This window comes from Periophthalmus magnuspinnatus, chromosome 16 (genome assembly GCF_009829125.3).
Source record: "Periophthalmus magnuspinnatus isolate fPerMag1 chromosome 16, fPerMag1.2.pri, whole genome shotgun sequence".
NCBI classification, from domain to species: domain Eukaryota; kingdom Metazoa; phylum Chordata; class Actinopteri; order Gobiiformes; family Gobiidae; genus Periophthalmus; species Periophthalmus magnuspinnatus.
Window position 1 is genome coordinate 2,221,725 of NC_047141.1, and position 50,890 is coordinate 2,272,614.

A 50,890-nucleotide genomic window follows, 5' to 3' on the forward strand; every position below is an offset into this window, starting at 1 on the left:
TATATGTATTTGTGTAGATGTTTGTGGCTGGCTAGCTCATCCGGTAAGTCATCTGATTTTCACATGGGGGACCCGGGTTCAAACCCCCTCAGGGCATGATCAGCAATTACCAACGGCCAGGGCAAGACACTACAGCCCACCTACCAATGATGAGTGTGAATCAAACTCACAAGATGCTGATGCCTTTTCATCATAGCAGGCATGAATCACATGACTGTCATACAAGGGAAAAGGGGCGGGGCTTAGGGTGAATCACATGACTGTCACAAGGGAAAAGGGGCGGGGCTTAGGGTGAATCACAAGGGGCGGGGCTTAGGGTGAATCACATGACTGCCATACAGGGGAGCAGGGCTTAGGCATGAATCACATGACTGTCATACAAGGGAAAAGGGGCGGGGCTTAGGGTGAATCACAAGGAACAAGGGGCGGGGCTTAGGGTGAATCACATGACTGTCATACAGGGGAAAAGGGGCGGGGCTTAGGCATGAATCGCATTGTCATACAAGGGAAGCGGGGCGGGGCTTAGGCATGAATCACATGACTGTCACACAAGGGAAAAGGGGTGAGGCTTAGGGTGAATCACATGATTGTCATACAAGGGAAAAGGGGCGGGGCTTAGGGTGAATCACAAGGGACAAGGGGCGGGGCTTAGGGTGAATCACATGACTGTCATACAAGGGGAGCAGGGCTTAGGCATGAATCACATGACTGTCATACAAGGGAAAAGGGGCGGGGCTTAGGGTGAATCACAAGGGACAAGGGGCGGAGCTTAGAGTGAATCACATGACTGTCACAAGGGAAAAGGGGCGGGGCTTAGGGTGAATCACAAGGGACAAGGCTAAGCATGAATCACATGATTGTCATACAAGGGAAAAGGGGCGGGGCTTAGGGTGAATCACAAGGAACAAGGGGCGGGGCTTAGGGTGAATCACATGACTGCCATACGGGGGAGCAGGGCTTAGGCATGAATCACATGACTGTCATACAAGGGAAAAGGGGCGGGGCTTAGGGTGAATCACAAGGGACAAGGGGCGGAGCTTAGAGTGAATCACATGACTGTCACAAGGGAAAAGGGGCGGGGCTTAGGGTGAATCACAAGGGACAAGGCTAAGCATGAATCACATGATTGTCATACAAGGGAAAAGGGGCGGGGCTTAGGGTGAATCACAAGGAACAAGGGGCGGGGCTTAGGGTGAATCACATGACTGTCATACAGGGGGGGCGGGGCTTAGGCATGAATCGCATTGTCATACAAGGGAAAAGGGGCGGGGCTTAGCATGAATCACATTGTCATACAAGGGAAAAGGGGCGGGGCTTAGCATGAATCACATGGTTGTCACACAAGGGAAAAGGGGTGGGGCTTAGCGTGAATCACATGAAAGTCACACAAGGGGAAAAAAGGGCAGGGCTTAGCGTGAATCACATGAGAAAAGGGGCGGGGGCTTAGCCTGAAAGAGAAAATGGTTAGCATGAGTCACATGCTCATCATGGAAAAGGGGCGTGGCTTAGCAAGCTTCTTGCAACCATTGAACTTGTGAGTTTGTGGAGAGTTTCTGCTTGAGTTTCTTTGCTGGATGTCAGAATAACCTCCCAGAGCTGCTGTTTGGATGTGAACTGCCTCTCGCCCTCATAGATCTTTGGCTTGAGGATGAGCCAAAAGTTCTCTATAGTGGTCAGGGTGGCCGTCCACCAACCATTCACCACTCCATCCATCTGGACCATCCAGGGTTACACGACACTCATCAGTGAACAAGACTGTTTGAAAATTAGTCTTCGTGTATTTCTGGGCTCACTGGAGCCGCTTCTGCTTGTGAGCCTTGGTTAAGGTTGGCCCAATAGAAGGTTTAAGCCTCTGGAGGATCCTTCACCTTGATGTTTGAGGGACTCCAGAGGCACCAGCAGCTTCAAATACCTGTTTGAGTTGTAAAAGTGTTTTAGCAGCTGCTCTGTTGATCCGATGCATTTGTCTGGCAGGAACCTTCCTGATTGTACATCTGCATGAATCTGTGTGTGTGCGCTCTGAATCAGCTACAAATCTCTTAATAGTCCGATGACCACGTTTAAGTTTACCTTGTCCAAGGTATTCAACTATTTCGCGCTTTTCGGTAGTAGAGAGATCCTTTTACTTTCCCATATTGCTTGAAAATGGCAGTCTTCTTGTGGATAATAAAGTAGTTTTTCCTTTAGCTGGACTTACCTGACAAACTAATTGGTCCAGGTGTCTGAGATTGATTTCACTGACCCAAAGAGCCGAGATATTTGTAAGCGTAAAACAATATTTGTAAGCTTAAAAAAAAAAAAAAAAAAAGTATATATTTATTTATAAGTGTACAAATCAACATTTAAACATTCAAACCTTTTGGACCAATTGTACCTTCATACTAAAACTCCCACAATACTCCATTTAACACCAGATCACATGACTGCATGAGGCTAAGGATGAGCGGCACCAAAACTGAGGGGAAATGGGCTTTTAGCTGTTTTGCTTCACAAAAATGGAACACACTCCACGGAAAAGCAAAACTGGAAACTTTAGTGAGACAATCACAATTTAATAATCTGATAACAAACAGACACATCTGCTCTTGTTTTTAATGTTTATATGGACTTGTTTACTTGTTTGTCTGTTTGTATTGCATTTTACACGGCACCGATGAAAAAGAGACTCTAAGTGCTCTCATTGGGTTCTCCTGTGTAATTAAAGAAAAAAAGAAAGACACTGCAAAAATATTGAGAGGATCTGACACTGTTAAGAATGGAGATGTGTTTTGTAAAATTTGGAAAAACTGAAATATAATTAAAAAAAATTGTTTTTTACATTATGACTCAGAAGTGTTCTAATGTGTTTACAGTTCTGTTCTGTGAAGGTCAGATGTTTGCAGTGGACACTGGTTGGACTTTGACCTCACCTGGATGACAGGCTCGTGCTGGTCGTACCCACTGGTGTACTCTGTGTTCTTGTACCAGTCCTGCACATCGATCTCTGGCATCCCCGACAACAGCAACTCCTACGACACCACAAACAATCAGGCTTACTCACCAACTAGAGGTGGGCCAAAATATCATATCTGGATTTTTTTAGAGCCAAAGCACGATACATCTTTAAAAGTTTATTTAAAGGGTGACAGTAGTATTTCTCAACTCTACCAACTGATCCAAAGACTCCAGCCCCCATAAAGCAATGCTGTTGTTGTGTCCTTGGGCAAGACACTTAACCCACCTCACCCTCAGTGTGTGTGTGCACTGGTGTATGAACGTGTGTGTGAACGTGTGTGTGGTTCCTTCATGTAAAACCCCTCACCACACACTTTATACACTTTTCTCACACAGGCATTAACATTTTCTCACGTTTCTCTCTTGTTTAAACACTCTCAAAGTCCAAACTTCATAGATTTAAAAAAAATAAGCACAGTATTATAGAACAAAACTAAAGATCAAGACCTGTTTTCAGGCACAAACATTTGTTTGAGAAATATAAATATTTTCCTGTACTGTAAATAAAAATACTCTGCCAAATGTAATTTTAATGTAACAAATTAAATTTTAATGATCAACCTTGCATAGATTATTTTGAACACATAAGAAATGATTAATAGTGACGCGTATTTCACAGTTCCTCTGACCGTGCCTCTTCATCCCGACACTGCTCCACTGTAGTGTTTTCCACTGAAGGCCTTGGTGCAGGCGTCTTTTTCCAAGTGTTAACATACAGCACTTCAGAGTCACACTGTAATCCAACATTTATGTAAATTTGGCTGAACACATTCTGTACTGTACAGGAGACACGGCACGGAGGAGACTGATGGACAATGGTCTACAGTCCCTTAGCCAATCAGGACGCAGAACACAATGCACGTTCATACACTGTTAAAAAAAAAAAAAAAAAAAAAAAAAGCATGCAAAATTGCTCAAAAAAAATTCAGCGAAACAGCGAGACCGCAGAAGGTGAACAGCGATATAGTGATACATGATGATAAAATTTTTTATTTCTGTCAAAATATGTTATTATGCAACATACTTTTGTTTTATGTCAACAGAGAACGCTCTAAAAGCTGTCACACCAGCATCTACAAAGCTTTTCAGAGAATAACTGAAAATAACGTGATATATATCACGGTATGGATTATTTTATGTCAATAATATATTATTTTTTCCATATCGCTCAGCACTATTCTGTCCTATGTACCTTTTCCAGTGTACTGAATGTCCTCCCTGTTCTCCCCCATGTATGTTTTATCGAGACACACAAGGTATTTCGTATTTCATATTTTATCTTTCAAGTTCTCTGTGCTGTTTTACTGTGTCCCCTTTTATCAGACACAGCAATGACAGCATGACCGAAACATGTCCAGCCAATCCAGGGCGGGATAATCAGAGCGCCATCGATCGAACAGAGGACGAGAATCTGCAGACGCGAAAAAACTCTGATCTGAGAGAGAGAGACAGAGGGGGAGGGGCCGCAAGGTCACCCGGCAACAAGCCCCACCCCCTCCCAGCTTCAAACAGACTTGCAGGAAATCAATGGACACATCAGAGGGGATAGGTCCAAAGATTAGCCACATTACATCGGAATTGGAGTTTGAAAGGTTAAAGCATAAAAACTGCAAGTATTTAAAGTCGCTCTACCTTAAAAAAACGCAATTAACAGAGTAACTAATTCATTTTAAACCGTTTGCAGTGGTCTCAAGTTACTCTTCACTGACCTTCTGCATTCTGAACATGCTAATTATTCACCATGACAAGTTTATAAGCACTTTTCACAACTCTCAGAGACCAGGGACAATAAAGCTAGCAACAACTCCCATGCTAACGCATACTTCCTGATTATCAGAGAGTAAAATGCTTTGCAATTAGATGCATAAAGGACGCAGCAGACTTCGGTTGACCTCAAGAGCTATAAGAAACGATTAAATGATTTGGCATGTTAGCATTTTGTGCAAAGTAAATAACAAATACAGTGATATTCCAAATGTGGAGATGGAGCAGGGTCTATATGGGAGACTCTATGGGAGATTCAAGTGTTTTGAAAGAAATAACCTTAATCTTATTCACAAATGTTGACTGTTGCCATATTAATCGTATGGCTCAGTCACATGACAACGTTCAAATCTATGGGTTTAAAGAACGGCACCACACAAGCTATTCTGAATTAGTAATCAGTACCGCATTTTCCGGATTATAAGTGTCACTTTTTTCATAGTTTGTCCGACTTATATGTGAAATTATTCAAATATATAATTTCATATCTTGGTTATTGTCACACTGACGACCGCACGAGGGCACTTTTGTCTTGTGTACCAGTATCTACTACTCCTGTACCATTGAAGATTTAAAATTTCAACATTATGGTAATTTAAAGACATCTGAGAAAGACTGAATAAAACCTGAACAAAAAAAACCCTCGCCCCCACTGTCAGTGTACACTGGTGTGTGTCAATGTGTGAGTGGTTCATTGATGTAAAGCACTTTGAGTGTTTTGAAGGTGGAAAAGTGTTGTATAAAAAACATTTTAAACAATCATCATCACACATTTTACACATCTGAAGAGTTCATTTGCAAAAACAGATAAGAGCCATTTGAAAACACTATCAGAGGCGTGTTTACTCTTAGTATAGAAATATTTCCAAAAGCCAAATGTGTTTTACTGCTAGCAAAATATTATTCCATCCCTTTTTGATAAAATCCACTTGATCTTTTTGTTTACCTTCAATAGATTAGCCTCGACAATAACGTAAAAACACTTCTTGGCAATTTTTCAAAACAGAGATATGGGTTTTTGCTTTTAAACTCTTCGTGGAGAGTATAAAGACAACCATATGGTTTCCTCACCAGTTCGTACTCGTCGAAGAGCTGGATGAGGGATGGGGGGATGAAGGTGTGGAAGCCCTGAAGGAAAGCGTTGATCTGGGGCTGAATGGCTCTGGTCATCCTCAGCTCCGTCACCAACTGCACGTACTCCGCCTGGGAATGCCAAAAGTGTTAAATAAAAGACCTAACTCCAAAACTGCGGTGTCCAATTGCAGGAGCTGATGTCACCATGAACGCCATCACAACACAGCGCGCATGCTGTCGGCGCCCCCTATGGACAGCTGCACATTTTGTTTCATTTTTATCAAAATGACAACGTGACGCTGCCGAATCCTACGAGTATGACTGATTAAGAAAATAAAACTGGTGAAGGAAGTGCGTACGTCACAGTGGGCGTGTACGTGTGGAGGTTCAACGGGGGTAGATCGACAAAATGGCGTCTTGAAAATAGACAGCTACTACTACTACTACTGCTACTACTACTGCCAGTACTGCTACTGCTCTGCTGCTACAACTGCTACTAATACTGCTACTAATACTATTACGGCTACTACTGCTACTGCTGCTACTACTGCCAGTAATGCTGCTGCTGCTACTACTACTACTTTGGATTACCTTAAAAGTTTCAAATCATTAAAAACTGTGGCCAGTACATAAAAACTTACATTATAGACATATATCTAGACTTTCTAAATATTCCCCACATAAGGTAGAGTGTAGTAATAAAGTACGGACCAGGGAGAGATTTAAAAAAGCCTCTGGAGCTGCAGACTTTTCCACCTGCAGTCTGCTCTATACATTATACTACAGTGCCACCCGGAGTCTGCCTGCAGTACTGCACCCTCTAATTAGGCCAGTTAGTGGTAGAAGCTGGAGCCGGATCAATCGCTCGTAGAGGAGCAGATATGGATGTGTTTAGGAGAGGGGACTTGGGCCGGTCATTATCGCACAGAACTGCACAGAAAATATTGAAAACTTTTGGACCAGAAGTAACCACTCGATGTCGTTATGAATATGAAGAGAATTTAGGTGAGCAAAAGACTCTCCATTAGAGGCGAGTTTAATAACGAACAACATATTAAACTGCAAAAACGATATAAGTGATGGCGACTTAAAGGGCCCATATCACACTATTTTCTGACCAATGTTCTAATGTTGTTTTCTCATCACACACAGACCTGGAGTTGTGTTTTGTTTCATTCTCACATGTTTAACACACAAACAACCTGCATATTTAGGCTGAGTTCTTCTCTCAAACTGAAAACACTCTGTCCCTCCTTGTGATGTCATCATGCAGTGATACAGGAAGTGCTCCACTGTGTTTTTAAACTCCATACATCTTCACTAGAATCATTTGGATCATTTCAGACCTGGAATTGCCAATCTCTACTGTACTAAAGGTAAACTTGAAAACTCCTCTCCTCCTCTCCCCCTCTTGCCTCCTCTCCCCCTCTTGCCTCCTCTCCCCCTCTTGCCTCCTCTCCCCCTCTTGCCTCCTCTCCCCCTCTTGCCTCCTCTCCCCCTCTTGCCTCCTCTCCCCCTCTTGCCTCCTCTCCCCCTCTTGCCTCCTCTCCCCCTCTTGCCTCCTCTCCCCCTCTTGCCTCCTCTCCCCCTCTTGCCTCCTCTCCCTCTCTTGTCTCCTCTCCCCCTCTCGTCTCCTCTCGTCTTTCTCCTCCTCTCGTTTTCTTTCTTCCTCTTGTCTCCTCTCCCCCTCTCCTCCTCTCGTCTCCTCTCCACCTTTTGTCTTCTCTCCTCCTCTCGTCTTTGAGCATTTGAGATGTAGACAAACTAATAAAGTGTTACTCAAACATGTGTGAATGAAGCAAAACAACTCCAGGTCTGTTTTTGAGGAGGTGACAGTGTTAGAGAATGGACTCCAGTGAAGTTCAAGTCGTGTTCTGTGATATAGGAGCTTTAAAGCGGCGGTATTACACTTCTACATACATTAATTACATATTTTTACATATTTAGATCACCGTGTTTCCTTTTATTGTTTTGAAATCGCTATAATCACTGAAAATGAGGTATTTTCACTTTCGTTTTTGATGTTCTGAGTCTCTCCTTCCTTTGCTCTCCACGTTAAGTCACTTCCCCTTCGCAGCGCTATCACAACACAATCAGTGTGCATCCCACTAAATTGCTCAAACATGCACAGATGATGTCTAAATCCTCTTCAGGCATGTTTCTGATGAGGAAACAGCATTAGAACATTGGAGAAAATCATACCTCCTCTTTAAATGGCAGCTGTGATACATGTGATGGCTCCTTAAAAGGCGACTTGTATAATATTTTTAGCTTAGTTTTAATGCACAGTTGACACTTCATCTCAAACTTCATCCACCAATCAGAATAGTTGGCGGTGCGATTCCAGCTCCGACAGATGAATGCTGTCATTGTTTCCTTGGGCAAGACACTCAAGACACCAGTGTATGAATGTGTGTGGTTCCTTGATGTAAGGCGCTTTGAGCCTTTGTGGTGGAAAAGTGCTGCATAAAAAATATACAGTGGTCCCTCACTATGTCGCGGTTCACCTTTCGTAGTCTCGCTGTTTCGTGGATTTTTTGTGTGCAAAAGTAGTCATCTTTATTTTTTACAATTACTATATATGTTTTAAGACTATAAAACGTCTCACCACACACTTTTTTCAGACAGGCATTAACATTTTCTCACATTTCTCTCGTTTAATTCATTATTAGTGATTCATGTGTATTTCACAGTCCGTCTCACCGTGCCTCTTCGTCCTGGCACCGCTCCGCTTTAGTGTTGATCCAACATTTATGTAAATTTGTCTGAACACATTCTGTACTGTACAGGAGACACAGCACAGAGGAGACTAATAGACAATGGTCTACAATCCCGTAGCCAATCAGGACGCAGAACACAATGCACGTTAAAAAAGCATGTATAATTGCACTAAAAAAATCTGCAAAACAGTGAGGCCACGAAAGGTGAACCGCAATTTAGCGAGAGACCACTGTATTCTCAGATCTTTTGAGTCCCGTTCCATCCTGAGTTCTCCTGTACCTTGTTGTCCTGTGTGACCAAGATGGCGGTGCCCCCGGGTTTGAGAGGCACTTCCTCCATGGCTCCGAACACGTCTGTCTCTACAGAGAAGCTGAGCTCCAGGCCCAGGTCGCTGATGTCATTGTCCAGGATCCACTGCAGGTTCTTGGCATACTCGGGGTCGATGGAGGACACGTCCTGGTAGTTCACGGGGATCCCTGTACAGGTGAACAAGGTAAAGGTCAAATATCGGTTAGATAAACATGAAGCTAAAATGTAAAGGCTTCTGTTATGATCCATGTGTGAAACTGTGAGTCTAAACTGAAAAACAGCATGTGCAGTCTGTGGAGTGAGCCATTACTTCTGCTGCAAAAGTGATATGTAAATGGGGGATGTAAAGATCAAGCTATTTCTGTTCTAATACCAACGTCGATCCTTTGGCTTTAAGCCTCTGCCCTGGTATCGTTTGATATCGGCCACAGACTGTATAAAGAAGTGGATGTCAGCCACCGCGTTCGGCTCCAAATCAAGTTCATCGAGGCTAACAGTTATAGCGGCCAATTTGGAGCCAAGTTCCAAATTTGGAATTCCGACCGTCAGTATCATAGCAACCAAAGAGCCAATCCAAAGCGAGGCTGTTGAATGTAACGCCTCTTCCCGCCCACACCGCTGGTTTCGCAGGCTTAGCAATGCTGTCAATCAAACCTATTGCTAGCAGAGGAACCTTAGGGAAAGAAGGCGCCTGATTTGTCTGTTATTAATGTTTATATCTTGATTTACAGACACAATAGTGAAATAAAAACCCCAGGAACATGTAGAGCAGGTTTATACGAACATTTAAGACCAAAATGACGAGTCTGACAGCAGCAGTTACAGAGAGTGCGCCCATGATCAATTCCTGTTTGGAACGCGGCTGCTAGCAGGTTAGCGCTGTACATTTATATGTACAGTGTATGATATCGGCAGAGACTGAAAATAGCATTTGTTTCTTTTAAACACAAATGGTGTGTGTTTCGTTTAAATTAACAACAGAACAACTTTTAAAAAATATACATTCAAAATGACATGTTTTGATGACATTTATGGGCTCGACACACGGGGAGCGAAGTTGTTCGCTCTACATTTATTTTCAATGGTACCTGTGCGACACTGCGAAAATCGCTCGTCTCTCACCTCTGCGACACGTGCACGTGAAAACCTCGCGCTCGTGCATGTCGACGTGCACACGCGGGCCTGCGACGCGACTAATGAAAGTTGAAAAATTTTCTACTTTTATCACTGTCGCCTGCACAACAGCCAATCAGCGAGAGTTTGATTGACGAGCCAATGCACTGTCCACTTCAGAAACATCATGGAGGAGAAAATTATACTCACGGTGTCGGGTTTCCCAATTCTTTTTGACATCTCAAAGAGACTACCGAGATATATCAAAAAAAGCAGCTGCCTGGGAACTCGTTGGTGCCAGGGTGAATATGAGTGGTAAGTTAACATGCGCAAATTTGTTAATTCAGATAAATTTATGGAGGCTAATAACCAAATGTATTAAAGACTGATTCAACATTTAAAAAATACATTTATTTAAGGTTTTTACATTAAACAGAATTAGCTGCAGAATAGGGTGGACCCAGGATCACTTTTTTTTGTTTTGTAGAGTGCAACCAATTGTAATATTTTAGTCAAATGAATCAAAACTTTACAAGATTTCATTTTAGCGTCTTTTCCCCCATCTACCGCTATTAACCTCAAAATTCCCTCCAAATAAACAGCCAATCAGACGAGTAGGAGGCTCACGATCTGCTCTGGAACACAGCGCGACATGACAAGCTGTCGCTAGTCGCTGCAGTTTGTCGCTGCCCGTGTGTTCGATTTTAAAGCCCATGCGATGAGTGTCGCTGCACACTGTCGTTAGTCGCTCCCCGTGTGTCGAGCCCATTACACTGACCAGTAAATCATCTTATTATGACAATTTATAAACCAAAAGGGGATATCGACTGAACCGATATCATGGAACCGATATCAATCCATCAAATTTTCAATAAGAGAGCTGATATAAATGCCTGCTCTATAATTAGTCAGTTTTATTGTGCTTGTGCCTCTATAGTTCTCATCTCTGTGGATCATTATGTTATAATTTACACATTTTAAATCACAATATTCATCTAAAACAACTTAATAAAAGAAACAAGTCCGCTGACTTGTCCACTGACATCACCGTAAACGTTATCACAAAGCGCACTTTTTAAAAATGTTGCTTGTATGTCACAGTGGACGTGTACATCACAGCAGGCATGTCACAGTGGACGTGTACCAGTGGAGGTTAAATGGGGGCAGATTGACAAAATCATGTCTTGAAAATAGACGAAACGACGAGAACATGGATAAACATCTGAACAGAATAGTTTGAAGAACAGGGTGGATTTAAACAAAATAAACATTGATAATCATGAGCGTTGTCCTGACCGAGTATGTGTTTGTAGAAGGAGCGGGTGAAGTAGATGTTGACGAGCTGCCGATGGTACAGAGCCAGACCCAGGACCTGACCCGCGAATCGGAAATAGTTCAGATGATCCGGGTTCACCGAGGAGTTACTGTTCGGCTGAAACGTGGTGCCTGCAGAAAGAAAGAAAGGAAGGAGGGAAGGAGGAGGAGGAGCAGAAGGAGAAGAAGAAGAAGAAGAGAGGAACATGAGACTATGGGCAAGTTTATAGGCATCACCTCGTTATGTGACTTTTGATGCTTTTGATCATTAAAATATCTACATTGCATTGCATGCAAGTATTTAGTGTATAAAACATTTTAAGTTTCCTAAAATAAATGTCACAAAGCCATACCATCTGCAGACTGAGTGAACAGAGCATAGTCGGGGTTGACGATTTCACTGGACAAAATGTCGAACCACTCCCTCACCACGCCCTGACCCTGCACGACACACGACACAGAGGGAGGTTAAAGGTCACACTATTCTCTGATCTCTGTTCTAATGTAGTTTCCTCACAAACAAACCTGGGGATGTGTTTTGTTTCATTCACACATGTTTAACACACAAACTCTGCATTTTTAGGCCGAGTTCTTCTCTCAAACAGAAAACACTCTGTTCCACCTTGTGATGTCATCATGTGGTAATACAGGAAGTGCTCCATTGTGTTTTTAAACTCCACACACCTTCACTAGAATCATTTGGATTATTTCAGACCTGGAATTGTCAATCTCTACTGAACTAAAGGCCACACAAAGTGTGAACAGACTAATAATAAAGTGTTACTCAAACGTGTGAATAAACCAAAACACAACTTCAGGTCTGTTTTTGAGGAGGGAACAGCTTTAGAACATGACTTAAAGCTACAAGAGTCAGTTTGTGTTATATAGGACCTTTAATTAATATCATTATAATACAGGTAATTTGCCATCAAATATTTAAAGGAAAATAAAAAAATCTTTCAACTGGACAAAAAGTTGTAGGAGTGAAGACGTTTGGCTGCTCGTCCAAGCCATTTCTTCAGTTCTGGTCAGATCAGATTACTGCTGGACACTGCCTTATATCTGTCTGAAGGGAGGAGCTAACTAAACTGAAACTAAAAACACCTATTGTTTACTGTTTGTAGGTCAATTGTGCCACACTAAGTGTGCACTGTGCCTGAGTCATACTTAGCATAGTCATTCAAGCCACTAATGAGTGATTTCACACCTATTAGCATCCTGGCTAGCCCCATTGTTCTTTGTTTTTTTGTTGTTTGTCTTTCTTTGTGAGTGGAGTTAAAGAAGCAGTTTTTGTTAAGAAAGTCAACCCTTCCTTGAACAGGACTAACTACATCTCTAACTGTAGTAACTTCATCCTCAGACCCAAAGCAAAGAAAATAAAGAGAACAACAGAGCTAGCCAGAATAACAATAGGTTTGAAATCATCAGCTTGAATGACTATGCTAAGCAGGACTCAGACAAAGTTCACACTTTGTGTGGCTAAATAGCCCTAGCCTACAAACAGAAACTGTAAACAACAGGTGTTTTTGGTTTCAGTGTCTTTAGCTCCTCACTTCAGACAGATATAAGGCAGTGTCCAGCAGTAATCTGACCAGAACTGAAGAAGTGGTTTGGATGAGCAGCCAAACGTCTACACTACTACAATGTTTTGTCCAGTGTCAGATTTTATTATTTTTTTTACTACGGATCAGACCTGGACGACTGAGGGACACACTGACATTTTCTATCAAATGTCCAAAATGTAAATGCACAAATGTGGAACATGATGATTTTTTAGTGAAAGACACCACTGTGACAACACAAATCACTCAATACATTTGAACTAGATTCATTTTAGCTGCCCACATCTGTTCTGTTAAATATTACTGGACAATCAGATGTGATGTTATCTGTAAAAACTCACCATGCCCTCCTCGCCATGGAAACGCACCGCGATGCCCTGCTTCAGCTTCTCATTGGTCGATTTGGAAACCATCTCACAACTGCTCCTGAAGATGGAGTCTGGAAGAACAAATGATGATTACTTCACACACACACACGCACATTTTCACATTCCACATTCACACACACTTTCACAAACACAAACACATTCATACATAAACACATTCACACTCTCTCACACACACACACACACACACACACACACATTCACACACACACTCTACCAACTGAGCTGCTGTTGAGTACTTTTAGGTGTATTGGTGTATTGCAGACTGGTTTTAGCCGGTTTAGGTTTAAGTTACGTGGCGTTACCTCTGTGTATGAGCAGGATGTCGTTCTCGTTGACCGGGCGGTGAACCATGTCTGAGTCGGGCTGTCCGGCCAAAAGATGCTCATAAAACCACTCACAGCGATCTTTGAAAGGCTGAGGAAAAATAAAAGTATATACACTTCCAGTCAAACGTTTGTACACACCCCCTCATTCATTTTTACTACTTTCCACATTTTATATACACACAGACGAAATCAAATATATGCAGTAAGACTGTGACGGGTCTGTCTCTGAGTGCGCTGGTCCCTGGAGGGCACGTGAAGACGCGCTCGCTTCCTTACCTGCTGCACTCCACGATCCAAAACCTTTTTATTTACCTTTATAAACACATGTTAAACAACATTTTGCGAGAGAGAGAGCAAATAAATAAACCAAAAACACATGAAGAAGCCACAAAGATGCATGGAATTATGTAAGAAAGAAAGCTAAATAACGCAACCAATTTTTTAAATAGATACCATGTTCACACACATTGTGGGTCCTGAACACATGTGCTCCCTCACCTGTCCTTTAATGATGTGCATGAAGCGGGACATGAGCTCAGGACACTCCAGCAGGAAGTGGAAATGGTTAAAAATAATCTTTGGATTCCTGGAAACAAACAGATGAAAACATAGAGAGAGGAAGAGATGTCGAGGAGAAGAGGGGAGGTGGAGAAGGGGAGAGTACAGGAGAAGGGAGAAGGAGAGGAGAAGAGGGGATGGATGAGGTAGAGAAGGAGAAAGGGGAGGAGGGAGAGAAGGAGAGAAAAAGACAAAAGAGAGCGAGAAGAGGAAGAGAGGAGGAGTTGAGAATAAAGGATGAAAGAGCAAGAAGACGAAGAGAGAAAGGGCGAAAGGACCAGGACAGAGGAGGAGAGAGGAGGAGAGAGGAGGAGTGAGGGAAAGGAGAAGGAAGAGAAGGGGAAAAAGTGGAAAGAAAGAAGGGGAGATGGAGGAGGTGAAGAGAGAGGGAGAAAAGGAGGAGAGGAGGAGAGGGAGATGTTATTAAAAAGTGTATCAAGTGAAGTGTAAAGTGCCTGGAGTGTCTGGACTCACCTGGTCACGAAGCACTTCAGAACCTCGTCATGTTTACACACAAACTCTATGAAGCGAGGAGACGTCATTCTGAAAAAGAAGGAGAGGAGAGAGAGAGAGAGGAGAGAGAGGAGGAGAGAGGAGAGAGAGGAGGAGAGAGAAGGAGAGACGAGAGAAGAGAGAGGAGAGTGAGGGATGGAGAGGAGGAGCAGAGGCGAGAGAGGAGAAAGAGAGAGAGGAGAGGAGGGGGGAGGGGAGAGAGGAGAGAGGGAGAGGGAGGAGGAGAGAGAGAAGGAGAGGAGAGACAGAGGAGAGAGAGGAGAGAAAGGAGAGAGAGAGGAAGGAGGAGCGAAAAAGAGGCGAGAGAAGGAGAGGGATGGAGGAGAAGAGGACGATTATTGTGAACCCTTTTTCTCACGATAACTGATACTATTTATGTCTCATCTCTCAGGGGACAGACAACTTTTCGTTAAAATTTCAGTCTAGTTTGCACTGCTTTGATGGGAAAGTTCCAGTGTGCGGCTTTTAACTTGTTTTGTTTATGAATTGTTACTCTGAGTGGAATTGCCTTTCCACAGAGCTGACCAGTCATGTGGCCCGGTGGAGTCTCCTGCTCATCTCCATGGAGATAGGTGACTCACCCCTGTGGCATCTGGCAGGAGCAGCACATGTAAAAGGCCTGTATGACCGCGCTGAGCCTGTTCGCCGTCATCGAAATCACGTCTTCGCCGTCCACACACGCCTCCGCTTCCATGACCACCAGCTGCGGGTCCAGGGCGGGAGGCAGTTTGGGGGCGGTGTCTGTGGAGGAGGGGGCGGAGTCACAGGAGGCGGCGGGTGCGGCTGATTGGTCGAGGGAGGCGTCTCTCTGTTTGAGTAGCAGGGAGGCGATCTCGCTGCTGGGGGAGGAGCCGGGCGGGTCGGACCTGGTTCGGTCTAGTTCAGTGGAGATTAGAACCAACCACTCGTCCAGAGAGTGCCACAGCAGCTCGAGAGGCTGAGAGGAAACAAAGCGGAAAAGAAATTAAACAAAACAAACTTCTCTGCAGCATTTTAGTCATGTTTTGTAAAATTCTGTTTTTTCTGGGGGTGTAGTCAACCAAGGAAATCCTCTGAAGCGCCTGAAGCGGAGTGGATTTGACAATATTACATGTAATTTGTTCTTTCAAACAAAGCCCAGCCCTGACAACACTCCAAGAATAGGTCCACACACAGGCCGCACACAACACAAGATGAATAATAAATAATATATGAATAATAAATAATATATGACTTTTCCCACTATAGTCGCCAAAACTATCAAAAATCAGATCCTAATTGATACTAAAACTACTATAGAAACTAGATACTCATTTTTCAGAGGTATTGTTCCTAAAAAATTCCATTGACAGAAATGAACCTTTCCTGAATCTGTTTATAATGATGTTGAGTTGCATCAGAACAGATACAAGACACAAGGACGAGTATACACAGAACTAAACCAGGACTAAACCAGGACTAAACCAAGTCCAAACCAAGTCTAAACCAGGACTAAACCAAGTCTAAACCAGGACTAAACCAAGTCTAAACCAGGACTAAACCAAGTCTAAACCAAGTCTAAACCACGTCTAAACCACGTCTAAACCAGAACTAAACCAGGACTAAACCAAGTCTAAACCAAGTCTAAACCAGGACTAAACCCGGACTAAACCAGGACTAAACCAAGAATAAACAAGGAATAAATCAGGACTAAACCAGGATTAAACCAGGTCTAAACCAGGTCTAAACCTGGACTAAACCTGGACTAAACCAAGTTCAAAGCAGATCTAAACCAGAACTAAACCAGGTCTAAACCAGGTCTAAACCAGGTATAGACAGTATATTGTCTAAAGAAAGAGTGTTTTTATTATCATTGTGGTATCGGTATCGAGTATTGAGTATACTGCTTGATATCAAAATTGAGTTTGAAATGTTAGTATCATGACAACACTATGTCCCACTCAGCCTGTATCGTTTCTAAGTGTATGACATAACAACATTAGTTTTAATATCACATGCATTGATCCAAAGTCTCCACTGCTGTAAATTTTGCTTTGTTTAAAGATTCACTCTGTAACTTTTTCTCGTGGAGAGTTAGCCTCCTGCCTGTCTTCGTGGAGATGGTTCTGCTTCACCTACAATGTTTCCCCACAGTATGGCATTAAACTTCTCTATTTCTATGGAGACAAGTAGATGATGCAATCAGGCCAAGTTACAGGTCAGATCTGTGGAGAGGTGCCTCCCCTCACATTAACAACAATACATGTTTTAAGGTATTTCTGAACAATTAAAACATTCGAAATTAAATCAAGTAAATGTTAAATGTTTACTGTGGAACATTCTAGTAAGATCAACATCTCAATGAAGACAAGCAGTTGGTGGACCCTCTATCAGAAACGTTGAAGAAAATGACAGCACTTTGCAGATTATGGCACCAAATTCCCCATGAAATTAATCAGTATTCTTTTAATTAGGCCTGTCACGATAACAGGTTGTGAAGTTCGATACATCGCTGAAGTAAATATAGATGATAAACAATATTGAAACTCATTTGCGCCACTGACACAAAAACCCAAGACCAGATTTAAACCACAAAAACTTATAAATCTACAATATTGTTGAAAATCATCATAAACAGCAGAATCAAACACTTTAGTCGTTAGTTTGAGTCTGTAATTTATCTGACAAGTTATTTATTCAAACTTTTACATCTTAAATCTGATTACCATATTTTCTGGACTATAAGTGTCACTATTTTCATAGTTTGTCAGGGGGTGGGACTTATACTCAGATGTGACTTATATGTGAAGTTATTCAAATATATAATTTCACATCTTTGTTACTGTTGCACTGACAACCACACAAGGGCACTCTAGGCTCATGTACCAGGATCTACTACTCCTGTTCCAAAGATTTTTTAATTTAAACATTACAGTAATTTAAAAGACATTTGAGAAAGACTGAACAAAAAGAAAAGCTGCAAATAGTAAAATATGCAGCTAGAAACGGAAATCAAGCAGCAGAAAGAAAGTCTGGAATGAATGAGAAACTTGTGAGGAACTGGCGAAAAGTAAATGAAGAATTCAATGGTTTTAGTGATTTGGAGTGAGATCCAGAGTGAACTTGTTAACTGTTAATCAGATAACTAAAGCATAAAAAACAAGCTAATATCTTATGTTAACATACCAGACACATAATCAGCTCACTGTCTGTGCTTCATGCAGCTGAATAAATATAAATGTGTTACGTCAGCGTGATGTACTGATATTCAGCCTTTTGTTCGACATTTTAATATTATACAGACATTTCATCTTGCCTTTAAAGATAAAATGTCTGTTCTTGGTCTCAGATTTAGTTAAATTAATTTCCCACAAAAATGTGACTTATATACGGTATATATTTTTAATGCATTTTTGTCTGGTGCGACTTATACAGAGCAACGAATAGTCTGGAAAATACAGGATATAGCAGCAAATTCACATACGGCCAAAACTGTGACTAAGTCGTGGGCCAAACTAAATATTTATTGAAAAATTTCAACAACATCTGTATGTTTTTCAGAAGGGGTGTATTAAATTTGAGTAAGGCGACAGGTAGCAGATGCTAATGACTGCCATCGCAGTGGTGGGGGCCAGCGCCAACACATTTGCAAAGCATTCTAGGATTCGTAGTATTAGAGGTACATGCTCTATACTGGCGGGGCGGCCGGCGGGCCAGCTCTAATGCATATTTGATATGATTTTGCAGGCCAAATATATTTATATCGAGGGCCAAATTTGGCCCATGGGCCTGGGTCTGACATGTCTGGTATATAGCTAATAAAAAAATAAAAAAAAACATTAGTGGATATAGAGATTATCGTGACAGGCCTAATTTTAATGAGTTAGTGCCCAAGCAAATCACCACACTGCCCCCAAGCTCAGCTGAAACAGGACTCAGCTCAGAGTAACGATTTTGTGTGATCAGTTTGACATGCAGTTTGTCAGGTTCAAGTCTCACATCTAAAGCTGCAGAGCCTGTGGACACACTCTCCTCTCTCTCCAGGGCTTTTGCTCGCATCTGAAACCCATTACATCAGGTTTGGAATGACACAACGGTCAAAATGACATTAAAAGCTCCCATGTTATGCTTTATTCCATCATTTTATAATGTTTGGGCATCTTCGCATCGGCGTTTCACAGTTTAAGACTTAAAATGTTGCATAGTCTATTTGAAAAACACCTTAATTTTCTGGGTCAACAACTATGGCTTTTGGTAATAATGCTGCAAAGTGGAATGGACCATGTTAAAAAGAGCTGCGTCTTTACTACCTTCTTGTCTAATGCTATATAATGCTAATATTTATGCTAAGGATAAATAAATAAACTTAATAGAAAAATGTAATGTAAAGTTAATGTGACATAAACACTGTACAATCGTTTACATCACTGGCTGGTGTGAAATTTGTACAAAACACCAGCGGATGGAACTAGAACAGAATCTGCAAGTATAAAGTAAAGTCATCATACTAAAAACAATGGTATTAGCTAGCTAATATCAAAATGACTGCACTCATGGTTGCAGTGAAGACAGTTTGAGCATGGGTATGGTGAGTGTGAGGAGCTTAAAAAACACAGAGGAGTTTGAACATGCTCACGGATACAAAAGAAAGTAATTTGAGCCGTGGATGGCGCAAATCTTTAGCGTATGACATGTTTACCGCCAGTGATGGGAAGAAAACTGAAAATGTATTTAGTTACAGAATGTTTAATACTCCAATTAACGTGTATTTTGCAATGTTTCTATCACATAGTCCAATGCATAAACTGGATATATAATTAGACATAGCTAAAGCGAACAGGAAATGAGCACAGGCACACTTCTGGCTCCATCGACTCCAATTGCATTTAACTTTCTGTGTAAAAACTGTCTCGTCTTTTTGTAACTGCTGCTGTCAGACTCATCATTTTGGTCTTAAAATGTTCGTACTAACCCGCTCTACATGATCCTGGGTTTTCATTTCATTACTGTGTCTGTAAATCAAGATATGAACATTAATAACAGACAGATTGGCTCTGTGGTTGCTATGATACTTGCTGTCAGAATTCCAAATATAAAACTCAGCCGCTTGAACTTTGAGAGTGTTTAAACAAGAGAGAAATGTTAATGCCTGTGTGAGAAAAGTGTATAAAGTGTGTGGTGAGGGGTTTTACAGCTTTAAAACATATATAATAATTGTAAAATAAAGCTGACTACTTCACGAATTTCACCTACTGCGGGTCATTTTTAAAACGTAACCCCCTGTGATTAACGTGGGACCACTGTACTTCAAATGAAAGAGTAACAGTTCCTCCAAACTAGTATTCAGAATGCGTATTTTGTGTTCAGTTACTTCCCAACCCTGAGGCGTGAAGCATAAGATGGGAGCTTTACAAAGTTGTGATGTGAAGTGCACAGATGTGGTCAGGGGGTGCGGACCTTAAAGACCTGACTCCTCGGCGTCTTGTTGCCGTTGTAGCCCATGTCATTGCCGTTGTTCGGAGATGAGGGTCCGAGGCGAAATACATGACAGAAAATACGAACAATTCTGAGCAAACTCTTCATCTGAGCCTCGTAGCTGCTGGACAAACTGAGAGAAGACAAAACAAGAATGCAGAGTTAAAGAGGGGGTATTACACATCTGTGGGGTATTAAAGAGGGAGTATTACACTTCTACAGGGTATTAAAGAGGGAGTATTAACCTTCTACAGGGTATTAAAGAGGGAGTATTACACTTCTACAGGGTATTAAAGAGGGAGTACTACACTTCTACAGGGTATTAAAGAGGGAGTATTACACTTCTATGGGGTATTACAAAGGGGGTATTATACATCTATGGGGTATTAAAGGGAGGCATTACATATCTATGGGATATTAACTGCTAGCACATAGCATTAAACATGCTAATATGTTGTTTTAGGCGAGTATAGCATTTTCAAAACAGTAAAATGGATCACATCTGCACAAACTGCTGCCAGGTTTGTGAAGTCATATTGCATTGTTTTGTGTCATGTTTTGTATAAATTGCCAGGCAGGAGGGTGGGTGATGTGGGTCAAGGATCATACCGGGACGACTGAGGGGCGACAAAGACCCCCACAGGGTTACACAACAGTCATAAATGTAACTGTGATTGTACCTGAGCAGTTTGTGTCCGTTGGTGGTGGCCACTTCAGCTAAACTGATGAGGATCCTCTGATAGTGAGAGTCGCTCTGCTGGGACAGGTGCTCCAGGACCTGCCGTAGCTGAGGACAGCGTGAAAGAATCAGGATTTAAATTACTATTTTCTGGACTATAAGTGGTACTTTTTTTCATAGTTTGTCCAGGGGTGCAACTTATACTCAGATGCGACTTATATGCAAGGGTACTGTAGCCTTGTGTACCAGTATCTATAACGAGGTGCTGACGGAGTTGTTCAAAAACGACACAGAGGATGAAGAATTAAATGGATTTAGTGATTTGGAGTGAGATCCAGAGTAAACTTGTTGCTTGTTTTTTATGCTTTAATTATCTGATTAACTGTTAATATCTTACATTAACATACCAGACATGTGTTGAGTTCTGTCTATGCTTCATGTAGCTGAATAAATATAAATGTGTTATGTTAGCGTGATGTACTGATATTCAGCCTGTTGTCCTCTATTTTATTGATATTATTATAACTTGCCTTTAAAGCTAAAATGTCTGTTCTTGTTCTTGGATTTTGTAAAATAAGTTTTCCCAAAAAATGTGATTTATAGTCCAGGGCAACTTATATATATGTTTTTTCTTCATTTTTATTTTTTGTCTGGACCGACTTATACACAGGAAAATACAGTAGTGGTGTTCCGGTACTTGGCCTTATTGCACTCGCCGATATCGAAACCAGTCCAATACCACATAGTGTGAAGAAGTAGAAGGTTCCATGTCCCAGACAGTAAAAATCGGCTACAACGCCTTTAAAAATTTGGTAGCCTATTATTTTTTCTTGAATTAGAGAAACAGTTAGTACCATGTTTTCTTTGATATCGTCATTTTGTGTCATCTGAACGAGCGTCAGGAACAAGCGGCTGTGATGCTGGATCAGGATCTCACACGTCTCGCCGTATCCACCCTGAAAAAATAAAAATAAAAAACAGTATTAAAACACATTTTCTATTCACTGTTTCTCATCTATGGGCGCCATTTTGAGGACTTTTTTCCATTCAAAACATCTGTTATTTGGTTAGGACTAGTTAACTTTTCATCACTATTGTACATGGGGTATAGAGTTTACACTGTTAATTATATAAACACAACATATATTTCAGTATCATAAAATATTATCTAACAAAAAAAAAGCTTTCATAAAAGTATATGGAGGAAGAAGAGAGTGAAGGGGGACGAGGGGCGGGGTCTGGAGGACTAAAGGAGAAAGTGACGGGGAAGGAGTGAGGGGGGACGAGGTGTGGGGTCTGGAGGACTAAAGGGGAGAGTGACGGGGGATGAGGGGTGGGGTCTGGAGTTATCAGGAACACTGCGATTGGTCTAATAAGTATACACACTTCAAACTCCGCCCCTGCAGCCAGGTGTTTGCATCAGAAACATCTGGTTATTATTAGGGCAGTAATATGTGATGTCACATAGTACGTGCCATTACAGTGGCCACTGGAGGCAGCACACACTCAGATTTTGACTGTTCTTGACCAGAAAGTTGCAAATTTACCAAGTTTGCTCTAACACTGGCCATTGGAAATGGACTAAAAGGAGCAGTAGACAATGCTATTAAAATATATATATATACACACAAAAAAATCATGATTTATGGGCGGCAGTGGCTCAGTTGGTAGAGCGTTTGTCCACTGATCTGAAAGGTTGGCAGTTTGAATCCCGCTCTCGACATAGGTAGAGTGGTCAGATCCACTGACGCACAGGTTAGCACAGTTGAATACTCTCCCACAGATGAATACTCTTGTTGTGTCCTTGGGCAAGACAGTCAATCCCCCTTCCCCCCAGTGTCTGTGAATGGGTGAGTGGTTCCTTCATGTAAAGGGCTTTGAGTGGAGGTGGGAAAGTGCTGTATAAAAATGTGACCATTTAGTGTTTAGTTCCACTTTATGAGCACTCCTGATTGATAAGCGCTTCCTGGAATGGAAGAGGTTAAAGTTCATGGCTCACCTGAACACAGAGATCCAGGGGCGTGACTCCGTTCTTATCAGCGAGATATTTAGCACCGCGAGAGAGAAGAATCTGAGCTGTGTCCCTTTGGCCATGACTGCAAAAAATACACATTTTATTCTATTAGATTATCAGCCAGTAGCACTAAACAACATGCCAGTGTAATGATCATTGTGGTACATGTGAGTGTTGAACCTTGTTTACACAGCAACTGTGGTCACGAAAACACACCTCATCTCTCTATAAATCGTTGTAAACTATGAGGTGTGATGAGAGGGTGCAGTACATGGCTTTGTCCAGCAGACGGCACTGTGCTCCCAATTGATACACTGTAATGTTACCTCCTGTTTACAACTTGAAGATAACTTTAAAATCTTAAGTAAAGTCGACACACTTTAAACCAGCCCTATTGAGCTTGTGTCTCTATGGTTCTCATCTCTGACCCCTGTGGATCAATTTGTTGTAATTTACACATTTAAATCATAAAATTTATCTAAAACCACTTAGAAACTTCCACATTAGGATGACATTACATCATAACAACAAAGTGCCACATGCTGTCAGCGCCCCCTATGGATTGCTGCACTTCACACTAGAGCAGCACTTTTTTTTTTTCATTTGTACCAAAATGACGATGCAACGCTGCCGAATCCTACGAGTATCACCGATTAAGAAAATAAAACTGGAGAAGGAAGTGTGTACGTCACAGTGGGCGTGTACCGAGGTGGTTAAACAGGGGTAGATCGGCAAAATGGCGTCTTGAAAATAGTTGATTAAAGATTAGAAATACAACACACCCGTGTTGATGCCGTGTTGTATTTGGATGAATCAATCCAAATACAACTTCAGAGGCTCAATGAGAAGAAACAACTAGAACATGATTAAAAATCTTAAAAGTCCAGTTTGTAGTATAGGTCAGTATAGGTGCATTCCTCATGTACAGTAACAGTGTCAGTTCATAGGTCAGGACTGCGTTCACCTCCATGAAAGACTGAACATACAGCTCATTGTGACGTAAACCAAGGGCCAATCCAATATTAGAACAGATTTATGAAAACTCATGGCCTTTTGTCGAGTTTTCAGACCTGCAGGCGAAGTAAAGGGGTGTGGCTCCAGAGACATTTGGGCGATTGATGTCTGCTCCACTGTCCAGAAGACACAGCACCGTCTGAGAAAAAAATATGCAGCCATTTTAAAGACAAAACTAGGCAAGTGCTTGAGAAATAAATGTTTTATTACAAAGACATAACAGACACAAGCACATGACCGGTCAAAGGGCTGGATACACCTTCTCATTCTCAGGCTTTACATTTACTACTTCCTGCATGGTATTTACAGACAGAAGACATTACTACATAATTCCATATATCTTACTTTATATATTTAAACACAAAGTTTAATAACTCTACTACTGTAAATTTCGGACAATAAGCCACTACTTTTTTCCCACGCTTTGAACCCTGTGGCCTATACAAAGGTGCAGCTAGTTTATAGATTTTTACTGGCAAACTGGGGCACTCTCTAACAGTAAACGGAAAAGTTACATAGACGTGGAGAAAGATTATGCGATGAAAAATACACTAGTTTTGATTTTGAACTGTTATTTTGCACATCATGCACACACCCTCATCATGGAAAACACATGAAAAACATAAAAAGACAACAAAAACTTTCAGTGGAAATAAAAGCAGATGGCCCGTGCTGGTGCAGTTTTATTTTCTAGACATGCAGGTATGTTCATCCTTTGTTGATGGCGTGTTGATACCGATTTTCATCTTTCTGTGTAAATATCTCATGTTACAACATATTTGTAACATTTGGCTTATATTTGAGTGCGGCTTATGTATTACAATAAAAGCCCTAAAAAATGTATTTTCAAATTTAGCTGGTGCAGCCTATCTTTTGCTCAATAGTTCAAAATTTATGATAAATATACAGAGTTACAGAACAAAGAGTGGCAATTTTGAGGATTTGAATACAACATATAAAAAACGTATTCAGTAAAGTTAACGTATTCATTACTACATAATTTCATATTTCTTACTTCATATATTTGATGTCTTCTTGTGTAGATAGAAGTAAACATAAAGAAACAAAACAGTGAATGAGAGGCTGGGGCCAGTATCAGTGCGCCCCTAGTGGTCCTCATGTGTATGTGCGCCCCTAGTGGTCCTCACGTGTATGTGCGCCCCTAGTGGTCCTCACGTGTATGTGCGCCTCTAGTGGTCCTCACGTGTATGTGCGTCTCTAGTGGTCCTCATGTGTATGTGCGCCCCTAGTGGTCCTCACGTGTATGTGCGCCCCTAGTGGTCCTCACGTGTATGTGTGTCTCTAGTGGTCCTCATGTGTATGTGCGCCCCTAGTGGTCATCACGTGTATGTGCGTCTCTAGTGGTCCTCATGTGTATGTGCGTCTCTAGTGGTCCTCACGTGTATGTGCGCCCCTAGTGGTCCTCACGTGTATGTGTGTCTCTAGTGGTCCTCATGTGTATGTGCGCCCCTAGTGGTCATCACGTGTATGTGCGCCCCTAGTGGTCATCACGTGTATGTGCGCCCCTAGTGGTCCTCACGTGTATGTGCGCCCCTAGTGGTCCTCACGTGTATATGTGTCTCTAGTGGTCATCATGTGTATGTGCGCCCCTAGTGGTCCTCACGTGTATGTGCGCCCCTAGTGGTCTTCACGTGTATGTGCGCCCCTAGTGGTCTTCACGTGCATGTGCGCCCCTAGTGGTCCTCACGTGTATATGTGTCTCTAGTGGTCATCATGTGTATGTGTGCCCCAGTGGTCCTCACGTGTATGTGTGTCTCTAGTGGTCCTCACGTGTATGTGTGTCTCTAGTGGTCCTCACGTGTATGTGTGTCTCTAGTGGTCCTCACGTGTATGTGCGCCCCTAGTGGTCCTCACGTGTATGTGTGTCTCTAGTGGTCATCATGTGTATGTGCGCCCCTAGTGGTCCTTACGTGTATGTGTGTCTCTAGTGGTCCTCACGTGTATGTGCGTCTATAGTGGTCCTCACGTGTATGTGTGTCTCTAGTGGTCATCATGTGTATGTGCGCCCCTAGTGGTCCTCACGTGTATGCATGTCTCTAGAGGTCGTCATGTGTATGTGCGCCCCTAGTGGTTGTCATATGTATGCACGTCTCGAGTGATCGTCATGTGTACGTGCGCCCCTAGTAGTCGTCATATGTATGCATGTCTCTAGTGGTCGTCATGTGTATGTGCGTCCACTGCAGATCTTACCGTTTTGTGGCCATTCTGGCAGGCCACGTGCAGAGCCGTCTGCCCCATGGCATCCTCCACGTCCACATTAGAAACATGCTGCACGAGGTCATGGAGGAGCTCCGTGCGCCCGTTCACCGCCAACCAGTGAATCTAAGACGGTAAGAAATGTGTTCAGTACAGATGTCACGATGCATAGGAAAAGAACAATAAAACACCCAGCTACCCTGTCTAGTGTTAAATACCAGGGAGAAGAGGTGGGTTTTCAGACTGGTCTTAAACTGTGTTAAAGACTGAGAGGATCAGACAGGCAGAGGGCGCTATTCCATAGTCTGGGCTCTGGTGTTGATCCTGGCTTTGGGCACAGCAGGAGCTTATATAAGATGACCTCAAATGTCATAGTGTTTAGATTAATGTGGTAAAAACTGGGGGGAATGATCGTTCAATTTATTTAGAATCAGCTCTTTTTTCTGTCACTTAACAGTTTTATTTATAGATGATATTCAGAATTAGAGTATTGATCACAGTGTTCCCTGGTTTATTGCGTGGGTTACGTTCTAAAATTAACTCACAATAGGTGAAATCCGCTAAGTAGTCAACTTTATTTTTTACAATTATTATAGGTTTTGCAGCTGTACGACACCTCCCCACACACTTTATACACTTTTCTCACACAGGCATTAACATTTTCTCACATTTCTCTCTTGTGTAAACAATCTCAAAGTTAAAACCTTCACACATGACCCTGTACCTTCGTCGGTGCAGAACGTTTCATCGACATTGTGAGTTTTGTCGGGGAGAAAACTTGCAAACATACAGCACTTCAGAGTCACACTGTGATCCAACATTTATGTAAATTTGTCTGAACACATTCTGTACTGTACAGGAGACACGGCACAGGGGAGACTGATGGACAATGGTCTACAGTCCCTTAACCAATCAGGACGCAGAACACAATGCACGTTCAGACACTATAAAAAAAAAACATGCAACATTGCACAAAAAAATCCACAAAAACAGTGAGGCCATGAAAGGTGAACCGCAATATAGTGAGGGACAACTGTATATCTCCAGAATAACTGCACTTCTACAATAGAAATAAAATAATACAATAAGTATGATATAAATACATACTAAAATAATATAAAATAAAATAACAATAATCGACCATCTTACAGCAGTGAGCCCCTCGTTGTTGCAGATGTTCACGTCTGCGCTGTATTCCAGCAGTTTGCCCATGCACTTCTTCTGCCTGAGATAAAGACAGGAGCAGATGAGGATACAGACAGGTGTATATGAGAGAAAGAAGGACAGGTTCCCACACTCAAAATCATTTTCCATTGAGCTGAATTGTTCAGCAGGAACAACTAAATCGTTCATTTTTTTTTTAAATTATTTGTATATTTTTCTTTTGCTCAAATTCTGAACGTGTTAAAAATAAACCCTGAGCCTTTTCAGCAGGTCTCACACAATAATAAAAAATATTTTTACCTTTCAGTCCTATTCAAAATTGTAGTGGAGCAGAAAGTATAGATACTGCTCTCAAATTACTCAAGTAAAAATAAAAAGTATCCACTGTAAAATGTACTTTATCAGTTTGAGGTATCTGTACATTACTTAAGTGCAGTACTTTACTGCTTTTACTTTATGTTCCAGCCCTGTGCAGAGGTACTTCGACATGGAGGTGGTGTCTTGTTTCTAACTTGTTTCTAATACAATGCAAGAATGGACATGTTTTGTTATGCGTCATGTGACCCGAGTGTCATATTATCTGAATGTGAACAGTGACACAGCACAAACAGGAGAAAAAAAAAAACTAAAGTACAGCAAAAAAATACCTGTTACAGAATAAAAAGCCCCATACCCGTTACAGTATAAAAATCCCCATACCCATTCCTGGCCGCAAGGTGCAGAGGGGTGCAGCCAGAGATGTCCTGGTAGTTTGGGTTTGCTCCTCTTTTCAACAGGAGGACGAGGCACTCCACCGACCCACAGCTGCAAAAACACATGAGGTTTGTGATGATTGGATTTTTTCAATTAGATTTAAGATTTATGTTTTGAAAATTACAAAAAGACTGAAATATGAACTGGCAAACTAATGTGAGGATTTCAGAACATGTTGGTAGAGATTTAAAGTACAGGGTTAGCCGTTTTATGCAGAATGAGACAGGATTTTGTTGTTTGTGGAGGAAACTATGGTTCTTCCAAATTTGCATTAATCACAATGTTTTAGTTCCGACCACAGTCTGTATAAAGAAGTGGACTGAGTGTGACGTCACCCACAGCGTTCAGCTCCAAATTAAGCTAATCAAGGCTAGCAGTTATAGCGGCCAATTTGGAACCGAGTTCCATATTTGGAATTCTGACCACGAATATCATAGCAACCAAAGAGCCAATCTGGAGCGAGGCTGTACAAGGTAACGCCCCCGCACACACCGCTGGTTTAGCAGGGAGCGGGTGCTTAGTAACGCTGTCAATCAAACCTGTTGTTAACGCTAGCAGGAGCAACTTCAGGGAAATAAGGCACCTGATTTGTCTGTTATTAATGTTTATATCTTGATTTACAAACACAATAGTGAAATAAAAACCCCAGGATCATGTAGAGCGGGTTAATACCAACATTTAAGACCAAAATGATGAGTCTGACAGCAGCAGTTACAGAGGGAGGGGCGACAATTTTCTAATGTAAAGTGAACTGGAGCCAGAGTCGATGGAGCCAGAAGTGCTGCTCATGATCAATTCCCATTTGGAATTTGGTGGCTAGCAGGTTAGCTATGTCTATTTCCATATACAGTCTGTGGTTCAAACCTCTCAGTCAATGGTTAAAGGGGCGTATGACAGATTAGACTACTCATTTCACATTTTACACACCGTAATTTCTGGACTATAAGTTGCACTTTTTCATAGTTACTTACTTAAACTTATACTCAGATGCGATTTATATGTGAAATATATGTTTTTTCTTCATTATTATGCATTTTTTGTCTGGGGCGACTTATACTCCGGAAAATACGCTAATATTTAAGATTTGAATAAAAACATTGTCTTGTTATTTCTAGTTTTCAAATTTTGGCATTTTACTTCCTGGTTGAAAAAGGGTAGCAGATGTGACATACATAGAGGTAATTCCATAACTATTACCTATAGCAACCATAATGTGAACAAGGGCCAAAACTTGTCCAAATTAGTGGTGATTAGTCAAAAAAAAGTAAAAAGTAAGTGCACAAATGTTGAACCTGATCATTTCTATTAGTGACTGGACCCATTAACGTCTTGAATTCCAACAAAAATCTGGATTTGAACCATATTCATTTTATCTGCCTCCATCTGTGACAAATATGACTGGCCAGTAGAATGTGGCGATGTCGTCTGAAATCTCGCTATACGTCATTGTAAAGAGAAACTGGAGCTGTACTTGGCAGCGATGTGCAGCAGACTTCTTTTGACGCGTCCGAAAGCATAGTTCACATCAAACTTGGAGTTGACCAACAGCTCCGACACTGACCTGTAGGGGACAGAAGAGCAAGGCTGTGTCTGAATGTCCACCTTAGCCCCTGACCTCTCATTCACTGCACAGGCCTGCACGCTTAGACTCTGTAGTGCCTCATTCACACAAACTTCAACTTCATTTATTGTTGGGTGAGGGGTTAGAGTCAGACAGTGAACAGGGAGATGCAGGTGGATTAGAGGTCAGAGGTTAGGGGGTTAGGGTCAGACAGTGGACAGGGAGCTGCGGGTGGTTTAGTGGTCAGGGGTTAGGGGTTTAGGGTCAGACAGTGGACAGGGAGCTGCAGGTGGTTTAGGGGTCAGGGGTCAGAGGTTAGGGTCAGACAATGGACAGGGAGCTGCAGGTTGATGTCACTGACAACATGTTAAACACTACACAAATAAAATGAAGACTTCACCAGAGACACTTCTGTGTTTAGAAAGAGACATGTTTGTGTCTCAGTGATAATGCTAATGCTAATGCAAATTTTGAGGCATAATCAATATTAAAACACCACAAACTGAAGTATTCTACATATAAAAATAATGGGGTAATCTTTATTTTAATTAATTTGAATTTTAATAAGTTGTTTATTTTAGGTTTTCTGATTTGAATAAAAGTACTTGTTAGCTTTGAGACTCAGTGAGCTAGCTAGCGTTCTAATGTGCATAGAGCATTTTGGACTCTGTGATATCAACTCAACTTGAAACTTACCGGTGCTGGTCAGCCATAACCATCGGCATAAGAGTGTACACGGCCGTCTCATTGTCTGTGGAAGAGATGGATTCATAAATATTTTAAAAAATTATGCTCTCGCACATCAGCTTTTGCTGATGTTAAACATATTTTTCAGAGGTCGAACAGGACGTGTACAGGAAGTGAGCAGGAAATGAGCAGGAAGTACACAGGATTTTAATCCTAATTTTGTGTTAAATAATGAAACTATCACCAATTTTGTGTTAAACTTGAAACTAAAGATAAATATATCACTTGGGTCAATATTTCCATGTTCTAATGCTGCTACCTCCTCAAAAATAGACCTGGAGTTGTGTTTTGTTTCATTCACACATGTTTAAGTAACACTTTATTATTAGTCTGTTACATCTCCAATGCTCAGTGGTAGTTTTCAAATTAACAGCTCCTTTTGCCTTTAGTTCAGTGGAGATTGGCAATTCCAGGTCTGAAATGATCCAAATGATTCTAGAAATGAAGGTGTATGGAGTTTAAAAACACAGCGGAGTACTTCCTGTATTACCACATGATGACATCACAAGGTGGAACAGGCTAAATATGACTATAAAATATATAGTGTTTGTGTGTTAAACATGTGTGAATGAAACAAAACATAACTTCAGGTGAATTTGTGATGAGGAAACGGCATTACAACAAAATAGTGTGATATGGGCTCTTATAGTGTATTGGCTTTTGGCCTTAAATCTTCAGCACAGGGCAATGTTTTGTTTGGACCAACAAGCTGCCTAAAAGAATGGTATAAATCTTCATTTAAGCACTTGCGCAAAGAGGAAATAGCACAAATTATGACTTCACTGCTCTCTTACCCAATCTGTACATGAGTTTATAATCGATTAAAATGATATATTGGGGGGGAAATGATCAAACTCAGTACAACATATCAGCCCATCTCTATTTGAAACAATGTTCAAGCGTGACAACATTTAAGAAGAAATATAAATGACTTACACCGTTTTATCTCAAACTGAAAAAAGCACTCAAAAAAAGCTCAAAATGCTCTGTTCCATCTTGTGATGTCATCATGCGGTAATACAGGAAGTGCTCCACTGTGTTTTTAAACCCCATACAACTTCACTAGAATCATTTGGATCATTTCAGACCTAGAATTGCCAATCTCTACTGAACTAAAGGTAAAAGGAGCTGTTAACTTCAAAAACAACCACTTGATGACATCACAAGGTGGAATAGAGCATTTTGAGCTTTGTAGAAGTAGACACACTAATAAAAAAAGTGTTACTCAAACATGTGTGAATGAAACAAAACTCAACTCCAGGTCTGTTTTTGAGGAGGGAACAGCGTTAGAACATGGCTTAAAGCTCACATCCTTGTTTCCATGGAGATGTTTACCCTATGCCTGGAATGTTCCACAGTACGGTGTTAAGATTTATTTAGAAGAATGATAGATGATTCAGTTTGAACTCCGTGTAGAACAGTGCTATAAAGAGTTGGATCTGTCCTTGATGTGGGGGGGTCTCCATCCAGACTCACCCTCCGGGAGCTCCACGGTCCTCGCCCGGCGCAGGGAGCGTGTCAGGCGATTCAGCTGTACGTTGAGCTGCTCCATGGCCCGCTCCATCATAGGCGAAGCATGCGCATAATCCAGGTCGAGGAGGTGAGCTTCCCCCGGGTTTCAGGGCTGGGCTGCACGGCGGGAGTGGAGGTGCGCGTGTTTGGAGCTTTCAGGCGCGTTCTAGTTGTTTTTAACAGCGGTTTAAAGAGCGACAGGTCGAATCTGGGACGGGCTCATTGTCTCCGATTCAAAGGGGAAATAGATTTTGAATTATAACGTGTATTTCCCTCTGTCCACTCTCTAACGCGGCTCTGATCGCCACCACCCGCCTCGGCCACTTCCTGTTGTGAGACGCCGAAAGATGTTGCATGCTGGGTAATGCCGTTTAAGTGGAGCCTGTCGACCGGAAGTGATTGGTAGAGAGAAACAGAGGAAAAAACGAGCCTCGTGTGCGGTTAGCTCGTAGCTAAAGCTAAAAACACTTTGTTAAAATGTCCAAAGGCCAAACGCTGAGAGCTTTGGTGAATGAGCGGCTGACTGCGGCTGCTGAAGAGATCTTTGCGCTGTTTGAAAGAACGATAGCGGAGTATGAGGAGGAACTGTGTCGCTCCAAAGAGGAGAACCAGAGGAAACAGGAGCTGCTGGACTCGGTGCTGAACCAGTGCACTCGACAGACTCAGACATGGATTAAAGAGGAGCCAGAGGACACGCTCCGGGCACAGGTGAGCTTTACGCGCAGGTGAGCTTTACGGTACGTTCACACCGGTGCGTCAGGTGCGTCGCGTTCACATGTAAAGTCAATGGTGGACGCGCGTGTTAAACGCAGTGTGGCCAAGACGCGCGTCCACCATTGACTTTACATGTGAACGCGACGCACCTGACGCACCGGTGTGAACGTAGCTTTACGCGCAGGTGAGCTTCACGCGCAAGCGAGCTTTACGCGCAGGTGAGCTTTACGCGCAGGTGATCTTCACGCGCAAGCGAGCTTTACGCACAGATAGGCTTTACAGAGGCCTTTCCAAATGGGTCAAATGGGCCAAATGGGCCAAATGTGCCAATGAGGTCGGAGGCCCACAGCTTCTCTATCAACATCCTATGCATTTATCCGGATGATGGTCAGGAGAAGGGGTCATAGTGCATTTTATCATATTCGATACATACATTCCATCCACTCAGTTCTTTCAAAAACAACTTTACAGTAGACCTCAGGCTTCAGATTTGCACAGTTGGCCTATAATGGGCTGCACTCATTTAGCACTGTTGAGTCAAATGTTTCTTAAAGTGGGACTTGAACTCAACACACACATTTCAAATAGAGCTGCTAAACTGGGCCTGAGCAGATCTGGAGGACTAAAGGGGATTTAACTGCTGTTCATTTTTGGCAATTTTAGCGCATAGGAGGTAAATTTGCAGTTTTCTGTTCAAAAAAGTGTGTGATAGTGATGGCTAGATGGCTCCTCAAGGTGTGTGTGACTATTCCAACACTGGCACTGTTTCAAGGGGCAGGTTTAGTCCAAACTCAGACTTTGTTAAGCCTGAAAATAGCTCAACTCAGAGCTTTCAATTTCAGAGAGAGACTGAACTTAAACCCTGAGTCAGTCACCATGGTAGCAGGTTTTATTCCTCCAACCCAGCGTTTAACCAGAGTCTGCTCCTGAAGGACTGCTCTGAAAGGACAGTCTCAGTGAATTTTGTTTTAATGTCTAAATGTATAATTTAACAAAACGTACTGTTTATGAAAATGTCTTAAATTAGTTTGGTCATGTTTACTGTCTTAATGTCAGACACACTGATGAATTAATAACCTTTATTCAGTACAGCCATTTAATGTCACATATAAAAGTATATTTATGTTATTGCTCCACTTACATATATATCAGACCTTTTAGTGCTGAGGTCTAAAGGTTCTGATATAGATGTGAGCTTTTAGACATCAGTACTAAAAGTGATGGTGTGTTTTAAAATCTTATAGATCTGTATAGATATTGTTTACAGATGTTATTTACGGATGTTGTCACAAGATGGTGTGGTGATGGTATAGTAATGGCTTAGCGATGGTGTAGTGACTGTAGTGATGGTGTAGTGTTGTAATAATGTAGTATAGTGATGGTGTAGTGATGGTTTTCTGTAGTGATGGTGTAATGATGGTGTCATGTAGTAATGGTGTCGTGCTGTAGCATAGTGTATTGTAGTGATGTAGTGGTGGTGTAATGATGATGTAGTGACGGTGTTGTGCAGTGATGGTGTAGTGACGGTGTAGGGGTGGTGTAGTGAAGTGACGTGTAGTACTGTGTCTGCTTTACAGTTTTTTCAGACAGTCGGGGAATCTTGCGCTGCATCCTATGTGTGTGATAATCCCAGCTCATGGTGATGGCTTGCCAGATCCAGCCTTGTTTGTTGCTCTCAGCGCAGACGACCCTGGCATCATTCCAGTTCATGATGTGGTTTTGTCTTGGCATTGGTCAGATATGGCTGATTTCAGATATTTTACATTACCATTATAGTGATGGTTGTATTTAGAATGACCTCATCTAGAGGCTGTTTGTTCTCATCTTGAAATTGATAAATGTATAACAATATTTCTAGCGAAACTCAATAAAAAAAAAAAATGACAGAAGCATTTAGCACATTTCTGATTGAAACCAAGAAATATTCTGATTATTCTTTTCAGTCAAAATATGAATATTAATATTTGTCTGTTCCCCACCCCAGCTCCCAGTGGGCGTCCAAGAGTCCAGTGCTGTCTGTGTGAAGACAGAAGAGTCCTCACTGCTTCAACATAGACAAACTGAGCACAGAGAGGAAACACAGGGGGAGGACATCAGCACAGAGCCACATTTACACTCAGAGACTGAGGGACACATGGAGCACTCCTCTGACACTGAAAATGATGAAGACTGGAGAGCTCCAATCAGCTGTTCAGCTGCACAGATGGAGACAGAGGCTGATGGAGACCACTGCAACCAAGTCCAGATCAGAGCCACCGCTGCACCAAACTCATGTCTATCCCACAAATACAAGTCTGCACCAGAGACCAGTGCCACTGTGAACTATGGAGACATGTCAGGAACAGCCCAAGGAGCTGAGGGCAAGAAATATGAATGCCCCATGTGTCAAAAGAGGTTTGGCACTATGCAGAAATTACAAAGACACATTAGAGTTCACACAGGAGAGAAACCGTTCAGCTGTTTAATATGTCAGAAAACATTTTCTCAAAAGTATAATCTAGATGTGCATATCAGATTACACACAGGTGAAAGACCTTACAGCTGTTCAATATGTATGCAAACATTTGCTCAGAAGAATACACTAAATATACATAGAAAAAAACACACAGGTGAACGACCTTACAGCTGTTCAATATGTGAGAAGTCATTTTCTCAGAAGTGTAATCTAGATGCACATGTGAGAACACACACAGGGCAAAGACCTTACAGGTGTTCAATGTGTGAGAAGACATTTTCTGAGAAGAATAATCTAAGTAAACATGTGAGAACGCACACAGGGGAGAGACCTTACAGCTGTTGCATCTGTTATGAGGGGTTTTCACAAAAGATTCATTTGAAAAGACACATGAGAACTCACAGAACAGAAACTGACTGATATGAAATGTCTTAAAAATCGTAGAATTGTGTGTTGGAGTCTGCTGCTAACGACTCAAAATGCAGATGTTTGACCTGTCGTCTGTGGTTAAACCTCCAGGACCTGAACCATAACAGGAACAACCCTCTGAGCCACAGGCAGCTGCAGGCTGCACATCCTGGAAAATTACAAAAAAAGGCAAAAATGTCCTGGAAAATGATCTTTGAAAAAGTCCATCCTTTTGCTTTTTATTAGTATTGGATATTAATTTGAAAGACCCTGTTTATGTTGTCATCATAGTAAAAAGAACACATAAAAATACCGTAAATCTCACCTGTTTTACACAACATTTCTTGGTGAAGCATCCCCAACCCTGTTTGGCCTTGGCCTCTGCCTGCTACACTTAGTTTATTTCATACCTTACTTTATACCACTTTTGGTTATTCTAAACCAAAGGTTGAATTGCTAATTTATTTTTCAGTGGACTAAGTGTCACGTCACCCATACCATTCGGCTCCAAATGAAGCTCATCGAGGCTAGCAGTTATAGCGGCCAATTTGGAGTAGACCGAGAGAGACAATCAAAGCTGTTGAAAGTAACACCAATCCCCACTCCGCACCGCTGGTTTAGCAGGGAGCAGGCTCTTGGTAATGCTGTTAATCAAACCTGTTGCTAATCAACCTCGGGGAAAGAAGGCACCTGATTTGTCTGTTATTAATGTTCATATCTTGATTTACAGACACAATACTGAAATAAAAACTCCAGGATCATGTAGAGCGGGTTAATGTGAACATTTAAGACCAAACTGACGAGTCTGACAGCCGCAGTTACAGAGAGAGGGGACACAGGTTTTTTACACAGAAAGACAGTTGGAGCCAGAGTTGATGGGAAGTGCGTCCATGATCACTTCCTGTTTGGAACGCAGCGGCTAGCAGGTTATCTATGTCCATTTATGTTTACAATCTATGGGGAAAACGGAACTCTTCATGATGCTCGAGGCTGAACAAATGGTCCTCATTTAATGGAACTGCCTCATGTAAAGATCAAAATAATGCATTTTTTCATTCATCAGTGTAATCTGTTTCACGTGCTAACAGCAGTTTAAGCTAGCGCATTCATACATAAAATCAAATACTTTCATCATTTAAAAACAGCAAAAAATTTTAAAGAAATTTATCTGTTAAGTGCTTCACAAAATATCAGCCAAAATAATTGTTTGGTGTAATGTTTTTGATTTGTGTTACTATGAGGAGCTCATAAGACACAAAGAAGAACTGCAGTTTACAGAAGCAGAGGGCTGATATGGCTCAGCGCCGTCAGAAAAAGAAAAGGAAAGAAATGCTAGAGCACCTCTGCTGGCAATCACAGCAATTATACCCTTATACAGTGGTCTCACGCTATATCGCGGTTCACCTTTCGTGGCCTTGCTGTTTGGCGTATTTTAGTGCTATGTTGTTTTTTGTTTTGTTTTGTTTTTTTAACAATGTATGAGCGTGCATTGTGTTCTGCGTTCTGATTGGCTAAGGGACTGTAGACTATTGTCCATGAGTCTCCTCCGTGCTGTGTCTCCTGTACAGTACAGAATGTTTTCAGACAAATTTACATAAATGTTGGATCACAGTGTGACTCTGAAGTGCTGTATGTTTGTAAGTTTTCTCCCCGACAAAACCTACAATGTCGATGAAACATTCTGCACCGACAGATTTCAGAAACACTTTGGACTTAAGTGTTTCTCTGCACGGAGAGGCGCCTCTGTGGATACCGCTGGAGCAGAGGCATGAGAACAACACATTTAAAGAGAACATCGAGGAAGAGGGATATAATATACGAAGATTTGAACTTTGAGAGTGTTTAAACAAGAGAGAAAAGTAAGAAAATGTTAATGCCTGTGTGAGAAAAGTGTGTGGTGAGGGGTTTACGGCTGCAAAACATATAATTGTGAAAAATAAAGCTGAGTACTTTGCAGATTTCGCCTATTGTGAGTTATTTTTAGAACGTGACCCCCGCGATAAACAAGAGACCACTGTATATAAAATGTCGAAAGTAGCAAGAAAAGAGAAATACATTGAATGAAGGGGGCACTAGTTTTCTATTTACAAGCAGATTTTGTTTGGATCCTGTTTTGAATCACGTTTTTGTCACAGTAAAAAAAACTAAAAGAACTTGTCGACTCAATGGTCTGAAGACTTAAGTTTACATATGACATGAGTCGTGCTTTTCTATTGTCATTAATATAAAATAAAAACATCACATTCACTTGAGTCTGTTTTTGTAAATCTGATTTTATTGCAGTGTTCTATAATGTAATAATGCAGACTTGATACTCGATACCGATTCTGATACCACAATGCTAATAAAAACACTCTTCCACAGTAGTCCATGGACGTGTATGAGTCTATGTGTCTTATACTTGTTCTCAGGAGAAGAGGAAGAGGAGAGAGGGTAAAGGAATGGAGAGAAAGAGAGGAGGAGAGGCAGAAAGGGGAGGGATAGTGTAAGAGGAAGGCAGTAAAAGAATGTGGATGAAGAGAGACAGAAGGGAGGAACAGAGGGGAAGAAAGAAAGAGGGTAAAGGAATGTAGGAACAGAAAGGAGAGAAGAGGGGAACAGAGGACAGAAAAAGGAGAGAGCAGTGCTCAGTGTCCAGTAGGTTCCATTGTGGTCCATGGTCCTGGTTTAGTCCTGGTTTTGTTCTGGTATAGTTTTGGTTTAGACCTGGTTTAGACCTGGTTTAGACCTGGTTTAGACCTGGTTTAGACCTGGTTTAGTCCAGTAGGTTCATAGTGGTCCATGGGTGTAAGCTAGTCTGTCTTATATTTGTTCTGATGCAGCTCAACATCATTATAAACATATTCAGGAAAGGTTCATTTCTGTCAATGCAACTTTTTTAGTATCAATACCTGCAAAAAATGAGTAATTTCTTGGACCACAACTTTTTTTTTTTACTTCTGTCATATTATTTTGAAGGAGTAATAAATGTTGTGTTGTATGTTCTGTTGTCACCAGCCAAGGGACTGAACATGTAAATGGTCTTGGTAGGTATAATGCCACGCATTTACATTTATTTCATACAGATGTTCATTCACTGCTAAATAAATAAATAAATAAATAACAGGCATGCGGATGTAGCAAGTTGTGTTGAATGAAACAAAACACAACTCCAGGTCTGTTTTTGAGGAGGAAACAGCATTAGAACATGGGGTCACTGGGCTTGCTGGGGTCACTGGGGTCGTTGATTCTGCCTCAAAACCTGGAGCAGTAAAACTAAAACAGCCTCTGATTGGATTTTAATACTAGAACTATGTGATAATTCTGCTCAGTGGTGGAAGTAGTAATTGATTTGGTTACTTAAAGTACATGTTTTAAAAAAAATAAATAAATATTTCTTGTAGTTTGAGGTCTGAGAAGGCTTCAAACTTGATAAAGATTTTAGGTGAATTTTGTTTTGTTCAACAGAAACAACTGAACCAATAGTTTTTTTTAATTATATATATATATATATATATATATATATATATATATATATATATATATATATATATATATATATATATATATATATATATATATATATATATATATATATATATATATATATATATATATTCAAATTCTGAGTGTGTTAAAAATAAACTCAAGTTAAAGTAAAAAGCATATATTTTACAGAGACCTAAATGTATAGAGATGAAATTAAACAGATTTGTTGATTTTGGAGACGTAAGCAGAGAAGAAGAAGAAGAAGAAGAAGAAGAAGAAGAAGAAGAAGAGGGGAGGGAGGACACTGGACTGGAGCATTTTAGGAGTGTAACAGCCTGACCAGTGGGGGCAGCAGTGCACTAACCGTGTCTACTCTGCTGCACGAAAAGCAGGAAGCAGACAGAGCCCCGTGTGCGGTTAGCTCGGAGCTAAAGCTAAAAACACTTTGTTAAAATGTCCAAAGGCCAAACGCTGAGAGCTTTGGTGAATGAGCGGCTGACTGCGGCTGCTGAAGAGATCTTTGCGCTGTTTGAAAGAACGATAGCGGAGTATGAGGAGGAACTGTGTCGCTCCAAAGAGGAGAACCAGAGGAACCAGGACACTCCACAGACTCCACGGATTAAAGAGGAGCCAGAGGAGCAGAGCGTCAAACAGGAGGAAGACACGCTCCCAGCACAGGTGAGCTTTATCCACATGACTGTCTAGGGTGAAATTAGGTGAAACGGACCAATTACAAACCAGAATAATCGCTAGCGCCACGTTAGCCACGTTAGCATGCTACTGTCGTAAACACAATCACTGCGCTGATGTCCTGACCTGAACTATTCAAACTTTTAGAGTCCTAAATAATATTTGTATTCACGTGTCATATGTGATTAAACGTCAGCGTAATGTTTAATGTGCCTCTTTATGGTCAGCGCTGTCCGCGCGCGAGACCACGTGTTCACGCGAGAACTGTGTACTTCATAAGGGAAAAGGCCGCGGCCGCTCCGGGTCCGGTGAGAACACAATCCAACAGATTTGATCCGGAGCTACGCGCCACTTCCCCAGCCACACCGGCGGCGCCATATAAATAATACACACATACTGAATGATTTGGGGTGACTGGGTCAAATGCCCATGTTGAATTTCCACAATCTAACCAACATCACCATGGAGCAAAACTAATGTATTTCTTCTTTCATATTTAATTCCTCTTTACAATCCTTTCATCTGAAGGCTGTGCATTTGTTCTCATCTTGAGATTGATAAATGTATAACAATATTTCTAACAAACCTCAACCAAGAAAATGATAGAAATATTTAGCACATTTCTTATTGAAATAAGATAGCATTCTGATTATTATTTTCAGTCAAAATATGAATATTAATATTTGTTTATTTGTTCCCCACCCCAGCTCCCAGTGGGCGTCCCAGAGCCCAGTGCTGTCTGTGTGAAGACAGAAGAGTCCTCACTGCTTCAACATAGACAAACTGAGCACAGAGAGGAAACACAGGGAGAGGACATCAGCACAGAGCCACATTTACACTCAGAGACTGAGGGACACATGGCGCACTCCTCTGACACTGACAATGATGAAGACTGGAGAGCTCCATTCAGCTTTTCAGCTGCACAGATGGAGACAGAGGCTGATGGAGACCAGTGCAACCAAGTCCAGATCAGAGCCAGAAGCACCGCTGCACCGAACTCAGGTCTATCCTCCAAATACAAGTCTGCACCAGAGACCAGTGCCACTGTGAACTATGGAGACATGTCAGGCACCACCCAAGGAGCTGAGGGCAAGAAATACAAATGCCCCATGTGTCAAAAGAGGTTTGAGACTGTGTGGAAACTACAAAGACATATTCGAGTTCACAGAGGAGAGAGGCCATTCAGCTGTACTTTTTGTAACAAAACTTTTAACCAAAAGGCCCATCGAGATCAACATGTAAAGATACACACCGGTGAACGACCTTACAGTTGTTCAACATGTGAGAAAACATTTACCCAAAAGTGTTCTCTAGATGCACATGTGAGAACTCACACAGGGGAAAGACCATTCAGCTGTTCAACATGTGAGAAGACATTTGCCATAAAGTGTAATCTAGATGCACATGAGAGAACACACACTGGAGATAAACCATTCAGCTGTACATTCTGTGAGAAAACATTTTCTCAAAAGGGTTCTCTAGATGCACATTTGAGAATACACACAGGGGAGAGACCTTACAGCTGTTCAACCTGTGAGAAGACATTTACCATCAAGTGTAATTTAGATGCACATGAGAGAACACACAGGGGTGAGACCTTACAGTTGTTCCATCTGTAATAAAGACTTTAAACAAAGTGCTAAATTGAATACACACATGAGAACTCACAGAACAGAAACTGACTGAAAGTTAATTCACTGTGTTCATGAGATGTTTTAAAGGGCCTAGAACTGTGTGTTGGAGTCTGCTGCTAATGACTCCATGTAGATGTTTGGACCTGTCGTCTGTGGTTAAACCTCCTGGACCTGATTTTGAACCATAACAGAAACAACTCTCTGAGCCACAGCAGCTCGTGTGGTGTGAAGGTTCTTTTCCCGAACTACAACAGAATGTCATAGGGCTGCAGCCACTAATCGACTGAGAAAAAAATCCTGGTTGAAATTGTAATTATATTTTCTAATTGTAATCACATATCCGAATTACATCAATAAAACACTTAATGTATAAATACTCTGTGTTTAGAAACCTTCAATCGCTATATTTCAAACTTTTTTTTTTTTTTTTTTTGCTTAAAACGTATTTAAAAAGGCTTAATGTATACTAGAAATATTAGTTTGACTCACTGACTGGAGGTAAATTAATTATTTGTTTTAATTGTAATTTTAAACTCATTCTGCGCAGAGGATTGTAGTTTTCTTTCATAAAATCACAGTCTATAAAAAAGTGGACTAAGTGAGTGTGACATCACCACAGCGTTCATCTCCAAATGAAGCTCATCGAGGCTAACAGTTATAGCGGCTAATTTGGAACCAAATTCCAACCGAGAGTATCATAGCAACCAAAGAGCCAATGCGGAGCAAAGCGGTTGAAAGTAATGCCCCTTCTCGCCCGCACCAGTGGTTTAGCAGCAGGTGACAACGTTCGTGGGAGTGACCTCGGGGATAGGAGGCGCCTGATTTGTCTGTCATTAATGTTCATATCTTGATTTACAGACACAATACTGGAATAAAAACTCCATCCTCTGCTTTCAGATGATGGAGGAGAGAATAGACTGACTCAGATGATTGACAGTTCTTATTCAAGTCTACAGTGAACCTACAGTCCCCCAGTATGATTTATGTTTAAGTTTTTTTACATGACCTGCTTCTTGTTTCACGCTCATGAATAAATCTGACTGCATTAAACATCTATGAGCCGGGCACATTACAACATTACAACATGGAAAAATAAATGTAGAAATTAGGTCTGTAATATTAACTTTATGAAATGCTCCAAAATGTTCCGTTTGAGCTCCTAAAACATTTCAGGCCTGGAGAGGTTTTCTAAATGCTTGAGTTTTTCATGTGGTTAGATTTTTTTGCTCCTAAACAGTCTGTTAAAAATGATTTGAATGTTTTGAATGATTTGGGCTCCTCTCTGCCGTGGATTTAAAACATTATGCCCCTTTTTCAACACTGCCGGGAGAAGGGTGGAGATGTTTGGATGTAGATTTTTGCTCTGATCCTGCTGGTGATTAATGCAGAAACCAGCCTCATTTAAAGGAATTGCCCCAAAATATTCAGGTTTACGAGGCCACAGAATATGGTAAAATGCTGCGTTTAAATGAAATGGAAATAAAAAAAAATTATATTAAAAAGAAGAAATGTAGCTCTTGTTTTGGCTCATTGTAAAATGCAAAAAATTGTGATATTGCAGAGAAACAAATCTTAACCCCAAAAATATCCTACATTTGATATAAAAGAATTCATAAATATTTAATTTTATTACTTCAGCTTCCAAGTCAATATAAGTTACAGGCCTAGATGCGAGTCTGGACCAGCACAGAGGAGCTCAGGTCCAGGCCAGGCCGAACCGGTGCTCAACCCCGAAACCAACCGGGTCACTGCGCACGGCCCTGCTGCGCCCGCCTGGAACCAGCGCACGGAGGACGGTGCTGCTGATCAGCCGAACTCAACCGGACCTGAGTCCACTGCAGCCTCGCGACCCAGAACCCCTGCATGGGAGTGACGGCGCAGGAGTCCTGTAGGACCGAACCCCCTGGACCGGAGAGAACGCCGCTATTATGAGCTCTTCCCGAACTCCTGCGCGTGGTGTCCAAAGTCCTGTTGCTGTTTTATGTTGAAATCCAAAGCTCAGGTGAGGCTGGAATGTGTTGTAAAGTTTAAAACTCGTAGCATCAACAATATTTATCTGATATAGCCCATGTGTCTTAATGTTAGAGCCACATAAACCATCTCACACTCAGAGGACCTCAGGGACTGGCCTCCTGCTGGTGCCAGAGTCAGGACTATACATGGAGAATCAGTGTTTCAGTTTTATGCAGCTAAAACCTGGAACAGTCTTAGTGAAAGTGTGAGACAGACCTCTACTCTGACAATGTTTAAATCCGGGCTCCAAACACTTCTCTTTATCTGTGTATATGACTGAAATGGTTTTATTCTGCACTTTTCTCATTTAATATTAATTTTATGATGATGATGTGTGATTATGTTTCGATTTGTGTGATTTTAATGTATTTCTTATTCTGTAAAGCACTTTGAATGACCTTGTGTACAAATTGTGCTGTACAAATAAACTTGCCTTATCTAATATTTAGTCAATTTAACCAAAGTTTATTTTGGGCTGTTTTTGTCAGAGGCTTTTATTTTGACGGTGCCGCAACTTTCCCAAAAAGCAGGAAGCAGACAGAGCCCCGTGTGCGGTTAGCTCGGAGCTAAAGCTAAAAACACTTTGTTAAAATGTCCAAAGGCCAAACGCTGAGAGCTTTGGTGAATGAGCGGCTGACTGCGGCTGCTGAAGAGATCTTTGCGCTGTTTGAAAGAACGATAGCGGAGTATGAGGAGGAACTGTGTCGCTCCAAAGAGGAGAACCAGAGGAACCAGGACACTCCACAGACTCCACGGATTAAAGAGGAGCCAGAGGAGCAGAGCGTCAAACAGGAGAAAGACACGCTCCCAGCACAGGTGAGCTTTATCCACAGTGTTGGAAGTCACTAAATACACGGACTGAAAATACGTAGGTCTTTTCAGAATACTCATTTTGAGTAACTGTCCGGGAGGGGGGTAGGGGCCACGGCTCGGCACACTTTGGGAACGACTGGTGTCCATTTATTTTCTGTTTATAATTTGAATAACAAAGAGAGCCCATGGAACATAAAGGAAACTTGTGTTTGAGGGTTTTAAGGTCACAAATATCCACAAGTATCATAAGAACCAAGCGCGTTGTAAGCGTCAAAGAGCGTTATGAATCAGAAATGGGAAGTCCCAAGGCTTTATTTCATCATGGGTCTAGCTTTGTGCTTACATTTTTGTGTGTGTGTGTGTGTGTGTGTGTGTGTGTGTGTGTGTGGGGTGGGGTGGGGGGGGTGGGGGTGAGAAAATGAGGATCTTCTGGTCAACACAGTGTTTTCTGTTACTGTTATTCATTAACATTAATGTCATTAACTTGAGCATTAGTACATTGAAATACAGGTTTAACGGTAAACCGCATTGCTGAACTTCCCCCTCCTCATCTACATATCCGGTGTAGATGAGGAGGGGCCCATCTCACTGTGGATATTGCGCGCGAAAACGGTTCAAGCATTCACAGAAAACATGAAAGATTATATTAAAGCTGAAATTGACTTTCACTGTAAAGAAACAGAAACATTGAGAACACCGGTGTGAGCTCATGGAGCGGGTGGATAAGCTGTTCACAATGCACTAAGAGACAGCAAGCACTCAGAAAGACATGGAAGGGTTGGTTGGTTTATATTTCTATTTTATCACACAGTCTGTTATTATACCATTGTGTACTCTATTATCATTATGTATCTTTAATATTTCTGTTTATTCACTTTATTTGTAGAAGCACACACACATGGTTAAGATTCATCCAGCCTAATCTTTACTTTGCTTTTTTTTCGATGCACACTCTATGACCACAAGTCTACTGAGCCAGACAGCAGTAGTAAAACCTCCAAAACATTATTATTTTACAGAGAATCGTATATAATGCTTGATAATGGCACTATAACACATTTTGAAGTGTGATATACAGGGTGTCCATAAAGTCCTCTTATAATTAAATAAATGATTACAAAGGCAATTGATCAGATATCTTAATCAGACATGTTCTATTGTACTCAGTGGTTTCCAAAATGTTTGATTTAATTTAATACACCTCTTAGTGGCACAAAGCACATCAAGACGGGATTGGATTTCTTGCCCTGTCGCTGTAGCAGAGCCTCATAGATGGTTGCAGTCTCATCTGTATCTTTTGCTTTAGTTCAGTAATGTCTGTATCTTTGCAGACAACATGCAAATCCCAATGTGATTATAAACTTTTATAACCACTGAGTTCAATAAAATAAATATAATTAATATATCTTATCACTTGCCTTTGTGGTTAAATAAAAAAATAGACTTCATGGACACCCTGTAATGCTAGTAAAGTAAATATAAACGATAAATGATAATATTGAAACAAACGATGAAGCAGAATTATGCCCCAAAAGGTATACTAAATGTACAATATTGTTTAAAAAAAACAAACATTGCATTTAATAAATGAGAGAATGCAGCTCTTTAGGAGTTTGTTTGTTTCTATAATGAGTCATAAAAGTTCACAGTCCAACTTTCCACAGCTCAAATCTCACCGTAGAACAGAAAAATAATCAAAATGTTCCCATTTCTCCAAAGGAGTCCCATGATTAATATTGACCCAAAAAGTATTTGCCCTTCTGTCATGTACTGAACAAGAAATCGATATAGTGATTATTGTGACAGGCCTATTTAATGCACCTTTAACCTGATTATGAAAAATATATATTGACAAAAATCAACATTTGTGAGCCTAACCACTCACACTGTTTGGCGTGGCTGCGTTTGGGGGGAAATGGTCTCTGATGCATTAACAGAAAGTGACAGAAAATCTGAATGTGTTTTTGTTATAATTGTAGGTCAAAATGAAGTGTTTTCTTGTCAAAAAGTCATTTTCTTAGACTTGGCAGCTCAGGTGAATAAAAGACACTGTTTAAAAGTGGCTTGCCATGGTCACAATGGAGCGTTAAGTCCCACCTCCAGACAAAATGCCGAGCTTTTAGAGAATCCCCATCTGTTACATTTACTCAAGTACATTAACTTGAGTAACTTTTTATTTAAAATGATATTTTATTCCTTCCACTGTAGATAAGTCTAATAATAGTGCATTTTATTTAAAGATGTGTTTCTGGGCACTCAGATACCGTACAAACACTTAATACTGCATCGTGTGCATAGAAATGGAAAAGGATATTGTATTTTCTTAGGATGTGGCCAGTGGGCAGCAGAACACCAGAGGAGACAGGGGAAAGTCAACTTTTTTTGGCTCCTTAACTCTTTTTGTTTTTATGTACATATATTTACAATTGCAGATACTGATACCATACCAGTCTCATCCAGATTAACTATTCCATGGTGAGTTTATCTCAACCTGAATAAAATTACCATCCCTCCCATCCATCCATTTTCTTCTGCTTATCTGGAGCCGGGTCGCGGGGGCAACAATCTAAACAGGGACTCCCAGACTTCCCTTACGTCAGACACATCCTCCAGCTCCTCCGGTGGGACCCCAAGGAATTCCCAGGCCAGCTGAGAGACATAGTCCCCCTATCATGTCTTGGGTCTTTCCTGGGGCCTCCTCCCGGTGGGACATGCCCTGAACACCTCCCTAGGGAGGCATCCACGGGACATCCTGAACAGATGCCCTAACAACCTCAGCTGGCTCCTTTCAACGTGGAGCTCTGAGCTCTACGCAGAGCTCCTCCCGTGTGGCTGAGCTCCTTACTTCTCTAAGGGAGCATTCAGCCACCCTGCGGAGGAAACCCATTTCGGCCGCTTGTATCCACCATCTTGTCCTTTCTGTCAAGACCAGATGTAGTAAAAGAAAAATTCAAACCTGTCAACTGGATAAAAAGTTGTTGAAGACGTTTGGCTGCTGCCGTTCTGGTCAGATTGCTGGTGGACACTGCCTTATATTTGTCTAAAGGGAGGAGCTAACTACACTGAAGCTCAATTCATTTTATTTTTGTAACGCCCAAAATCACAACAACAGTTGTCTCGAAGGGCGTTCATCTTTTGGTTGATGGGGGAAACCGGAGTACCCAGAGGAAACCCATCCAGACATGGGGAGAAACATGAAAAACTCCACACAGAAAGGCCTGGGCGACCCGGGGATCAAACCAAACCCTCTTGCTGTGAGGCATGAGTGTTGCCACTCAGCCACCGTGTTGCCTACACACAAAAACAAACAGGAAAATCAAACAACAGGAAAATCAAACAACAGGAAAAATCATACAAAACAAGAAAAATCGGCCAGACGAGGAGGAGGGCCAGGCGAGGAGGAGGAGGGCCAGGCGAGGAGGAGGAAGACCAGGCGAGGAGGAGGAAGACCAGGCGAGGAGGAGGAAGACCAGGCGAGGAGGAGGAAGACCAGGCGAGGAGGAGGAAGACCAGGCGAGGAGGAAGAGAAGGAGAGGAGCTAACACATCTGTTTGTTTACTGTTTGTTTTAAGCTAGGTCTAATGAGCTACACAAGGTATGAACTGTGCCTGAGTCATACTGAGCATAATCATTCAGGCCCCTGATGGCTGCCTTCACACCTACACTCCTGATCAAAATATTAAAACCTGTTGAAAATGTCCAAGAATTCACATTTTGCACTGTTGGATCTTGAGAAGGTTCTAAGTAGTGCTTCAAAATGCAAAAAGGAGAAATAGGAGTGAGACAAAAAACAATTTTGAGTAAACAATTTATTGCAAACAACCATTAAACTGAAATAGTTGGTTGATCAGCTGATCAAAAGTTTAAGACCACAGCCTTTAAAAGCCCAAATCTTCACAAAAATGTGGATTCAGTGTCTTCAGTGTGTTTTCTGTCAGGTATCCACACTGTCACGACCTCCTGGTGGAAAAAGGCAAAAAAGATTTCTCTTTTTGAATATGGTTGGATTGTTGAGCTGCATCATCAAGGCCTCTTATTCTCTGATGAAAAAATGTTTTACCTTGACGGTCCTGATGACTTCCAATGTTACCGGCATGACAAGGAGATCCCACCTGAGATGTTTTCTACACGGCTCAGTGGAGGAGGCGCCATCATGATCAAGGGGGCTTTTTGGAACAATGGAGCTTCAGGTTGTGCAGAGGCATTGTGGCTATGTGGAGATGTTGCAGGAGGCATCCCTCATGACTGAAGGCCATTGTCTATGTGGTAATGACTGGGTTTTTCAACAGGACAACGCTGCTGTTCACAATGCCGCCTGACAAAGGACTTCTTCCAGAGAAATAACATCACTCTTTTGAACCATCCTGCGTATTCCCCTGATCTAAATCCAATTGATAACATTTGGGGTTGGATGGCAAGGGAAGTTTACAAAAATTGACACCAGTTCCAGACAGTGGATGCCCTCCATGAAGCCATCTTCATCACTTGGAGCAACATTCCCACTGGCCTCCTAGACACACTAGCATCAAGCATGCCCAAACAAATTTTTTGAAGTGATTAACAAGAATGGTGCAGCTACTTATTACTGAGTCCTTTTTTGAAAATTTTATTTTTATTTTAGGAATTTGGGTTTGGTTTTTTTTATATGTAGTCTTAGGCAGTCCACCAGTTGATCAAAAGTTCATTTCAGTTTAATTGTTTTTTGTTTGTTTTTTTTAAATAAATTGCTTACTCTCATTTTTTTCTTGTCTCACTCCCATTTCTCCTTTTTGCATTTTGAAGCACTACTTAGAACCTTCCTAAGATCCAACAGTGCAAAATGTAAATTCTTGCAACTTTTCAGCTGGTCTTAAAATTTTGATTAGGAATGTAGTAGCATCCTGGCTATTAGCATAGTGGCTAGCCCTATTGTTTTCATTGTTTAGATTTAGGTCTGAGGATGGAGTTATAAATATAGAATAGATGATGTCTAAGGCTCCATTCCTGTTCAAAAATTGTTGTGTTTTTTTTTCTAACTAAAATTGCCACTTTAACCTCCCTCTCAAACCATTTATTTTCTTTGGCTAAGATCTGTACCTCCATCTAAAACATTAAAACAGATGCAGATGTGTCTATAAAAGTTTGTTACTAGGCATCTGGAGACTGTGCATTTGTTCTCCTCTTGAAATTGATAAACGAATAACAATATTTCTAACAGATCTCAACAAAGAAACATAATATTTACAGAATATTTTACAGAATATTCTGTAATATATTTACAGAATATTTACAGAATATATTACAGAATATTTCTTGATTTCAATCAGAAATGTGCAAAATATTTATGATTGTTTTCAGTCAAAATATGAATATTAATATTTGTGTGTTTGTTCCCAACCCCAGCTCCCAGTGGGCGTCCCAGAGTTTGGTGCTGTCTGTGTGAAGACAGAAGAGTCCTCACTGCTTCAACATAGACAAACTGAGCACAGAGAGGAAACACAGGGAGAGGACATCAGCACAGAGCCACATTTACACTCAGAGACTGAGGGACACACAGAGCACTCCTCTGACACTGACAATGATGAAAAATGGAGAGCTCCAATCAGCTGTTCAGCTGCACAGATGGTTTCAGCCCAAGAGGCTGACAAGAAGAAACACCAGTGCTCTGTGTGCAAGAAGAGGCTTGGGACTAAGCATACTTTACAAACACACATTAGAATTCATACAGGAGAGAGACCATTCAGTTGTTTAATTTGTTTGAAAACATTTATTTTAAAGACCAGTCTAGATAACCATATGAAGGTACACACCGGTGAACGACCTTACAGCTGTTTAACTTGTAAGAAAACGTTTAAACAAAAACAAGGCTTAGATTACCATGTAAAGACACACACAGGTGATAAACCATTCAGTTGTTTAATATGTGAGAAAACATTTACTACAAAGGCCAGTAGAGATGTACATGTAAAGGCACATGCTGGTGTACGACCTTACAGCTGTTCAACATGTGAGAAAACGTTTATCAAAAAGTGTCATCTAGATAAACATATAAATACACACACAGGAGAGAGACCTTACAGCTGTTTACTCTGTGAGAAAACATTTTCTCATAAGGCATCTCTAGATGGACATGTAAGGATACACACAGGTGAACGACCTTTCAGCTGTTCAACATGTCAGAAGACATTTGCCATAAAGGGCACACTGGAGCAACACAAGAGAACACACACTGGTGAGAGACCATACAGCTGTTTAACCTGTAAGAAAACATTTACCCAAAAGTGTAGTCTAGATGCACATTTGAGAATACACACCGGTGAAAGACCTTACAGATGTTCCCTTTGTGATAAAGGGTTTAAACTTAACCAGCATTTGAAGAAACATATGAGAACTCACAAAACAGAAAGTGACTGAAGGCTAATTGGTTGTGCTCATAAAATGTTTGAAACAATTCTGTGTTGGAGTCTGCTGCTTCATTTTGAATGAAAATCCTGTCACAATAAAAGTAAATAGTTTTGTTTTTCTAAAAGAAAAATTTGAGCCTATAAGTTTCTGTTCTGTTGCATGAAAAACTGTTGCTGAAGCATGGGGACCACTACTGCTGCATGATGGGAAATGGATGGATTTGCACCTTTTGTCATAAAATAAGCAATATTACATTTGTATATTGTCCACAGCACCAATGATCTAATGACTTTATTTATTTAATAACATGTGATAAAATCCTGTCTGCATTATTCTGTCTCCAGCTCCAAATCTCAGATTGGTCTTTTCCACCTTGTGATGTCATTTAGTGGTAGTTTTAAGGTCAGCAGCTATTTTTCACCTAATTTGAACTACTTTATTCTACAATACATTAGGAAAAAAAATGTAAATAGTCAATTTCCTAAAAATATTTTAGTCCATCCATCCATCCATTTTCTTCCGCTTATCCAGGGCCGGGTCAGTCTAAGCAGGGACTCCCAAACTTCCCTCACCCTAGACA

General features: G+C 41.3%; 4 protein-coding genes across 4 annotated transcripts; 3 read left to right on the forward strand and 1 right to left on the reverse strand.

Annotated features, from left to right (window-relative positions):
- Nucleotides 1-1,443: 1,443 nt before the first annotated feature.
- Nucleotides 1,444-32,046, reverse strand: hace1 (HECT domain and ankyrin repeat containing E3 ubiquitin protein ligase 1). Its single transcript, XM_033980645.2, has 24 exons — nucleotides 31,696-32,046; nucleotides 30,169-30,223; nucleotides 29,383-29,472; nucleotides 27,858-27,962; nucleotides 27,144-27,219; nucleotides 25,989-26,120; nucleotides 23,834-23,916; nucleotides 22,749-22,845; nucleotides 21,604-21,705; nucleotides 20,751-20,857; nucleotides 20,053-20,203; nucleotides 18,595-18,654; nucleotides 15,219-15,574; nucleotides 14,599-14,667; nucleotides 14,065-14,152; nucleotides 13,543-13,654; nucleotides 13,193-13,290; nucleotides 11,643-11,730; nucleotides 11,272-11,421; nucleotides 8,833-9,029; nucleotides 5,830-5,961; nucleotides 2,910-3,008; nucleotides 1,533-1,713; nucleotides 1,444-1,448 (listed from the first exon to the last, which is right to left on the reverse strand). The coding sequence occupies exons 1-24, from the start codon at nucleotides 31,784-31,786 to the stop codon at nucleotides 1,444-1,446; spliced, it is 2,724 nt and encodes a 907-aa protein (XP_033836536.1). The 5' UTR covers nucleotides 31,787-32,046.
- A 72-nt stretch (nucleotides 32,047-32,118) lies between these two features.
- On the forward strand, nucleotides 32,119-37,374 carry LOC129456939 (zinc finger protein 32-like). Its single transcript, XM_055228014.1, has 2 exons — nucleotides 32,119-32,439; nucleotides 34,430-37,374. The coding sequence occupies exons 1-2, from the start codon at nucleotides 32,209-32,211 to the stop codon at nucleotides 35,318-35,320; spliced, it is 1,122 nt and encodes a 373-aa protein (XP_055083989.1). The 5' UTR covers nucleotides 32,119-32,208; the 3' UTR covers nucleotides 35,321-37,374.
- Nucleotides 37,375-39,120: 1,746 nt separating this feature from the next.
- Nucleotides 39,121-41,471, forward strand: LOC129456937 (zinc finger protein 32-like). The gene is made up of 2 exons (XM_055228012.1): nucleotides 39,121-39,454; nucleotides 40,174-41,471. Exons 1-2 carry the CDS (start codon nucleotides 39,230-39,232, stop codon nucleotides 41,083-41,085), a joined length of 1,137 nt encoding a protein of 378 aa, XP_055083987.1. The 5' UTR covers nucleotides 39,121-39,229; the 3' UTR covers nucleotides 41,086-41,471.
- Nucleotides 41,472-48,104: 6,633 nt separating this feature from the next.
- LOC117383461 (gastrula zinc finger protein XlCGF52.1-like) lies at nucleotides 48,105-50,388 on the forward strand. The gene is made up of 2 exons (XM_033980646.2): nucleotides 48,105-48,203; nucleotides 49,309-50,388. The coding sequence occupies exons 1-2, from the start codon at nucleotides 48,105-48,107 to the stop codon at nucleotides 50,317-50,319; spliced, it is 1,110 nt and encodes a 369-aa protein (XP_033836537.2). The 3' UTR covers nucleotides 50,320-50,388.
- The last annotated feature ends 502 nt before the right edge of the window (nucleotides 50,389-50,890 follow it).

Excerpts from the sequence above, each read along its gene's own strand:
- hace1 (XM_033980645.2), bottom strand. The coding sequence starts at position 31,786 with ATGATGGAGCGGGCCATGGAGCAGCTCAACGTACAGCTGAATCGCCTG. Across the intron at positions 23,917-25,988 it reads GCCAGAATGGCCACAAAACG|ACGGTGCTGTGTCTTCTGGA; the intron begins GTAAGATCTGCA and ends TTTTTTTCTCAG. Across the intron at positions 9,030-11,271 it reads CTTCTACAAACACATACTCG|GGATCCCCGTGAACTACCAG; the intron begins GTCAGGACAACG and ends TCACCTGTACAG.
- LOC129456939 (XM_055228014.1), top strand. The coding sequence starts at position 32,209 with ATGTCCAAAGGCCAAACGCTGAGAGCTTTGGTGAATGAGCGGCTGACT. Across the intron at positions 32,440-34,429 it reads AGGACACGCTCCGGGCACAG|CTCCCAGTGGGCGTCCAAGA; the intron begins GTGAGCTTTACG and ends TCCCCACCCCAG.
- LOC129456937 (XM_055228012.1), top strand. The coding sequence starts at position 39,230 with ATGTCCAAAGGCCAAACGCTGAGAGCTTTGGTGAATGAGCGGCTGACT. Across the intron at positions 39,455-40,173 it reads AAGACACGCTCCCAGCACAG|CTCCCAGTGGGCGTCCCAGA; the intron begins GTGAGCTTTATC and ends TCCCCACCCCAG.
- LOC117383461 (XM_033980646.2), top strand. The coding sequence starts at position 48,105 with ATGGAGCTTCAGGTTGTGCAGAGGCATTGTGGCTATGTGGAGATGTTG. Across the intron at positions 48,204-49,308 it reads GTCTATGTGGTAATGACTGG|CTCCCAGTGGGCGTCCCAGA; the intron begins GTTTTTCAACAG and ends TCCCAACCCCAG.